General features: G+C 47.6%; 3 protein-coding genes across 3 annotated transcripts; 1 reads left to right on the forward strand and 2 right to left on the reverse strand.

The window, feature by feature from the left end:
• Window positions 1-8,101: 8,101 nt before the first annotated feature.
• Window positions 8,102-19,466, forward strand: LOC122375484 (serine/threonine-protein phosphatase PP1-beta catalytic subunit). Its single transcript, XM_043354892.1, has 7 exons — window positions 8,102-8,557; window positions 11,617-11,748; window positions 14,526-14,756; window positions 15,701-15,877; window positions 16,261-16,412; window positions 16,948-17,082; window positions 18,504-19,466. Exons 1-7 carry the CDS (start codon window positions 8,506-8,508, stop codon window positions 18,600-18,602), a joined length of 978 nt encoding a protein of 325 aa, XP_043210827.1. The 5' UTR covers window positions 8,102-8,505; the 3' UTR covers window positions 18,603-19,466.
• Window positions 19,467-26,249: 6,783 nt separating this feature from the next.
• Window positions 26,250-27,798, reverse strand: LOC122375482. Its single transcript, XM_043354889.1, has 2 exons — window positions 27,434-27,798; window positions 26,250-27,394 (listed from the first exon to the last, which is right to left on the reverse strand). Exons 1-2 carry the CDS (start codon window positions 27,710-27,712, stop codon window positions 26,321-26,323), a joined length of 1,353 nt encoding a protein of 450 aa, XP_043210824.1. The 5' UTR covers window positions 27,713-27,798; the 3' UTR covers window positions 26,250-26,320.
• A 3,907-nt stretch (window positions 27,799-31,705) lies between these two features.
• LOC122375483 lies at window positions 31,706-36,644 on the reverse strand. Its single transcript, XM_043354890.1, has 3 exons — window positions 36,592-36,644; window positions 31,845-32,802; window positions 31,706-31,733 (listed from the first exon to the last, which is right to left on the reverse strand). Exons 2-3 carry the CDS (start codon window positions 32,798-32,800, stop codon window positions 31,706-31,708), a joined length of 984 nt encoding a protein of 327 aa, XP_043210825.1. The 5' UTR covers window positions 32,801-32,802; window positions 36,592-36,644.
• Between the last annotated feature and the right edge of the window lie 34,681 nt (window positions 36,645-71,325).

A 71,325-nucleotide genomic window follows, 5' to 3' on the forward strand; every position in this document is an offset into this window, starting at 1 on the left:
ACTTAGAAAGGGCCTCTTTGGGACCCTCTTTGGGCCCCTTCCTTTGGATTCCCCGGTAGGTTTCTTCAGCCAGATTGAAGAGGGGGCCCAGGAGAGTGTCTGTGCAAATTTTGAAGAAAATCGTAGGGGCCGCCCCATTGGGCCCCAAATTTCAATTGGGTCCCGTGGGCCCCAGGTGGGCCCCATCGAAAAATGTTACTTGGGTTTTTTGTTTGGAAAATTACGCTCTTTCCAATGATGTGCATATTGCCGGGGTTGGTCGCGAAATTAGCGGCAATACTTAGAAAAGGCCTCTTTGGGGCCCTCTTTGGGCCCCTTCCTTTGGATTCCCCGGTAGGTTTCTTCAGCCAGATTGAAGAGGGGGCCCAGGAGAGTGTCTGTGCAAATTTTGAAGAAAATCGTAGGGGCCGCCCCATTGGGCCCCAAATTTCAATTGGGTCCCGTGGGCCCCAGGTGGGCCCCATCGAAAAATGTTACTTGGGTTTTTTGTTTGGGAAATTACGCTCTTTCCAATGATGTGCATATTGCCGGGGTTGGTCGCGAAATTAGGGGCAATACTTAGAAAGGGCCTCATTGGGGCCCTCTTTGGGCCCCTTCCTTTGGATTCCCCGGTAGGTTTCTTCAGCCAGATTGAAGAGGGGGCCCAGGAGAGTGTCTGTGCAAATTTTGAAGAAAATCGTAGGGGCCGCCCCATTGGGCCCCAAATTTCAATTGGGTCCCGTGGGCCCCAGGTGGGCCCCATCGAAAAATGTTACTTGGGTTTTTTGTTTGGGAAATTACGCTCTTTCCAATGATGTGCATATTGCCGGGGTTGGTCGCGAAATTAGGGGCAATACTTAGAAAGGGCCTCTTTGGGGCCCTCTTTGGGCCCCTTCCTTTGGATTCCCCGGTAGGTTTCTTCAGCCAGATTGAAGAGGGGGCCCAGGAGAGTGTCTGTGCAAATTTTGAAGAAAATCGTAGGGGCCGCCCCATTGGGCCCCAAATTTCAATTGGGTCCCGTGGGCCCCAGGTGGGCCCCATCGAAAAATGTTACTTGGGTTTTTTGTTTGGGAAATTACGCTCTTTCCAATGATGTGCATATTGCCGGGGTTGGTCGCGAAATTAGCGGCAATACTCAGAAAGGGCCTCTTTGGGGCCCTCTTTGGGCCCCTTCCTTTGGTTTCCCCGGTAGGTTTCTTCAGCCAGATTGAAGAGGGGGCCCAGGAGAGTGTCTGTGCAAATTTTGAAGAAAATCGTAGGGGCCGCCCCATTGGGCCCCAAATTTCAATTGGGTCCCGTGGGCCCCAGGTGGGCCCCATCGAAAAATGTTACTTGGGTTTTTTGTTTGGGAAATTACGCTCTTTCCAATGATGTGCATATTGCTGGATTTTGTCGATGTTATAGGCCTAAAATTGTTGAAAACGTTTATTTATGCCCCGAGGGCATACTCCCGGGCCCATATATTTGAAGCTGTTTTGTTCGGTTCAGGGGGGCGCTAGCCCCCTAAATTTGGTACCGTTGCACGTAAAATTTTGTCCTCTTTCGAATGACGTGCATTTTTAGCTGTTTTGACGGCTAGAAGTAGGGTTTTCAAAGTTCGTCGATTGTGCCCTGAGGGCATACTGTTTTTTTGGGATTTGTGGCCCCCCTGATGGATTCCCCGCATTTTGGCACTAGGATTTTCGATAGAGGACACCATTCTGCACCTCTCCACCAAAATTCAGCGAAATCGTAGGGGCCGTCGATCCCTGCTGAATCCCTGCTGAACCCCTGCTGAATCCCTGCTAACTTCCGTTACATCCAGGAGTCTGCAGTCAGAACACGACACCGTAATCATATTGAAAAAGGGCATAGCGTATAGAAGAGTAGCAACTAGCGTCTCACTGGCCTTACACCAAAATATTTCTCTTCATGACATCCACGCAAGGCCAATGCAATGTATGTAGATAGGCATATCAATACAGAAATGATATGTCCAAATATGTCTTTGCCGCGTCATAGTTGTAACGCACTACGGGGATCTCCAGAGATCTGATTGGCTAATATTAGCCAATCAGTAGCATATGTTACTGGAAACTGTCATAGTGGAAGTAAATTGGTAGCTGTTTCAGCTACCAAATTGATGAAGGAAATAGGGAAAATTGCTTATTTTATACGAACACCAGTCATACGCTAATCAAAGTAGAGCTAATGAAAATGGCATTATCCCACGAAGGAAAGCCAATTTGCCACGTAAGCCACCTTGAATAGATTTGCTGAGCTTGTCATCACGTGTTTTTAACAAAAAAGTCAATGAAATCATGTAATTTACGAATTTCTAGCACTCACATGCATATTTTCGTCTGCACACCGAATTGCGTCCAGGATATTGGCCATGGCGTATTTCTCGGGAACCCTCTGTTAGTGGAAATTCCACTATCTGGCAACTAGCCCTATGTAAACGCGGCTATTACCACGACACATTTTGTGTTCGAAAAACTAGTGGGGCAAAGTGGACAGCCGCAATTTTTCTTTCTTCCTCAAGAGCCACTTACTTCCCCGGGAGGGTACTGAAAGTTTGGTGACTATCGGCGCAGCGGTTCTCGAGATATATAGAAAGAACTAAAGGGGGGGGGGGGGCAAACAAATGCCCCCCCCACCACCTGGAAAGTTAATGGCTATATTTGTTTTTGAAAGGGGCCATTAATGGGGACTTCAGAGGGGTGGTTCGCTTTGCCCCAGTGGTCCGCTTTAACCCAATCTCCCCGTGGCGCTTCAAATGGGCGGTTGGTCACAAAGAATCACCATTGTGCAAAACTATTCGGCGGTCTTGATCTTCCTCTACATTGTGCAAAACAAATCGTCAATGGTCGAAACTATTCGTCATATGCCGAGCTGGCTCGTTCGATGCCGAAGTCTGACGAAGTGTCAAACTGTTTTGCAGATCGCTCATTCAGAGTTCACTGTTCAATCTGTTTCGCTGAATAGCCACTATGGCGGCCTACTCAGGTCGCCTGTCGCGACATGGCCCCGCTCAACAATGCACTGCGGCTGAGCACGTGGCTTTCGTTACCAGGAACCACGCCGCTACCAGTCTGTAATTACCCCCTCTGCGACAATTATGGCAGCGGTGGCGTGGGAGGGGCGGAGCCACCTGGCTCTCCACCAATCGCCGCGGGGCAGGCCGGGTCACCGTCGGGGGCGGTGGCGGCCGGCGGATTGCAGGGAAGGCATACAGTGCTCGTCCGTCAAAGTGACGCATAAATTAACGAGGTACGAATGTGGTGACGGCACCGGCGCCTGAATGGAGTCCTCTGGCGTGCCGGCCGGTCGTTGTGAAGTGCCGTGCCGCACTGGTGCACAAATCATGAACAATGACACAGGAGCAATGTGAAAAGCTTCTCTGTCATTTCCCAATTTGCATAATTTATGATTTTTCAACATCGTATTTCACTGCACCATCACGGTACTGCCACGCCTTGTAGTTGCCGAGGCGTGGGCGTTTCCACGCCCCCTCTAGTGCGGCTACTGGGCTATGTAGCGAAGAGCGGTATCACCGTTTAAAAGAGAGTCAAAAACAATAAAGTCAAAATGCATTACAAGAGTAATTTGGTCATACTTAGGGTGGCAGCCCAAAGTCACCGTCACCATCGGCCAGCAAATAAGGCCGCCAAAGTATAAAAAACTAATAACCTCGATATTAACGTTCTTTGACAAATTGACTCAAAACACAACAGATTCGACATCTTTTATCAGACAAGCTTCCGCAAATGAGGCGTCAGATCTGAAATAATTAGGTAGATGATTTGGCCTCCGGGGGCAAAACAAACGTCACAATTAAACTTTTTGTATAACTTCCGAGTCGATGGTAAAAAGACGGAAAACGGCAATCGAAAGCTCTCAACAAGACGGACCTTTAAAGTACAGAAACTTCTGCCCAAGTAGTTAGGTCACAGGTCAGGTCAAGATCAGGTCAAGAAGGGTATAAGAATGCTCATGTTTCTAATTTCTACGACGTACATTACTGGCTTTGGAGACCAGTTGACGAAGAAATGAACTGGGATTGGTCACCCAAGACTTGTTCTTGGAATATCAAAACAAGATGCATTGCATGCAATGTCATGAGGAGGTCAAGGTAAAGGCAAGTTCAGATCACCAAAGACGAACTACATATAGAATAGGATACCTATGCGTGACACATGTTTTATGGGTCATATAACTGATAAAACTCAATGGACATACACAACTAGTGATATGGAACATATTTTGATTAAGTTCAAGTCGTGGTCAGGTCAAGGTCAGGTCAAGTGAGCTCATATTTTGAGATTGATTGTTAAACCGCACCCTGATGAGAGGCCATTTTGCTCCCCCTCTGTGGTTTTTCTTGAATACAAGTAGCGGAAAACGGCGGCGTGCAGCGCCACCAAATTTTCAGTACCTTTTTATACACCAATTTAACACATTCACACATAATTTCAAGTCATAGGTCACCTTAGGTCAGGAGTTATTGAGGTCAAACTGAGATCATGTTCGAGCAAAAATGAGCAAAAAATATATGAAATCTTTAACCCTCTAAAGTCTAATATGAAATGTTCAATCAACCAAACGAATAATTGTTGCATTTAATGGTACCAGACAAAAGTACAAAACTAGCAAAAGTATACACTTTTGCCCATCCTGCGTCTCAAATTTCACTGGAGACGCACAATTTTATGATAAGTAAGCAACCTTTGCTTCTACTTTACACAGGATATAGGTACATAAGTAAGAACGGGCTACGCAGTTACGCACCTTTGGTCTTCCTGTGCTTTTGTGTTGTAATGGACTAAAGTTGTTTGAAGATTATTTCAGTTGTATTTATGCATACGCACGGATAAACGAGCACCTAACCCGGCCGGGCCCGGGGGGTAATCCCAACCACCGCAGCCCGGGGGGGGGGGGGCGTTTTTCGCCCCCCCCCTGTCTAACTCCGTAAATAAGGGAGCTACGGAAACAAAAGCAATACCAAACGAAAGGTCCTCACGAGACGATTCTAGTGCACCTAAAATTTTTGACCTCAGGTCAATTTTCAAGGTCAGAGGTCAAGGTCAAAGGCAAAAACCGCCATATGTGTAGTGATCTCAAAGTAAGCCTTCTAGAGGACGGCAGGCTGCATCAAACCGGCAAAATTGGCTGTCAAACGAAAGAAGAGGATCTGAGGATTCTGAAAATGTGCTCAAAGTGAAAGGTCAAGGTCAAGGTCACGCTCAAAATTAACCTCAAACTTGGCATTTTTTCGCATATCTTGCGTGCTAACTTCCAAGATGTTTTGAAATGTTTTGAGGCTTATCAGTTCCCTATTTGTGGTTCATCTTACGATACAAGACTGCTCAAAGGTCAAGGTCACAGAAGAGTATCCCTGCTAGAGGCTATTTCACTGATTCAAGTTAGTAATAATAAATAAGACAATTTTGCAATCCGGAAGCTCTAAATGAAGGCTTAGAGGAAAATAGATGTCAGATTCGTGATCAGCGGGTACAAATCCATCATAAACGACCTTTCATGTGTCAAGGTCAACCAGAGGTCATTCGAGGTCACATGAGGTCAACATAAAATTTGACCTTTTCCGAACAAAATACACATCATTCGACGCGGCTTGACAAGGCGAATGCGATGGTACCACTGCCATGGCTCTAGGACCATTTTTGTCGAAGTTATTTGCGAAAAACTTAAACCACATTTCGGGGTCGTTGACCTGACCTCTGACCTCAGGTCACCAAAACTTTTTTTTTCTATTTTTCTCTAGGTCAAACGCTACACAACCGTGCTCGTAATTTGTCTTTATCTCTAAAACTCTATTTTTAGCAGCTATTTGAAGTTTGCGTCTGTGACGCCGAAGTTTGCCGTGCAGGGGTCTAGAAAAATGGACCTTGTGACGTCATCAAGGGGGCTAGGTCCAAATTTTTTACTTCAGAAGATGTCAAATTGATGGGAGAAAAGGTACTGAAAGTTTCGCCTACCTATCCCTAAGCGTTCGGGAGCTATCGCAAATATTCGCCAGGGGGGGCGAAAAACGCCCCCCCCGGGCCCGCGAGGGCTAACGAAAGTAATGTTTGGAAGGAATGGGGAAACAATCTTCAATTCTGAAAAAGGAACTGCCCTCATTTCCACATGACATAGGTACTACATTACAATCTGCAGATAAGGTACCTATATGTAGGTATAATGGAAAGATTGGAGTGAGCCGAACACTGTCGAGGTGTTGCGCCATGCAGTGACCGTTCCACTGGGACGAAATAGTGCGCCGCGGGGATAGCTCGCCTGCCGCTTTAACCCTCGCCCGCACATAGGGGGGGGGGGGGTTGCCACCACCCCCCCCCAGGTAGTCTTTCTTCTCTGCACTCAACATTTTTAGAGCTAGAAGGCTGATTTTTCGTATAGCTGCTTGTCTATCCTTTCTTGATGTTCACTGAAAATTTCAAGTTTCTGTGATTTTTGGTTTCGGAGATATGACCTTGTTTTTCAGGTCATGTCATGACCCAAATGGCCAATTCTCAACATCTTGCGTTTGCCATGGGCCTTGTGAGCTTTTGACACCCTGATTTCGGCCTTTTTTACCAGTCTTACCTCCCACCTATCATGGGACATGCTGTTCGACGATGTACAGGGGTCAAGGTCAGGGTCAAGGTCAACCTAGGTCATCTAAGATAATTGCGTTTTAGGCAAGCTGAATTTACTTTTTATGAAGTTTTTTGACTGCATTTTTGGTAAAAGCTTGAAAAGGGAAAGGGTATAACCCAATTAAGTGCGGTATGTAGGTACTTTAGTGCCCAGTGGTGAATGTAGATCTAGACTCCCATGCCCGCAGGATCTCTAGGCCGAACTTAGCCTGTATGTAGGACGTAGGTTTGGGTTGCAAACATAAGCATGCATCGCAAATGTTCGCATTGCAAATGTATGTACGTCAGCTAATGTGCGAAGGACAAAAGTGCGCATCGCAATTGAACGTAGGTATAGTACCTACGTATGGATAAAGGCATGCCGGTTAGGATAAGTTAGGCTAGGCTGGTTTTATCGCTGGTCTAGGTCAGGTCAGGTTAGGTAAGGTTGGGCTGGCCGGGTGGGTTAGGTCCTACGTCAGATCAGGTTTGGCTAGGTTTTTAGCGATGCCTGATTTTGTCCTTGCTTACTTTATCGCCTATCCCAGCCAGCAAATTTGGTCTGAGCCGTAACTAGTTTTACTCTGGCTAGCTCCTGCATTTGCTCCGGCTAAAGTACGGGCAAGGTCCAGCGCTCTACTGGAGCTGACTCACGATCCCGGAGCTCACCCGCACCACAGCCGGACTTATACCGCATCAGCCGTGCCGTACCTCAACCGTACTTCAGCCACAGTAATCCAGAGCAGCTACGAGGCCTGGCCGGACCTGGCCGTAGGGAGCCGGACTTGAGCCGTGGCAGCGAGCCGCACGTGAGCCAGACTTGCCGGTACGAAACCATACCAACTCGGGAGCGCTACGGCAAAGGTGGCCAACCCGGGAATAGAATCATATCGACCAAAACCCCGGCTCTGACACGGCGTTCCGTTTACACCGGCCCAAGTCTGGCATGTCGGAGTTGCTGGGGCAAGACGGACTCGAGCCAAATAAAAAATTGCTTGCTGGGATACACCATCGGATACAACAGACACCGGTAGTGTCCGGTAGAGAGTAACCGTTTGCACGACGGTCTCTCCGGCGAGTGCACCTAATTTGACCAAATCTGCACCTAATCTCTTTTACAGCAAATATCTTAATTTTAGGAATTTATTTCAATGTTTTTAATCGATGATGCTCTCTGATAATACGACAAAGCAGGCATATCATATAAGCAATTAGTGTAGCCCTAGGCCTAGCTGATAGCTACTGAGAGACACACTGAACCTGATTGACCAAATCTGCACCTGATCTGCACCAGATGTGCACCAAATGTGTAGGTACATACCTACCAGATGGCCGTCGTGAAAACGGCTAGTGTACCTAGATTCGAACTCCTAGATTATCCGGTAGGATGTCCACTGTCCAGGCCGATGCCTGAAAATGGGATAACTAGGCAAGGAAATAAAAACATTTTTTTTTTAAAGAACTACCTATGTCAACTCTGCCAGCCCCGTACCACCTTCTTTGCAGCCACGGTATAGGTATAGAGAACTTTTGCAGCCACAGAAGTGGAGGACACCACGGCACCTGGCGGTCTTTATCTAAACTATGCCTTCGAAACATCACCACCAGGCTTAGGTGTTATGAGAGAATTGATGAAATCAACTGAATAGATAGTTTCTCTGTTGCCTGATACACTTGCTCGAATGTAAAGCGAGTCAAAGTAAAGATAGACATATTCCAAGTCCAAGTAGCTAATTCAAATTCACTCTTCGATTCATATTTGTGTTCGGAGTGGTAGATCATCTTGAGACATTTCGACACCGGTGACTTTTCTTGAGAGTTTCGTAAAAAGTCTCTGAGGCATGAAATCTGGAAATCGGTAATCTGGCAACTGCCTAACGTTGACGATACGGTTGAGTCACAAGTGAAGATGGCCGACGGTGAATTAAATGTCGATAATTTGATCTCTCGACTTTTAGAAGGTAAGAATTCATTGAATTGTAACTATGTTTAAGCATATCAAGTGATTTTGTTATGTTGCGCCCTCGGTCCCCTTGGGTTGATCACTTACTTGGTGATAGGGTTCATGATCATGTGCGCCATTTTTGTATAAGTAAATTCAAAAACCCATTCGAATTGTTTAAAGGGACCCTCCCACCTTCAAAAAAGTTAATGAATTTGCATGAAAGTGATGTCGCTCGGTTCAGAAAGAGCAAAAACGAATATCTACCAAATTTCATCGAAAAATGTTCACCGGTTTTCAAGATATTAGACTTTTACTTTTGTTTACTTTTTGGGATCTCCGCTATTCCTAGCGACTTTATTTGAAAGTGCGGCATTTGTTGCGCGCAAAGCAGCATATACCACCGCGTGCTACAAAACGTTTTAGTCAAACATTTAACGGACGTTCGAAAGCCTGATGACGTCATCAGATTCCCGTAATGGTTAAGAGATAGGGACCAAGCTGGTCCCACCCTGCAAGTAAAGGGAAGAAATTTCTTGAACACCATAAAGCTGCGGGGGTTGCGACCAGGATAAATGGTGGTTTCTGAGCCTGGCCGCAAACTTGGCTATCTCAACTCAAAACTAATGTTAAGGTGGGAGGGTCCCTTTAAAGTAAAATGTTTTCGACTTTACGTCCGAAATAATTGTTTTATTTAATGTTGAAATAATATGCTACAAATAATGTTCACAAAAGATGTCAGTTCCATGCTCTGCAATTCTTACATTCTTGTTCTTGTTTTGTCATTTTGTAGTCATAATAATTTTCCTCTCATCTCCAATTTTCCAGAACAATTTTTCACTCCCAATGTTACCAAGAACATCTGCTTGTACATTTGCTGTCCGAGTCGTAAAAATTAGAAAAAATCACTCGATTATCAGTAGTTGAAAAACAGGAGTTGCACTTGTTTTTTTCCAACCAAGGAGAGGCGCTTTACCCAAAGATGTTTTCTACTCAAACCAAATCTAACCAAACCTGACCTAACCTTACCTACAACCTAAAACCTAAAAGTTACAACCTACAACCTACCTACAGTGCCTCTCCTTGGTTGGTAAAACAAGTGTGACACCTGCTTTACTACTACCCAATTATCTTAGCGAGCAGCTCTGATATTCTCTAACATTCAGTTATAAAATGATTATCATAATTGTTTTTCTTTTTGTGCTTTTCTGCAAATTGCAATTTTCCACTTGCAGCCCTCACTGTAATGATAATTAAAATATCCCCATCCAGCACCGTGGGTGAAATATATTTGTGGCACACTGGAAATGAGACCCTTGGTCCAGTGTTAGTTCACAAGGTTTTTTAATTGTATGGTAGATGGTGTTTTATGTGAGTACTTATTATTAGCTTTTTAACCAGTGTAGTCTCTAAAGGGTTAATGAAAAGTGCATTTGAAACATGAATATCTTAAGGCTTTAACACTGACCCTTACCTTCTTTGGGCTAGCTAGTATTATCAGGCTGGTAACATGCTTATTATCATGTGACACACTTTATAAAATTGAAGCTAGTTCAGTAAATCTGTACCTGAAATGTAAAGACATCCGAACAGAAGCTTTCATTAGAACTCCCAGTGTGCACCAAATTGTCTTCACTGCCCACGTCATCAAGTACTGGAACATGTTGTCATCTTTTGTTGTTACTGCCCCCAGCCTAAATGCCTTCAAAGCCAGGTTACACAAGCACTACTGGGCACACTAGAAAATACATCACTCACATTAAAGTGACCATCCCACCTTACCATTAGTTTTGAGTTGAGATAGCCAGAGTTGGCTTGCACTTATAACTGGTTTGGGCACTCATAACATCGAGAAAGGCTTTGATTCAGAGATATTTAATTTAAAAGTTGCAGCACTTTGGATTCAAAGGGGCTAATGCATTTGAATGCCCCCTCTGAATTTGTGATGTCAGCACATAACATAACACAGTGATTTCAAAATCTTATACTAACATCTTTGTGAACAGTGGTGGTATATGCTGTTTGCGTGCAACGTCTGCCACACTTTTTTATTGCTTCCAAATAATGTTGTTGGAACAGCAAGGCTCCAAAAAATAAACTTGAGTAATCGTCCAATATGTAAAAATAGAAATAAAACGGTTAATATTTTTCAATGAAACTTGGTAGATATTCATTTTTGCTCACTCTGAACCATGTCACACCACTTTTATGCAATTCATTAACTTTTTTGAAGGTGGGAGGGTCCCTTTAATGACTGAGACAGGATGTAGTGAGGAGCTGCTCAGTAGGGCTGGATGGTTGAGGCTATATAACCTTTAGAAAGTATATGTAACCATTGACTAGGGTTGGTGTATTTGTTGCCATAGGTGGGCTATTGTGTCCCTCTGTTCCCGAATGCCATCATAATTTCAGAAATGGGGAAGCAGCTGGCAGCAGGTATCATTACCAAGTTATGCTGCTTTGGTGATTTCCTGCTCCCTTTCAATGCAGTCCACTTCTCTGCCTTTTCATTACTCTGTTATTTTGGTCTTGTAGCCTACTTGGCTGAGTGCAAGTAGGAGTTGAGATGGTGAGAGTTTCAAGTCACCTTGGCACTTGATATGTGAGTTTCAGTTGCAGCAGCTGCAGCTAGTTAAAGCTAGTTGAGTGGGACAGGCTACTAATTGTCTTCTCCAGTTTTTGGCATCCAAATTCTCCAGTTGCCCAGAATTGCTTGTTCAGGCAGTAGGTAGGGTTTAGGGTCTACCTATGCAGCATGCTTGACATGGACTCCAGCTCTGTCAGTCTATCCATTCAAACATTCAAGCTAATCTCTTAAAAATGTTATTTAAGTAAGCTTGCCTAGAAGTCAAGCCTTTGTTGTAGCAGTAGGATAGCAAATAAATAGATAGTTAAATGTGCTGTCTCACACAATATCGCCGGTCTTTGATTGGTGGTTCAGCCCGCTGGTTCCAGAACATGTCTCTTCCAGCCTGCTTTCTTCCGGGACACATCGCTATCCCAGTCCGCCATTTCCCCTTTCCATTCAGACGGGCACTGAGGCTCAATGGCTGACATGCATTTCCCCTTTGTTTTCAGTGCGAGGATGCCGGCCGGGTAAGTCTGTGCAAATGTCGGAGATGGAGGTGCGCAGCCTCTGCCTCAAGTCGCGCGAGATCTTCCTGCAGCAGCCCATCCTACTGGAGCTGGAGGCGCCCCTGAAAATCTGCGGTCAGTGAAACTATTTCTTCCAGGTGACATGTGATATGCTTGAGTATTTAATTTAGTGTCTTTAGTATAAGTTTAGTAGTCGCTGAAAGTTCGGTTATCTCATGTATATTTATACAGGTGCTCGGGTAGTAAGTGCCAAACAGGTGCTTAGTAGTAAGTGCCAAATAAATAGCATTTAATGTTGATGTAAACATGGCTTAGGATGTTTATGCAGAAATTTCGCTAGTCTGTCAGTCTCCTTTTACTGGTAGGCAATGCTAATAATCAGAGCCTCTGACACACGACTTTCCTAATGATCGATTTGAGTCATTTATGTTGCCACGCTGCTGCGTTGACCGTACATTGCTGAAATATTGCACTATCTGCATCAGTTGCGTAGAAAGATTCATATTTTTAACTTCTTCCATGCCCTCGTGGGGATGTGAAGATAACATTAGAAGCTACAGAATCTTTTCTTTTCCGCCTCCACTATACCACCTATTTATCTTTGTTGATAAAATGAGCATACAGTTCACCTCGTAATATATTATAGGGAACATACATGTATAAGGTGTCTTGATTTTGTTCAGACTGAATATTTTTTTCGTATCCACATTTTATCTGCCCTCTCCTTACCATTCCTATAATTACTCTGACCTCCTCTCCAGAGCCATCCACGGCCAGTACACGGACCCGCTACAGTCCCAGTCTGACATCCCCCTTACCAGTGCTGTAACTATTCTAACCTCCCCTCCCCGCGCAGGCGACATCCACGGCCAGTACACGGACCCGCTACAGTCCCAGTCTGACCTCTCCTTACCGGTGCTGTAATTATTCAGATCCCTCCTCTCCCCGTCCAGAAACATCCACGGCCAGCACACAGACCCGCTACAGTCCCAGTATGACCTCCCCTTACCTGTGCTGTACATACAGGGTGTCTCAAAAGTTCGCTTACACATTTCCCATGTCAATAAAGCATATAAGAACCGGCCAAAAATCTAAGGTTTTGGTGTCCGTGTGTACACTAGACAAATATGCATGCTTTGACAACTGATTCGGAAGGTTGGAAACCAAACCCTTTGCTGTATCTCCAAAAATATTTGCCCATACCGATATTCGTCACTCCGTCAGCTGCCGGATGCTGATAAAAGGTTACCAGCTTTCAAGCTCTTGTAGGGGAATCCCCCGCAGTTTCTGCGTCGGATTTAGGTTTGACGAGCTCCCCGGCAACATCCGCTTCTCCCTGAAAGCCGACAGCTTGCATCGACACCATCCGTGAGTATTTTGTAGGTCTTCTCTGGCGCTAACTCCTTCATGAATGACTGGCGCCGACTTCCCAAGCACCATTTTTCTTTTCAAAACAACCCCATTCCTGAACAAATGGGAAGTGCCAGGGGCAAATTTTTCGCAGCATATCTTAGCAGAATGTGTCGGCCATCTGTTTCTTAGACACATTTTGCAAATTTTGCAAATCCCGAACGCTCGCCATTCTCAATGCCAAGACCTTCGCTGGGTTCCGGAGTGTTTTCCTCAGGAGAGGTTCTGCTTTGTAAACGGCCAAAACCTTTCCATCGTGCGGTTTTGTCCGGATTTTGTGTGTAAAAGAAAGCTATTTGCTCCAGATCTGCCTCTTGAAACTTCGTTAGATAAAACTTTACATTAATTGACACTTTTGGAGGGTCACTTGTCCTCGGCATTGACGATTTTCGCATTATTTTCCCTCAAAATTTAGCGTTATAGATATTATAAACAATTTAAAATGATATTTTGTCTTTATTTTATGATGACCTGCAATTTTTGAAACTGGGTAACCTCTGTCTGTGAGCTTCTAGTCAGTTTTCAATAGTTAGGACTGCATTTTCAGCTGCTTTCCGGAGCACGAGTCTGCTGCGGTACAAGGGTCGTTCAAAGCGCTGTTAGTCTCGCATGGTTTTGTCCTTCAAAAATTTTAGCCACCGTTTTTATTAGATGACCAACATGTTGTACTCATCCTCGCCGACACTTTGCCATGTGTCATTTCCGACCTAACCATTCCCATTACTCGTGAAGCAGAGAGTTTCTCAGCCGACCCGAGTATGCGACCTCCATTTTCATGCCTGATCCATGGTCAGAGGTGAACCCTTTTTGTGAGCTCATGAAGGGTCGAATGCGCTTGAAAACAATGAAGCTGCTTGAGGAAGGTTGTTACCAATGCCCATGCAAAATTTCGACTGTTAATTTCTTGTTGATTCAGAATTATTGACAAAAAAGCATGGCTGGTACCTGTAAGCGAACTTTTGAGACACCCTGTAATTATTCTGACCCCTCCCCGCGCAGGCGACATCCACGGCCAGTACACGGACCCGCTACAGTCCCAGTCTGACATCCCCCTTACCAGTGCTGTAACTATTCTAACCTCCCCTCCCCGCGCAGGCGACATCCACGGCCAGTACACGGACCCGCTACAGTCCCAGTCTGACATCCCCCTTACCAGTGCTGTAACTATTCTAACCTCCCCTCCCCGCGCAGGCGACATCCACGGCCAGTACACGGACCCGCTACAGTCCCAGTCTGACATCCCCCTTACCAGTGCTGTAACTATTCTAACCTCCCCTCCCCGCGCAGGCGACATCCACGGCCAGTACACGGACCCGCTACAGTCCCAGTCTGACATCCCCCTTACCAGTGCTGTAATTATTCTGACCTATCATGTCCCGTGCAGGCGACATCCACGGCCAGTACACGGACCTGTATAGTTCTAGTTCTAGTCTTCCTGCTCACCAGTGCTGTAACTGTTTTGACCTCCCCTCCCCGCGCAGGCGACATCCACGGCCAGTACACGGACCTCCTGCGACTATTTGAGTACGGCGGCTTCCCACCGGAGGCCAACTACCTCTTCTTGGGAGACTACGTCGACCGAGGGAAGCAGTCGCTAGAGACCATCTGCCTCCTGCTGGCCTATAAAATCAAATACCCCGAGAATTTCTTCCTTCTGCGCGGAAACCACGAGTGTGCCAGCATCAACCGCATCTACGGCTTCTACGATGAATGTGAGTACCCGTCGCCTGGTGCTTCGCGTGGTTTCGCTGTAGTTTGTTCTAAAATTTGCGTTTTTCAGGACAATTGTCTACGATATTTTAGTTTAAAGGAAAAGGGCCACCTTCGTGAAATATGAAGATATCGTTGTTTTTTATTTTGACATTATTATTTTTCATTTTCTTTTTAAAACTGGTGCCAGAAGTGCACAATTCGCTAAAAAGTATTAAAAACTATATAACATATTGGTACTATGTTGATACTCTCTACGGCACCTACTGTATGATGGCATAGCGATGACGTCACACTCAAGCCAATCAGCGTTCAGAAGACAGACTCGTCGGATTGTGTCAGATAAGCTGATTGGTTAAAGCTGAGCTGGTTGGAGCTGATTGGTAAAAAACCAAAGCCTCGCCGCGGGTGGCTGTATTGTCGGATAAGAACGCATTCCTGGGATAAGGACGCATTCCTGGCGTATTTTCTTTTAAAATTGCCGATAACTACGAATGGAGGCCGAAATCGGCCGTAAGGAGGTATACAATTAGGTTTTCGGACACGGGCTACAAGATGGCTATCTCAGTTTCAATCCCCATGTTAAAGGTGGCCCTTTTCCTTTAATGGTCATCACACCAATGACGACCTGCTTTTGGTGTTATCACAGCTGAGAGAGATATGCACTCAACTTGGCCCGATAATGACAGACATTATCTCTGTTTCACTGATGTTATCAGCACCTCTGGGAGTGGGAAGGTAGCTTAGTGTCGAAAGAGCATCACTTCACAATCTTAGTGACCCATTATGACGTAATTCTGTGAGCTACAGACATGAGATATACGATCTCTCGACCACTAATAGGTACTGCTAGTCCAGTCTGACATGCAATATTTTCCACGTTCATCTCATCTCACTACATAATATGTATAACCTCCCCCCCCCCCCCCTTTCCTCCTCCTTTCAGGCAAACGGCGCTTCAACATCAAACTCTGGAAGACGTTCACCGATTGTTTTAACTGTCTGCCGATCGCGGCCATCATTGACGAGAAGATCTTCTGCTGCCACGGCGGCCTGTCGCCCGATCTTCACAACATGGAGCAGATCCGACGCATCATGAGGCCCACGGACGTGCCAGACACAGGTATTGGCCAGACGGCGAGCGGGCGGACTGGAGATAGGTAGCACTGTGGGGTTAGGGTGGTGTTGTGAGGTGGGATGGTTGGCCGAGCTTGGCAGAGATTGCTGTGCAAGGAGATTGGTCTTATGTCATCTCTGTTCGATATGGTGGGCTGAGATAAGATATTGCTTAGCTATTTGATAACATGATGTGGGAGCTTGATTGTTTGTTGCTCAGTGCTTTGTAAACTGACATTTGTGTCACGTCCTTTCATATTCGAGGCGAAAATAGTGAGTTATGTATGACACTCATTCACATATGTGTTTCTGCTGCATAACGAGCAAAATTATGCATTTGTAGCTGACGTTTTGTTCCTGATCTATCGTCTCTCCTCTCTCCGATTACAGGCCTGCTATGCGACCTGCTGTGGTCGGATCCGGATAAAGACGTCCAGGGCTGGGGCGAAAACGACAGAGGCGTCTCGTTCACATTCGGTGCCGACGTGGTGTCAAAGTTCCTCAACCGGCACGACCTGGATCTCATCTGTCGCGCCCATCAGGTCAGTTATTGGCCGCGGGATTGGGGCGGCAGGGACGTGGGGCTTCCCGGGGCCGGTGACGGATGGGGCGGGGTGGGGACGAAGTTGCTGTTCTGTGGACAGGCTTGCACTTTGTTTATTGTTTATATCGGTTAATTTGCACCGTCAGTTTTTGGTTGGGTATTATTACGCCATTTCCGTAACATTGGCATTAATAGAAGTTAGCACACGAACAAGTGTGACAGTGGTGTTTTTCGTTCATTTCATGTTCATTTGTTCACCATGTTCATTTCTCATGCCCTGTCATAAACACACACCGATCGTGTTGCAAGGTGCGAGCCCTGACTTCCTTTCCATGCCGTCTTCCATCCGTCTTCTATAGCAATATCCGTGTCATATCACATGTATCCCTCTATTCCATCCCTGTACCTACTTATGAACCGAACAAAGCCGGCGCTCCATGCCTGCCGGTCATATCGATCTATCGACCATCCGCTGTGACCCCCTCGTGACCCCACCGCGCCTGACCCGTCTCCCCTCCCCGCCCCCGGATCAGGTGGTGGAGGACGGCTACGAGTTTTTCGCCAAGCGGCAGCTGGTGACTCTCTTCTCGGCGCCCAACTACTGCGGCGAGTTCGACAACGCCGGCGGCATGATGTCCGTCGACGAGACGCTCATGTGCTCCTTCCAGGTGGGTGACGGGACCGGCTGGGCAGAGGCGTTCTCTAGCTCTGGAGGTGCAGACAATTGATGGAGGTGGTAGTGATGGTCGGGCTTTGGTTGGTGGATGTTAGGCTGTAAATGTTGACTGGGGGAAGTGATGCTTGTTCTGTCAAGCCTATTCTCATTAAAGGCTTACCATAAATGCTGACGAAGCATTTCGTCAAGCTTACTGAAGTGTTCCGATTGGTACAATCACGGACTTGTTTATATAGAGAAGTCTGTGGTACAGTAAATGGGGAACCCACGCTACAAGTGCACTCAGGCTGTAGGTACAATCGGCCGTTGTCTCCATCATTCTGCCAAGAGTGATTGAATCGGATGGGTTGGTTTGGCTCATAGTCGTAACCCTAGTTGCCCCGCAAATGATGAGTGTTAGAAATATTACAGCCACCTGCAGTTGCGCCTGGGTCATTGGCGCTAACTTTAAATGGGGTTTAACTTACTTCCGATATGTAGCAGGTTACGGTACTATCTTCGGGCTGTAGCATATTCAACATATCCGTTGGCCACCCTCCCTCTGTAACGCAGTGCATTCCCTCAACTTTCAAGCATTCTCGTATGCTCTTAACACTGAATCATTGGACCTACCTGACAAAGATAAGCTGGCTGAGCTGTTGACTGAAGTTTTTTATCCAGTCAGTGACAATACAGTGGTTGAGATCATTCGCCTCTGCGTCCTTATCTGGTGGTAACCGAGATAGGGCGGTTATCTGACCCGCTGACTGATATGAGAGGGACGCCCAGAGTTCAGACGGGGCCTGCTCTCACGCGGCGCGGAGGAGTGGCGCTAGGATGATCTAGGACCACCCCATCGCTAGTTGGTTGGAAGGGGGCGCACTCTGGCCGCCGCCCGGGAACATGCATTTCTGATTTTAGTCGAGGCACTTTTTGTGATGGGCGCAAATTGACCTTTGCAGTCGGGCGCCCTAAGACCCCAATAACCAAACGTGGCGCTTTTTTGTGTTCAGAGGTTTAATTTCTGTTCAGTGTCTTCATTGTTCAATTTTGTTTTCCTTGATTTCCAGGCACTTAAATATGAAGTTATTTTGCTGTTCACATGTCTATCCGGGGATCATTATGAGAATCGTTGACGCTTGAAGCAGTTAGAGCCAGGATCATGTGACTCGTTGGGTGTGTTTACACCGTTTTAACAGTTTTTATGCTGTTGATCTAATTACTACTGGACGATGATCAGCTGTTTCGGTGATTTTTATATGTTTTATCTCAATGCCACACTATCTGGTAAGCACATGACGCGTCAACCTGAGTCCGCATTACGTGGCGCGTGATAAGGACAGTGAAGATGTGAGATAGGCATCAATGAAGGCTTAGTTTAGGAACTATTCTACGGATACCCAGTGTACTGACTGTAACCCGTTCGGTTGACAGATCCTGAAGCCGTCTGAGAAGAAGCCAAAGTACCAATACACGGGCATGGGCAACAGTCGACCGGTGACGCCGCCCAAGAACCCCACCAAACGGAAGTAGGAGGCAGCGTGGTGCCGCGCCGGTCCGCTACCGGCCGGCCGCGGCCCCGACCGAGTTCCGCCCGCCGCCGCCAGGGGCGCTGTCAGCACCTCAGGAGACCCGGCCGCAGTGGGCCGCGCCCGACCATGGCCCGCCCACGTTACTCGGTGTTAGGTAGAGGCTGTTAAATTAAAGCGTCGGCCGCGCCCAGCCGGTGCCGGGCGCCACCGAGGCCGGCCCGCACGACGGACCACAGTGAGACAGTGAGACAAGCGAGCCGCCACGCGCAGTGGCGCCGTGCCGACGTGTGCTGATCAGTGGCGTCGTCATGACGACGACGACGCGTCTCGGCGTTCCGTGTGATTCGGGGACTGATGGGAGCGAGGTGGCGGCGCAGGGCGAGCCCGCCCGAGCGGCCGAGACCCAGCCGGCCGGCCGCAGGTGGACATACCTGATCGCCTATTGTAGCGTGTAGCCGAGCCGCCAGCGGTCCGGAGATCAATGCTTGTCGTCCATCGGGCGCCCGGAGCGCCCACGGCGGCGGCCCTGCGCGCCGGGCCGAGCGCCGCCGCGCGCCGGCGCCGACGCCGACGCCGCGCTATGTATCTCGTCTGGTCTGTATGCCGTTCCGTTTGGTCCCGTTGCTCTGTATATCTGTTCGCTGTCTGTGCCGCCGTCGGCCGGCCGCCACCGGCGCTGCGCGGGGGCGCTGCGAGCGCCGGCGGCGCCGCCGGCCGGCCGGCCTTCGTTCCTTTACGTCCTCGCCCGTTCTCTTCGTGTTTGTGCACGGCTCCGGCGCCGTTCCGACCGGTCGCCGCCCGTCCCGCTGTATTATGTGACAGAGTTTGCCCACAGACTGGTGACAAATATATAATTTGAAATGACGTCACGGTCTGTGTGCTGGATGCTTCGCATCGCGTGGCGACAGACGGCTTGCTATACACATTCACCGCTAGGTGTCTGAAGGTGCACTGAACTGACCACGGAGCAAGATCGAGGGAATATTTCCGAGCCCTTTGAATGTTAGGTCCTATGGCGATCTTGATTTTGCGCTATTTGGTCTCAACGACTACTTGAAACTTTGCTAATAGTTAATCGATGATCGATTTATTTTATCATGTGTTATTCCGTTTTCGTTGCCTCCAGTGCTTCCCTTTCTTTTTATCTTTTGCTCGTAACCTATAAAGTGCACGATGTCATCGGATCCGAATGTTAAAGTATGTCCTGCTAAACTGTGTTATACGACGCGCAGGTTACTGCCCCCTCCCCTTCACGGTTGAAAACGTTATATCATTAGTCTGTTCCATATCAATCTTGCAGTCGGAGGTCGGAGTTTCTTCGGCAGATCCGCTCCTCCGCTCAAGAATTTGCGTCTTATAATGTAAAGGCCGCCCCACACTGGACCTCGCATGCGGGTTGCGAGTTTTTGGGTTTTCGGGTTTCTTCAAAATCAAATAATACAATCTAAGCTGAGTGACCCACACTACGTCGACGTTCGGAGTGTCCGACGGGTTTGACAGCCTTTTGGTCAGTCCGTATTTCATGTTCATTTTGGACGGTTTTTGTCAGATGACATTTGCCGAATGATAGGGCTTGATGCTAAACATAGGTGTAGCAACGTATGTCTTTGGTGAAGGATACCTTTCACCAAAGTTTTAGATTGGTGAAGGATCCTTCACCAATCTTGAGCAAGGCAGGTGAGGGTCTTCACTCTTCACCAATGCTAGAACGACTGGGTTCGACGGTCGATCTAATGTTAAAAAAGAAAAGCAATGCCGAATGGGATGAACAAAAAGGCTAAAACGGCAACAGGTACCCAATTACTCCATCCTTTCAGTTATGAAGTGTTATGCCCACCTTCTTCACAATTCACGCCATTTAATCAGGGCCGGAGAAACCGGGGGGGACCGAGGGGGACCGTCCCCCCCGGGCCCCATTAATTCCATTTCCTGGGGGGGACCTGGGGGGGACCTAATATATAACGAAAGTGGGCCCTTCTGACTTATGTTTAAAAAAGTAATCAGCCATTTTGGCCTGTATTAGTGTTTTAAATCTCCCATTCCAAGCATCGGAACCCTATATCAGTGAGTAGATCTCAACGAGTCGTAGTCCACCACAAGCTAGTGGGCCCTTAATGGTTCCGTGGTGACCGTGAACCATCAGAGAGCCATGGGCCCTCATTGAGTCCATGTGGTCCAGGTCCAGTAGTGGGCCTGTTGAAAATTCGACAGGTGTTTGCTAGACATACTTTTCTTTCACATACCTCCTATGTACAGCAACGCATGAATAATTCAGTGGCGGATCCTGGGGGGGGGGGGGGGCACGGGGTCATGACCCCCAAATGGTCTGAGAGGGTCAGTTGACCCCCCTCCAAAAGCCGAATACCTAAATGCGTTATAGACGCCGTCTTGCATGCTCAAAATCACCTATCAAACACATCTGAGCTAATACCTTTGTTTTTGTCTGGATCGTGTTGCGTGAAAAGGCGTATTGAAGGCCAGAATCTCACTCGTTTTTGTCTCAACCGTGCGAGCACCAGGGGATGATACAGGAAAACTCCAAGGGGATGGTCATGAATTTAATTTATGGTGCCCCTACCTATACCCAAAATTAAAAACTCAACGGATTTCGGCCACTTAATTTTGGTGATGCGGTGTTTCCATCTTTGTTTTTTATATTGTTTATTTTATTTTTAGTGCCCCTGGGCCCTGGCAGGCCTGTGGTGCCCCTGGCCGGACTGTGGTAACCCTGGCGGGCCTGTGGTGCCCCTGCTAGGTCGCTGGGGCCCCCTGGGCCCTGACAGGACTGTGGTGCCCCTGACAGCCCAAGGTGCCCCTGCGAGGCCGGTGGTGCCCCTGGCAGGCCTATGGTGACCCCTGAGGTGCCTTCAAAAGAGGACGTGGGGCCATCAGAAGCTGCTAAATGACCGTCGGCATTGGGCCTTAAGGGAACTGCATGGCCTCTGCTGTGACCCAAAATAAGGATCTCGAATGTCGAAATGGGACCTTCAGAGACAGGTAGGGTGTCAGGGACCCTCATTTCACCGGTATGAGGCGGTAGGCACCCAAAAAGCAGTCGGAGTCCCTCAGATGCCGGAATACTTATGCATTACTTACGCGGCATGCTTACCTTCTTACATTTTGCGCCCTCGGAGGCCAGCGCGGGATCCTCATAGGTCGATGTGAGCCCTCTGAAGCCGGTGAGAAACCTCAAAGGCCATCATAAGACCATCGGGCCACTGGACAGTATGAGATTCAAGAGGCAATTTGGACCTTCGGAGACCGGTGTGGGCCCCAGGGACGTACCCAAGGGGGGACGGGGCGCCCCCATTGGGGTTTCAGGAGGCCCCCGTGGGGCGCCGAAAGCCCACGGGGGCCAAAATCACGTCGGAGGCGTAAGAAATTCACGGGAATCCAAAAAATCACATCAGGACATTCAGGGCCCTCTGACCAGCCTGACAGCTAGGGTCCTTCTTACTTCCTGAGGCCTCCTTCTCCTTCCTTCTTACTTCCTGAATAACCGCCCGCTAGTGCCTGTGTCTGACCGCTAGGGCCCCTCTGACTCCTCAGTAGAGAGGAGGCCCTCAGTAGGTAGGAGGCCCTCTGTAGAGAGGAGGCCCCCCGTAGAGAGAAGGCTCTATGTAGAGAGGAGGCCCTGTATAGAGAGGAGGCCCTCTGTGGAAAGGAGACCGCCTGAAAGCAGAAGGCCCTCTGAAGAGAGGAGACCCGCTGTAGAGAGGAGACCCGCTGTAGAGAGGAGGCCCTCTGTAGAGAGGAGGACTTCCTCAGTAGAGAGGAGGCCCTCTGTAGAGAGGAGGACTCGCGCCTCAGTGGAGAGGAGGCCCTCTGAAGAGAGGAGGCCCTTTGCAGAGATGAGGTCCTCTGTAGAGAGGAGGTTCTTTGAAGAGAGGAGGCCCTCTGTAAAGGAGGCCCTCTGAAAGGGAGAGACCCTCGGTAGAGAGGAAGACCTCTGTAGAGAGGAGGCCTTCTGTAGTTAGGAGGCCTTGCGAAAAGAGAAGGCCCGCAGTAGAGAGGTGGTCCTCTGTAGAGAGGAGGCCGCCCCCCTCTGTGTTTTGACAAATCTTTTTGCAAATTTTTCGCGGCGCTTCGCGCCGCCGATTCATGTACGTACTGGTCAATACGAAATCATGACTGTAATTACACCAATCAACCGTGACAAATTGAATTAGAACTCATATGTGTAACTGTGAAGGAACTCCGGTTTGTACTGCCATGCTCAAAGGGTGGTAAAAATTGTGTTTTGGAGCTGTGTTTTGACAAATACTTTTGCAAATTTTCTCGGCGCCATACACCAATCAATATTGATGTAATAACATCAACCGTGTCAAATTGAATCGGAATTCATATGTGTACTGTGAAGGAACTCCGGCTTGTACTAAGCCGGAGTCAAAACGCCGGAGTCAAAACGGTTTTATATATTTTTATAGCATGCTATAAGGGTTGTAATGTTTGTGTTTTAGAGCTGTGTTTTTACATTTTTTTTGCAAATTTTTGCGGCGCTTCGCGCCGCCGATTCCTTAACAGGTCAATAAGAGAGATCATGACTATATGCTACTATTGCATTAGGCTAAAAGTGAGGTAACTATATCTACTTCTGGGTTTTTAAGTACGTCGATCCCCCCCCCCCCCCCAGTAAAAAATCCGTAGCGACGCCCCTGTATAGGTGGGTTTCACTAACTGAAACTACTGAGCCGAGTGACTAATAATGATAAAACTTAATCTTAGAAACGACGAAGATCAAATGTCATTTGATCTCGACATACTCGCTCCCTACCCCCCCCCCCCCCCCCCGGTCGTCAGAATTCATCCATCAGACCCGGCATGTCGGCCGACTTGTGACCCCCTCCCAAACGTTTCCCTAGATCCGCCCTTGGAAGGTAATATGATTTTGGGCCCTTTGAGACACTTGGGGCCCTTTTCCTTGAGGGCCCCTCGAGGCCTAGTCCCCCCCACCTCTGAAATCATTTCTCCAGCCCTGCATTTAATAAACCAGTATAACGCCTTTTGGGGCGACTAACGGAGCGAGCGAGAGGGTGAGCTTTGCACGTGCGAAATTTCGACGGGGTACCTCCAGCTGACTTGTGCACGGCACCCTACTAACCGGTCTCTAGCGATGTGCCAAATTTGAGCACAATCGGCCCAGTCGTTCTCGAGATCTGGAAGCGGCACCCTACACGTGCGCACGTGCAAAATGGGTCCCAACTGACTTTTGCACGGCACCCTACTAACCGGTCCCTAACTGTGTACCAAATTTGAGCGCCATCGGTCCAGCCATTCTCAAGATCTGGAATCGACCCCTGCACGTGCGCACGTGCAGCAGCACCCCAACTCTGGCACATGGATATGCATTGCCTAGTGGGTGCCTACCTACATGCCAACTTTCAGCGCAATCGGCCAAGTAGTTACCGAGATATTGCAACAATTACAAAAGTGACACCTCTTCGTTTTGCATGTGGCACGTGCATAAGGGGTCACCCACATGCATCGGGAATAGTCCAATACTTGGTAGAAGGAATGAAGCTACCCTACAAAAATTACCGCGTGTAAATCGGTCAAGTGGTTGCTGAGATATAAGCGTCGCAGAATCGTGACCACGGCCGGCCGGCCGGCCGGTCGGCAGGCCGCTCATACTCAGAAATTTCCGTTAATCTAAGGAAAGACTACGCTCGCTTCGCTCGCTCCGTAATGATAGGTAAAGTCGAAAACTGTATTGAGGCTGGTAAACGTGTAAATGTGTCTCAGTATGTAAATGCCGTGAATATCAAAATATATTGGCTTGTTTTTACTCGTGGGAAAGTTGTAAGACTTTGGTCACGAAAAAAGAGCAGTGGAGCATACCTTTAGGTTCCAAAGGTATGCTTTGATAGTGGATACCTTTGGTAGGTATCCAAAGGTATGCTTGGATACCTAAAAATTCAATTTTAGGCATGTACTGAAAAGTTGGCGTTAATTAGATGATAATGGCGTGAGACATTTGCGAGAAAAAACATGAGTTGGCGAAATTTCCCCCCCCCCCCCTCCACTGCGGCAAAGTCCTGTACCTTCTCCGAAGGTTCAGGTGACATCCTTCACCAATATTTTTGGCGCTCCTACACCCATGATGCTAAAAGTCATTAGCCAACCCTACGTAGCATAAATATCGCAATAAGTTAGTTAAAAGGGACACTTTCCATATCTGGGTCACATCGACGAGTTGCGGCGAGTTTGAGACATGGATGACGCATGTTTTTGACGCGGATCTATGAAAATGTAAGAATGTGTCCAGAAGCAAGAATATCGACAATCACTTCAATGAAGCATTATTTGCTATGGGCCGCGCGGTGAAGACGAGCAAGTAAGAAACATTTTATAAATCATCTCCTAAGTTGTGCATGTTTTGCTATAATTCGGTTACGAAATTGAGACAATCAACCTTGACACCGCACGTGACTTGTCAAGAGTCCTGTCTTCCCGGGGAGGTTGTGAAAGATTGTGGCGACACTAGCGCCATCTATTGTCGAGATTTTCGTTAGAGCCAGTCTCGGGAGATGATTGGAGGAAAAGTACACACGTTCGCTCTGCTCGCTGCCGTGATTGTGTGTGCGGTATGCAGAGTAGAGGACACTGTTCAGTACACGCCATGGTGCAGCCGCAAAGTGTCAGCGCAGCTTACTGTCCTGATCCCTCGTCCCGCACCTAGCAAGCGATGTCAGAAGTATAACAGCAAGCGTCTGTATATCGTCCTCTTGCTGCTACTTCTAGCGGGAGATGTGGAACTGAACCCTGGTCCGAGCGCCCTGACCTTGACATCGTTGAACCCAGGGCCGACAGATATGAAAATGAAGGATGAAACTTCTCCAAAGCTAGCTGATGAACCAATTTCCAGTATTGAAAATTTTGTTTTAAATCGTACAAAGGCACTCAAGAAGAAAGATGGAGTCCTGAATCGCTCTGATTACTCTGTAAGCACTCGTGATGGAATGCAAGTGACTATCAAACTGAACTCTGCGCTTTTCGAGCTGTTCAAGAACGAGTATGGGAGCTTTTCAGAGAACGAAGAAGTTTTAGTTACAGATAAGAAGACGTCGCAGGACCGCTCTAAATTGATTACAAAGGTATTCATTTTTTTTCATACATTTTATTAACACAATTCACATAAAACACAAGCAAAAATAAGCATAAAACATTTTTGTGCTCCCATCGGCGACCCGCCTGGCCAGGCCGGGACGGTGTCAATTCGTGACATATGCCGTCCCGGCCCCGGGGAGAGCTGTGGGATACCTCCCCAGCCGGGGAGATCTGATGGCTACCTCCCCGGCGCTCCAGGCGGGCCGCCAGCCCCCGCCCGCACCGCCCGGCAAGCAGCCCCGGGCGGTGCCCCCTAACCACCGACCGGGCGAGCGAAGCGTCGACCCGTCTAGGTCGGCGCTCCGCACGCCCGGCCGGCCGACCGGCCCCTCACAGGAGGGGCCAGTCCCGGGTTGGCCCGGATGGGTCATGGGGGCGGGGGCTTGTAGCGCGCACATCGTTTTCCACTAACACTTTATATAACAAACACCATATGCATACATACATACAAAGGACAGTCATTTTAACATTGTGTATCATCGACACCTGACATTTGCCCCATCCCCCCTTCCCATCGAAAAAAAAAACTGTACACATCATGTTGCACTACGCAAACATCGTGACACACAACAATAATTAGTCACAAAGTGCTTGTTTCATATTCTAAGGCGGTTACCTTTCTACACGCTCCGCTAAAGCGCAAAACAACGAGCCCCAGGTATCGTTGAATTTCGTTTCTCGATCATTTATTTTATAAGCATACCTTTCTACTTTAAGATAGTTGTACAGGTAAGTGACGAATGTGGGCTCAGATAAGTGACTATTGCATTCCCTCTTATACCATATAAACTGTTTTCCCAATGAAAGAATAGTATTGATGCGCTTGCAGACCGCGGAATCGTTGTGCTCAAAACCGGTGACTACGACTTTGTATGTAATATTGCGCCCGTTAAATAACTCACCAATACTGCTCCAAAAAGCCCTTACTCGGTGGCAATGCCAGAATAAATGTCCAATTGTTTCCACCTGGTGACAGTACGTACATCGATCCGTATCTTTGATGTTACAAGTAAAAAGAAGTTTGTTTGTTGGTAAAATTCTTTTTATGCATCTGTAATTCAACCATTTTAGATTAACATCTTCAACAGCGTAATGCAATCGTGCGTAAATAGCAGGCCAATTCAGCCGCCTTCCACCTTCAAGCTCTGCTTCCCACTTTGTGTGCGATTTTTCACCCCGAGTAGTATCTAATACTTGTTCTAATAACTTGGAGTATGCCCATCTTGCTGGTTTAGATGAATTTTGCAACTGTTCTATAGATGTTGCATTGACACTTCTCTGAAGGTTTCGTATTTTATTGCTCCAAGCGGTTGGCACTGCGTTTTTTATTGCCGCTGAAACCATTGGGTGCACACCAAATTTTTGTGAAATTTCATTGACTGTCATTAATTCTTTCTTTCGTAAGTTACATATATCTGCTAGTCTAATGATACCTTTTTCTATTAGATGTTTCCTGTTGATATTGGCATTGCTTTCTATGTTCAAATCTTTGTTCGCCCATAATATGCTATTTTGCAATTGATCTGTGGCACTAAGATTAGCTCCGTTAATGTTATTCCATGCAATGCACGTTTCCTCCCAAAAAGTATTCTTTACCGTGTTTTTTATGTACTTTGCATTTGTATTGCAGTGAAACAGCGTTATGTCGTCATTTAGAAAAAGCATTGGGGTCACCAGGCCCTTCCACTTAGCATCGTGGCTTTTATCTAGGAGTCTTTTTATCCAGGTAACCTTTAAACTCTGTGCCTGAAGTGCTAAGTCTGGCACCTTTAGGCCGCCACCTTTATATTTACTTTTTAATGTCATACGTTTGACTTTATCTTTCTTTCCGCCCCATATGAATTTGAACATGAGCTTTTCTACTTCTTTTATAAATGGTTTTGGAGGAGCTGGAAGCACTGTCATAACATACACCAGCTGAGATATCAATTCGGTTTTCAAAAGGTGAACGCGCCCGTATGGAGTAAGACCGCGACCTATCCATGGCGCTAGTTTATCCTTCATTATGACAAATTTCTCATTATAATTTATTTCTGAAATGTTAATATTCGGGTTGTTAGATACCTTCACGCCCAATACATTAATGGGTGTCGTTGGCCACTGGATATTAAATTGCGTGCAAATCGGCTTTCTTAAATGTCCGTTCCTACCCAACCATAGAGCTTGTGACTTATGCCGGTTCAATTTCAGCCCAGATGCTGTTTCGAAGTCCTCAAAGGTATCCATACATTTATTTAGAGATAGCTCAGATCCATCCATGATAATCGTTAAGTCGTCAGCGTAGCTAGATACTTTAACCCTCGCCGGACCTATTGGTTTTCTACATACGCGCCGGCCGAGGGGGGGGGGGGGCGGGTACGACCCCCCCCTCGCCGTTTCGCCCCTGGTGGAGCTAGCGCGTCGCGGAAAAAACGAGCGTGTGCGCCGTTACGAGACGCAGAGATTGGTACCCGATTTTAAGGTCCTAGGTCAACCGGTGACCTCTGAGGTCAGGTCAAGTGCCCCAAGGTACGGTTCAGTTTTTGGTGAATAACTTCGCAAAAAACGGCCGCAGAGCGCCGATTTAGGCAGCATCGTGTTCGTCTCGCTCAGGCGCGTCGAATGATATACTTTTTGTCCGGGTCAGGTCAACTTGGGGTGTTGACCTCAGGTCAAGGTCAGGTCAGCACCCCCAGGTCACGAAGTTGGTCGAAAGAGGTCATGTCGCATATCATTCGATTCGGCAGGTCTTCCTGAGTCCATTGGTGGCTTTCCCGACTCGCTAGCTCAATTTGATCAAGAGTTATTGACGAAAAACTAATATGACCTTGATGACGTCATAAATGACGTCACGCAAGGTCAACATTGCAAAAGTGACGCATCTAACCTTGCAAGGAGTGCATAAAATCACGATTCTGTGTGCTTGAGATAGTTGGGGATCGTTCCCGGCGCCAGAATAGCAGTTTTCATTTTTCCCCATTGACTTATAATGGTGAGGTCACGAAAATGACCTGACCTCATATGACCTTTAGGAAAAATCCGAGATATACAAATTGTGGGACTCATAATGGATACTAGATCCTGCAAGTTTCATTTCCCTGTGACATCTCCTCTGGCAGTGAGGGCGTTGCGAAGTTGCGACATCTGAAGACCGTGCAGAGGTTCACTTATGACGTCATAGGTCAGTGACCTGACCTGACCCAAAAATGCGGTTGGTGTCAAAAGATGCGGCTTGGATCAAAGGTCAGGTATGCCAAGTTTCAGCTCTCTATCGCCAGCGTGTTCGGAGCTATCGCGAAAAAACCCTATGGGGGGGGGGGCGGCACCCGCCCCCCCCCCCTCGGCCGGCGAGGGTTAACATTTGCTCCGTTAATTGTCAGTCCTTTAATTGCATTTTCTTTACGAATTCTCTCTAGAAGTGGTTCAAAGCATATGATAAATAAGAGACAACTCAAAGGGCATCCCTGTCTAAGGCCTCGCTCAATTTTATACGGGCTTGACAATTTACCGTTTATTTGCACATTTGCCTGACATGATGTATCCTGCCCACCATTGTAAATAATATCAATCCATCTACAAAAGTCTCTTCCAAACCCAAATCGTTTCAATGTCTTTTTCATGTAAGACCAATCAACGCTATCGTAAGCCTTTTCTTGGTCACATGCTAGTAGGATTGCAGGAATATTTTTGTTTTTACATGCCTGCATGACGTCAAGTATTAATCGAATGTTTTCACCTATGTATCTCCCTTTAAGGAATCCAGTCTGATCTACATTTATTATGTTCGGTGCAGCATTCGCTAGTCTTGTGGCTAGCAACTTTGTTATGATTTTGTAAAATGTATTCAGGAGACTAATAGGCCTTAAGTTTTCGATTCTTCTTGGATCTTTGTTCTTTTTGGGTATCAAAACTGTGACACTCTTCTTAAGATTTGACGGCATTACTCCGGAACTAAAAATTTCTTTACATGTAGCGAATACTAATGTTTTCAGCTCTGACCAAAATACTTTGTAAAATTCTCCAGTGTATCCTGATGGCCCAGGAGAGGTATTATTTTTTAATGAAAAAACTGTTCGGGTCAGCTCTTCCATCGTAATGTCTGCATCGCATGTTTGTCTATCATGTTGTGTTACTTGACTTAACCCTTCTGTAAAGTCAATTCGTGACTCATTCCTAATACGGCGTTCAAATAGCGTTTCGAAGTACCTTTTTCCTTCCTCCAACATTTCCTCGGTTTTGTTAGTAATGGTACTCTGGTTGCCCTCATTTATATACATTTCTCTCGTAATGTTTTTGGGGAAATTTCGCTTAGTTATGCCGTGGAAATATTTTGAACCCTTCTCTGCGAATGCCCTCCAGCGCACTTTATTCCAAAATATTCCTTTTTCTGTTTGATCAGAAATAATTTCATCTCTCTTCCTTCGCAGTTCGTCACACTCGCCATTCAACGCATTATCACCTTGCTTTTCATTTATTTTCATTTCGATTTCTTTGAGTTCGTTCAAACAAATACGTTTCTTGGTTGCAACGTACTTTATGATTTCTCCCCTTACAACACAAAGCGTCGTCTCCAGCAATATTGTACTGGAGGAGGCACTTTGTTCGTTTGAACTAATTACTTCAGGTATTCTGTTTTGGATCAATGATACAAATTGATCGTCTTTCAAAAGATCATTATTAAATTTCCAATATCCTTTTCCTATGTCAACATTGGAAATATTTATCGACAAAGTAATTAACTTGTGATCTGTTAGGTATCCGTCTACAATCTTTGCGCTTGGCCTCTTTTCACTGTACATTAAAGTTTCGCTCACGAGGAAAAAATCTATGCGTGATCTACTAGTCGGGTTATTTCGGATAAAGGTGTACTCCTCCTTTACTGGATTGATTTCACGCCAAATATCGATTAAGTTCTTTTCAGACATCAGGCTTAGGATGACTTCTTTGTTTCTATTATTATTTGCTACAATCCTTGCTGAACTTCGTCTATCTTTTCCCAAGTCGAAGCAGAAATTAAAGTCACCTACAACAATCGTGCTATCGTCGTAATCATTTAGTTTTGCGCAAAAATCTTCTAGCATGCTTGGGTTATCGTGATTTGGCGCATAAACGTTCCCTATCGTCATCCTAGCACCATTGAATTCGGCGTTGAGGATAATGTAGCGACCATTATCGTCACTAAAAACATTGCTAAAAACGATGCCAGAGTTTGGTCGTGCTAGTATTCCCACGCCTCTGCTGTTTTTCTCTCCATGAGCGAAATATCCACTGCCTCCCCATTGATTTAACCACATCTGGGCGTCTGATTCTGATGAATGCGTTTCTTGAAGAAGAATAATATCTATTGCTTTCTGTTTAAACCAGGTAAATATTTTACGCCTTTTTGGCATTTTTCGTTGAGCGCAGCCTCGTAGCCCGTTTACGTTGAGTGACGCTATTTTAAGCTTAGGAGACACAAACATTTCCTAAATTTAGCATTCCACGGTCTGCATGCGCATCGTCGCTCCATCTGTGAAATTTATAGATGGAGTGCAATGTAATACTGTTTCGATAATATTTTGAGTTTTGAACCGTAATGCTCCCGTAGAACCCTCCCATCCCCCCTCCCACTGGACGCAGCGTACGCACGCTGTGCCAACGAGCCGGCACCGATCGCCCGCAGCCGCACCGCCGGCCGGCCGCCAGATGGCGTTTTTATTTCGCGCGAAAAAAACAAAAAAAAATCAGCATACGCATTATTTAAACGTAGGCAAGCTAACGTTACATCTCACTTTACGAAAAAGAAACGCAAAATGTAAAGCACATCGCCATAATATTATGTAACGTTTCCGTAACTTTCATACAAAGTAAAGCACTGCGACCCTTGTCAGAACGATCATCGCGATGTAGCCTGCATTCCAAGGAAATTCAAGAGATAACAGTACCCCCAGCAATACACACACCGACACACCCCTCCCCTGCAACCCGCGGTACTGTTACCTGTACAGGTAATTGCCGACGAAACCGTGGTCACCTGCATTAGTCCAGGTACAGACGTCGCGCCAGGCTGTACCGGAGACGAGCCGTCGCGACAGATCACCGTCGCCCGTCCGCGGCCGCGCCGCCCGAGCCGGGCTCGGCAGCCGACCGACCGGAGCCGCCGTCAGCTCGGCCAGACCGCCACGCCGCCGGCGCCAGCCGCGCGTCCAGGGCGCCCCCGCGCGCTCCGCCGCCGCCGTCGTCGTTTGCGTCGCGGACGGCACGAACATCAGCAGCAGCAGCGGCACCGGAGCGATCGACATCGGCCCCGCCAGCCGCCGCCGGACGCCGGCCGTCGGGACGGGCGGCCCCGCCGAGGAGTGACGTCACCTGGTCCATGCTGACCATCTTCTGACCTCGAGACTCGCTGTCCAACTTGCAGAAGACCGCACCTCTCCTTGAGTACACGGTGTAGATTTTTTTACGCTTTTTTGCTTCGAGCAGAGCGTTGAAGATCTCCTTGTTCATAGCTGATAACGACTCATTGATATAGAGAGGTGCCGCCGGTCGATCTCCATGGTTTTGTACTCTGGCTTGCTTCATCCTTCTCTCGTAAATGTCGTCCTTAACCTTGGTCTTGAAAAACTTTACAATGACTGTGCTGTCACCCTGGAGTCTGTGAGCGGTCTGGATGTCGCTGCCGGTGACATGTACCTCAGGGAGGCGTCGATTGAGGACAGATATCACCTTTCCTTCGATATCTTCATCGCGCTCTCTTTTTCCAAATTCCTCGCTCTTGAGTATCAGGCTGTTCATTCGTCTGTTGGTATCTATGCCTTCTAGCTGTTCCTGTAGAGCCTTAATGGTAGCTTCTTGAGAGCTAACTCTGTCCTTCAGTACGTTTGTTTCGGCATCTTTCAAGAACAGTTCACCTTCCATGATTTCAATACGTCTCTCCATACTTCTAAACTTTTCCTCCATGAGCTTCGTCACCTTTTCGATGCCTTTATCTATAATTGATTTCACGGCATCTAAGGACTCGCCGTCCAGACGGCATGAGTGCTCACCTTTTTCTGCGCTGTCTTTTTCTCTGCTGGAACGCTTGCTCTTTTTTTGACGTCTTTGTCCGTGTCCGTCATCCAGAGCCTGCATCATCTCTGGGAAAGAACACTGACGTTTTCGGCCACCTCTCCCTATCAGAACGGAGCGATCAGTGTCCTCGGCGTCACCGAACACGGAGTCCAGCTCCGATCCACCAGTGTCCGTGGTCATTTCACGCATCGACACCGAGACGAGCCGAAAATATCACTGTGTCCACCGCGAACGGGTACTGGCGTACAGTATATCTAAAAAGTATGTCCCCTGGTTTGGCTCTCCCACAGGAGGCGAATCGGTAACTTGGCTGAATCCCAGTTGCGGCACCCGGCCGCCAGGGTCGCTGCCGCGCGAGCGGCCTTGACCGCTCGCATGTCATTGGCAGTTCGGTCCCTCCCCATCTATACCGAGGTGGGGAGGGGAGAAGAGGGGAAGAGAGGGGAGGGAGCGGCTTTCGCTCGGCACTTGGCGATACCTGGCTGACCCCGCGCTCCCTCGCTGACCTTTGTCCTGCCCTCAGGCGAAGACCGACTTCCTGACCTGTAGCGGCCCAGCGGAAAACCGAGCTCGCGGGGCGCGACTCCATTGGCCCAATCTTATAAATGGAATGCTGTCGTATTCACGGCATTAGATAATATTAATAATGATACCAGCAGTGGATGTGGTAAAATACAGTCCAAAATAAACAAAAGCACACGATTCGTGCATAACGCGCCCTCCCATTCAAATAAGCCCGCCCACTTCGATAGATGGTGTAGTTTCTTAGGGCGTAAAAGATGCAAAACACTACCGATTTTTTTTTTAGCTCGGCCACTGGGACCGACAATATACAATTGACTGAAATGCATGAAAACCATTTTGCATTTAGGTAATAGCCGTTTTCTGCACCCAAACTTTAGCCAGTGACACCCTGTCCATTCTAAAGCGTTTATAAGATTGATCCCAGCACCCGATTTTATATGAGGAAGTCGTTTAAAAAGCATCTTATTTCTAACGAATTTATTATTATGGCCACTTTTACAGGACGTCTATAGAGCTTTGACTTTCACATTTCTTCCTCGTTCAGGAGAAACGTTTTAACCCTCACCGGACCTTCAGGTTTTCTGAATACCGAGGGGACGTTGGGGGTTGGAAGTGAGGAAACAACCCCCTTCGCCGATTCGCCCCTAATTGAGCTAGAGCCTCACGAAAGAAACGATCGTGTGCGTCGTTACGAAATGCAGCGATTGGTCTCCGATTTAAGGACCAGGGTCAGCCGATGACTTCGGAGGTCAGGTCAAGTGGCCCAAGGCACAGGTTCGGTTTTTGGTAAATAACTTCGCTAAAAATGATCGCAGATCCGCGATTTTAGCAGCATCGTGTTTGTCTAGCTCAGGCGTGTCGAATGGTATACTTTTTCTTTGGGTGAGATCAACTTAACCCTCGCCCGTATAGAGGGGGGGGGGTCGAACGGACCCCCTCCCTCGGTTTTTTCGCGAATAACTCGCGTAAAAAGCGGCCGATCGCGACGAAACTTTCAGTACCCTCGAGTTAATCAATTTTACACCCACCCTGAAATTGTCATGACCCTGACCTTAATGACCTTTGACCTGCGACCTACTTTTCGAGACCATGTTTGGCCGGAATCGCGATTCGGCGTATGTCGGCTCGCATTAGCGGCGCGTTTGCAGTCTTTTCGTGGTTTTAAGCGTTCAAACATGGGATATGATCTTGCTCCCATGCATTAGGGTGGGTGTCAAAGTCACCGGAAAGTCAGGTCAGGTCATTGACCTTTGATGACCTCGGTTCACTTTTTCGAGTTTTACATGTTTCTAGGCCAGTTTTAGGAGCTGTATTCGAATTTAGCAGCCATATGAACATTTATGAAGTAGTTTTGGTGCCCTCGTAACATGTTGCGAAGCTGTCAGAGGCGGTTGCCAACTACTACTACTACCCTTACTGGTTGACCTGACCTGACCTGACCCGACCTGGCCTAAATGCATGAAGACATCATCTGTGATCAAAACTAACATGATATTCGTGATCAGCGCCCCGAAAACCCCATAGCAGCCACGCTTTACGACTTTCTAACAGGTCCCGATTTCCCCGACTTTTGGGTCATTGACCTGACCTGGAAAGTCAACTGATGACCTAGGACCTTAAAATTGGGTATCATCGACTTCCTCTCTTCACGGCCAACACGCTCGTTTTTTCCGCGAAGCTCTAGCTCGATCAGGGGCGAAACGGCAAGGGGGGGTCCAACGGACCCTTATACGTTTGAGGCTGGAAAAACACCAATACGGGCGAGAGTTAAGGTGTTAACCTCGGGTCAAGGTCAGGTCACAGCCCGTCAGGTCACGAAGCTGGTCAAAGGAGGTCATATTGCATATCAATCGATTCGGCAGGTCTTTTCATGTCCATTAGTGGCTTTATCGACTCGGTAGCTTTAGTTGATCGGGAGTTATTGACGAAAAACTGATAGCCTTATGTTACGTGATAAATGACGTCACGCAAGATCAACAAAGCAAAATTGAAGCATCAGACCTTGCAAGGAGCGCATGAAATCACGATTCCGTGTGCTTGAGAATTTGAGATAGTTGTATATCATTTCCGGACCAAACTAGCAATTTCCATATTCCCCTGACTTTTAATGGTGAGAGACTGACCTAATCTCAGGCGACCCTTCAGAAAATCCTAGATATACATTTATACAAGTTGTGAGACCTCTCGATCATACTATAAGATCCTGTAAGTTTCATCTCCCTATGAAAGCTCTGCACTGAGGGTGTTGCGAAGTTGGAACATTTTAGCACAGTCCTAAAATGTTCATTTTATAGCATTATATAGCATCATTTTATAGCATACATTATTAAAATGTTTCACACAGTTCATTTTAGGACTGCTCATTTATGACGTCATAGATCAGTGACCTGACTTGACTTAAAAATGCGGTTGGCGTAAAAAAATCCGACTTATCAAATCCCGACTAAAAAAAAAATCGACTTATAATCCGGTTAATCAAATCCCGACCATGTTTTTACCTGGCCATTAATGTTCTAGCCTTACAGGTGATTGTTTGAATGCGGAAGATGCTGAATCTTGGTTAACCCCATACTTATCGTATGATAAAGAACGTCAGTGTTAGAAAGTTAATTAACAATTTTATTTAGGATAGTTTAATTCAAGTGGGTATAATCCGACTTGACAATTTACTAGGAGGGTTTTGCAGCGCTATTAGTTCGGCATTTAATTATAAATCATTGCTAATTTCGATCCGGATATCGTTATTCAATGCTGGCTTTTGCGTCCTCAGAAAAGTTGTTTATAGTCATGAAGGCTTGCATTGACCCATACTTTCCATTTTTCAGCACCATTATTCGCCGTAGTTGACCAGATGTTTTTCTTCAGCTCTCCCCTGAATCCTTTGGCTTAGACCTGGCGTATCACCCGTGCATCGCAAGACGCACCTTATACCACACATAAGTTCATGATCCCCACGAACCCACATCAGCGTCCGTTCGCTTGGTGTGTGACCCCTTGACCTTTGGCCGCGACAACTGCCGGCTTGCTGGAGCACCCCTCCCTACACGCGCTGCCCCGCCCGCTCCCCTCCCTCCCTCCCCCCCCCGGGGGTCGTGTCACGAAGGTTCGGGCTTACGCTACTACCGGCCGCTGCGCAGCTGTCACCTAGCGCTTGGGAATGTGTGGTCTGGTGCGGATTCAGCCAACTACCGGCTCGCGACACCAGCGCCACGTAGTGGCGACGGTACATTCTTTTTAGACACACTGTACACAAACACAAGCGTTCCACAAGGCTATTCCAGCGGCCGGCCGGTAACTGGCGCGGCTAGGCGACCCTACCGGCCCGGTACCTGTCCCTCAGGGCACGGCCGGCGACCCTCGCGCTCGGAGCGTCCGACCTCCACCGCCGCCGGGACGGGAATGTACAAAGGTATTCATGAAACTGGTTTACAAACGCTTGAAAGTAGCTATGACGTGTTACTACACCACTTCAACTATTTTGATACAGTCAAATGAAAAGGGACAGGACGGCACGGGAGCAGCGATGATCTTTACGGAGCACTATCTAGTCCCCTTCTTGGATCATTTAGTTGCAAGCTTTCCTATGACAAACATTCAATCAGACATGAAGGAGAAGATAAGCCGGGCTTTGTCAGAGGAAGAATCAAAGGCAATGTTTTGCTCGGTGTGCCTTTTGCCACTGACGTACAGGAGGCTGAGAGGCAAGAAGACAGTGGGAGTACGGTCCTGTGCGAGCAGTTCATGCCAGAAAATGGCACATACCAGTTGCGTTGGGGAACAGAGCGACATCTGGCTCTGTGTGCACCACCGTGAACTAGCGGGCACTGGAGCATCCGTATCAGTCTTCGGACGGCAGGAGAATCCATCATCACCGCCCGAAGGTAAAGCATCGGCTATAAACCCACAGTCAGAGCGGCAGACGACTGCACCACAATCCGGGGTACCAGGGTCGGCCTCAGGACAGCCAGGAGGGCAGCTGTCGTCAGCATCCTCCGTAACAACAGGGCTGGCCTCAAGGCATCAAGAGAAGTCAACGACTACACCACCCTCCGTGGCACCAGGTCTGGCCTCCGGACAGCCAAAGGGGCAGGCGACCATCCCACCCTCCGCGGCCCCAGGGCTGGATTCAAGACAGCTGGAGGAGCCGACAGCTACAGGACAGCCAGAGGGACCGCCGTCACACCGTCTGGGTGACAGGGGAAACCTCTACACTTCTCAGGTCACACACGACAGGGGTTGCGTTAGTCAAAACGGTGTGAGTACAAGTATGGAAACAATGGACAGAAATCTGCCATTACCAGGCCCTTCCTTTTTAGGTGTCACATTAATGGACTTGATGGAAGCGATTAGGTTGATGCAGTTCAGTATCGATCAGGTGCGGGAGGATGTAAGAGACATAAAATTGAGACAAGAGACACTGTCAAAGGAACTGTTTAAAAGCGGGCAAAATGTAAAGGAAGTAGATGCGCTGCTGTGTGACTCGTCGCCTGGAATAAGTCACAAAGGAACGAGACCCGTCGAGGCTAAACTATCGGGGGATGTAGAAAAGAGTTCGACTGATGATGGTTTAAATTCAACACATGGTCTGCAGGGGAATGGTCAGGCAGCTGTTGGTCGTCACACAGTCTGCAAAACGGTGTCTAATGTTTTTAGTGAAAATTCCGATGCTCGTAAGCCAGGGGAACGGGAGGTGCTAGTTTATGGAGACTCTCGGATCAGGTTCATGGATAGAGCGTTCTGTGAACGAAACCGGGACAAGCGATTGCGAGTGTGCTTGCCAGGGGCGAAACTTAGGGATTTATCTGATAGGTTTGATGACGTAATTCGAGGAAGCAGCCCTAACAGTGTTGTCATATTGCACGGTGGTGTCAATGATATTGGAAACACGCACTCGGAGGAACTCATTGATACCTACAGGACGGTGATCACAGAATTGGTTAAGTCTGGGAGGAAAGGCCTAGTTACTAGCATTCTGCCCAAAATTGGTGCTGGTACAGAATGGTCATCGAGGGCCATTGCGATTAACGAAAGGGTAAGGAAACTCTGTAAGAAAAACAATATAGAGTTCTTAGACTACTGGGATAACTTCTGGGATAGGAGGGACCTCTATTCGATGGATGGCTATCACTTAAGTAGGAATGGGGTGTTACTCCTGAGTGAACTTTATGAGAAAGAACTACAGCAGGGAAACTAGTGACATTTACAGGTCAGGAAGTCTCAAATAGAAATATCTCTAGGGACGTCCTCAAGTGTTTCTATACCAATGCTAGGAGTATAAGAAATAAATTCGGAGAGCTACAACTTTACATACTAACCGAGGATCTTGATGTGGTTGTTATAACGGAGGCATGGATCAATGAAAAGTTGTTAGGGGACCGTACGCAAGATTATGATATTACTGGTTATGACATGTTTGTCTACCAAAGGAAAATCAAAGTAGGTGGAGGTATTTTGGTCTACGTAAAGAAAAATCTAAGACCTTTTGAAAGGAGCGATATTGGCACGTCCAACGACGTCGAATCTCTTTGGATCGATATCTTTCCTAACTTAGGCAAAAACGATAAAATAAGAATAGGTGCTTTCTACAGACCTCCCAATCAAACACAACAAACTAATCTTGCCATGCTTGATGAGATAGAAAAGGGCATTATCAGTGAAACAATTCTTTTAGGGGATTTCAATTTGCCCAGACTTGTGGGGGGTCTAACATCTATTACTGGGGAAACGAGGCTATTCAGGGAAAACTTTGATGAACTATTTTTGACTCAACATGTTCTGGAGCCCACCAGAAAAGATGAAATACTTGACTTAATTTTAACCAACAACGAAAGTCTTATTGAAGATGTCACATTGGGTGAAACAATTGGTAACAGTGACCATGTGATTATAAGGTTCAACATTAAATGTAAATTAAAGAGAACAAGCATCAGACAAAACCTTACCCAAAATTTTGCAAAAGGAAATTCGGGCATTTTTTAGAAGCATGAAATGGGTACGAATGCTTGAAGGGAAAAATGTTCACGAAATGTGGAGTATTTTCAAAACAACAATAGCAGAGGCCCAAGATCTTTTTATTCCTATGAAAAGAAAGCTGTCAGGAAAACCATTAAAACCAATTTGGTTTAACAGTAATGTGCAAAAGAGTTTTAGTGAAAAGAAAACAGCATTTCGTCTGTTCAAAAGAGCTCCATCGGCTGACAATAAATCGCATTATATCAAAGCCAGATCGAGACTCAAAAAGATAATTCGAGAGGCCAAACGAGCAGCTGAGATTAGATTGGCAAATGAATGTGGAGGTGATCTCAAGCGGTTTTTCGGTTTTTATAAATTTAACAGGCATGATCCAAGAATCGGGTTAATAGAAAAAGATGGGCAAGTTTATCATGAAGATAAGCTCAAAGCTAGGACATTTAATGAGCAGTTTTCAAGTGTTTTTACTGATGAGTGTCTAGCAAATATGCCAATAAGTAGAAATGATGCCAGACTGTTCAGCAAACTTACAACTATCGATTTAGTTCAAACCGACATCTTGAAACATCTCGAAAGCCTTAAAGCAAATAAGGCTTGTGGTCCCGATGCTATTTCAGCAAGAATACTAAAGGAAGCTGCAAAAGAGCTTTCCGTGCCTCTTTATATAATATTCAAACACTCATTTGAAACAGGTATTATACCTGAAGACTGGAAGCATGCGTACAGTCACCAGCAGTTGCTACCCATCACCCCCGGACAGCGGGGGAGCAAGCTACCACCGCCCCTGCGAGACTAGCGCCGCCATGCGCCAAGAAGTGGAAACACCACGTGACTGATGCCACGTGAGGGCAGGGTCACGTGATGGAGGGGCGGAGCATAGTAGCTTTTGCGCCCGACACTAACTGAAATGCGGCGCTGTGATTGGGCGCCTTAGCATGAATGAAGCCCCGGCGCCAGGATCAGCCGTTCGCCTTATATGGAAAGTGAGCCTTTGCGTTTCACTGTTCTGTATTGGTTTGAGAGCCACGGCACCATACGAATTGTGAGCCCCTTTGAACGGGTCACCGCCCGAGGCACTGAGGCGACGGCTGTGCCGGGCAAAGTCTCGCCTGGTGGGAGAGGTGGGCCAGGGAAAGTGCGATCGAGCAGCCACTGGGACGTGGATTGGTATTATCCAACCGCGACAAACGATGTCAGCAGCCTCTTCTCGTGTCATAGACAGTGTCTATGACACGAAAAGCTAGACAGACAACGTGGGCAGATCCCAATCAAAAGCCAATAAACGATCCAGTTAAGACGTTGGCGAGGTAGCCAGACCAAATAAAAAGTTGTTAATTCGATTTTGGTTGACAAAATGACATACAAGCCCGCTGTGATGGACCAAAAAAGGAGCTGAACAGTTCATACAACTTCTAAAAAGCTCAACGGTTTAAAAATTCAAAAGTTAAATGTTAAAATTCAGCCTGCATGTTTAAACTCTGGTCCGGCGCTGGCATGAAGCTTATATTGCCACTTGAAATTCCACTACGTTGTAATATAACCAAGAGTTCTGTGAGAGCAGCAACTGAAAGCCCCGTTGAGGGGGAGGGCGGCGCGAAACGGCCCCCTCTCTCCTTTTCAGTCGATATCTCCTAAAGTGTAGCAAATTTCGCCACCAAACTTTCAAGACCCCGGCCGGGCATCATTTTTACACCTTGTGACCAAATTTTTCCAGAGCTCTTATGAAAGGTTAGTCACAAATGACGTCAGAGTGATGCCATGTTCTGTCATTTTCGACCCAATAAAAGGTTTAGCGGAAAGAGCTGTCACGCTTACAGTTTTGAAGATAACGAAAAATATTCAAGATCAAAAAGATGTAAAATAAACAGCGCTACCAAACTGCTAACTCTTATTTCCAAACAAAAATTGATTTGACCATCAAAACTATAGAAGTATAACACCCCGAAAATGCCAACAACTTTCAAAATTAAAACTGAAATATATGTTATAGAACTATCTGCTCTAGATATGCCAAATTTAAACTCGATAGCTCCATTTTTAGCAAAGTTTTGGCAAAAACTACTTTTATTTTTATAATTTATTACGTAAAATTTTCAAATTCAATTTTTAGCCGTCACAGAACACACAAAGCAAGCCAAAGGCCACCATTAGATTTCCTGTGATGAGCTGCATCGAATAGATGCCCCTTTTATGTAAAATATCAACTTTGAAATTTGACCTTCTTTGACCTGACCTTGACCTGACCTCCGCCAGAATTAATCTAAACTGGCCCCAATGGCTGTCTAGCTCACACCATTGAATTTTAAATGTAAAATTGGCCATAAAACATGTATCACACGACCCTAGCATAGTTGGGTTCATATTGTGACCCTTAGTGACCTGACCTCTGTGAACTGACCTGGCATCAATGACCTCTTTAGGCAACATATGTATTAGACAACCAACGCTTCATCGATGTTTTTCGATAACATGCCTTTTATTTGATGTGTTAACTGACTGTAACGCATTCCTTAGACTAAATCGGTGAAAAAATGCGACCTTTGATCTGACTTGTGACGTCATGGGTTGCACCTAGGTCAACGAAACCTGGTAACAAGGTAGTTCCCTGGTGGGGCTATCGAACGCTCTTTGAATGTTTAAAATCGGTCGGTAACTTTCCGAGATCTCAGGTGGAGGGCGAAACGGCTGCACCACCCGATCAGGTGGTAGGGTCCGCCAATAGCCCAAGGGGGCGCGGAATATTTATTCACTCATACAGTGTCATTTATTTTGAGAACACCTTTCTCACGCCATGACATGGTCCTCTCGTAATAGAACGAGATGAGGAGTGTTTTCACGCCTCCTTATGCACGGTTCTAAGTGTCATTGAGCTATCAACTGTCAGCGGTTTTCAGACAATGAAGTTCTTAGTTCTTACTGAATCCAATTTTATTTCAAACGATTGTCACTGTGCTAGTTTTCTTCTTATACGTTTTTGAAAAAGCGCTGAAGAAGTCTTTGATAGACGAAACCGGTCCGCTTATTCTTTTTCTAATTGTTTTTTGAATATATTCGTAGACTACTGGCTCTTTACTACAAAATTTAAGAATGTTTGGTATTACTTTGACCCGAACGATGTGCAGCTGAATTTTCCCTCTTGAATGATTATGGACAGCTCGCGAAATTAACTTCAACCTAAACTACCGACAAGCAGAAGAAAATCCGATACAAGCCTACCTCAATCGTCTCACCTTATTCAACCGTTGAAACGTTAAAGGCATTTGTTCAGTCCGAGTCGCTATGTCGACCACCCGCGCCGTGCTGGGGTGGGGTGGGGTGGGGTGGGGGGGGGGGGGGGGCGTTTTTACGCTCTTCCCCCTCAGGTTTTACGCGAATATCTCAAAAACGGCGACGCGACGCGTAGCGTCATTCAAGGTCAGGTCACCAGGTAACGTCAAGTGACCTTAACCGCAGGTTGTTTGAAAAGACAAACACTATTCGTTAGAATTGTGTTTTTCTATTGAAAAACAACCGGAGCGGTCCTTCTCCGGGCTATGTTTTGCAAGTCTGGCAGCGAATCGAGACATCTTGATTGGGGCCTAGACGAAATGTACAATCTTCGTAAAAAGTTCAGTGTATGGGCTCCCGCAGGCGATCTACCTGATGGCACCGGTCGCTACTCGCTTAAAACCTCGTGGCACGTGGCACGTGCGATTCCATTTTCCCCATGTTAAGTCAACGGGGTTTTGGACCATTTTTGCGCGATCGCGAATGGTGGGAAAACGAGCCAAGGAAGAGGTGGTTTTCTTCCCAGCATTTTATGGCAAACACGTTTGGGTACACGCCAGTGTGCGCTGTATACCCCTCAGAATCTCGGAACGTGTCTTTGCACGAGGTCAAAGTTGGAATTTTGCTGTGTCCCATGTTAAGTCAATGGACGGCGATGCCGAGACTTTGCAGAGACATTTTCATTCGTTCATTGTACAAAATTTTAGAGATAGAATTCGCCCAAACTCTTATATCTTGTAGAGAAAGGAGCATAGTACATGTTGGTATGCTTCGTTAAGCTGGCAGAAATCGTTTTTTCTAATAAAGTTCGTTGGAAAATGAAAATTTTTAACATGGAAAGTCAATGGGAGCGTCTTTATTCCTCTATAACTTTTATCTTTAGTAAGACATATAGGTGAAAAGTTAATATAATATACAACTTCTGATGCTCTTTCCACTGATGCATAGAACGTCACTGCACGATGTGCCGTTTTTAAGAAAAGCTGTAAAAAATCAGGGCTCGACTGTGACTTGAACCCAACCACATTAGAGTATACGAACAGGTGAAGGGGACACCTCCCATGTGCGGACGCGACGCTGATTATTGCTAATTATTGGCAGTCGGCCGCCCTGGGGGCGCCATTGCAAAGCTTATATCTCCACAACCGCTTGACCGATTCACTTGCGGTCTTTTGTGTGGGATAGCTTCTTCCTTTCTCACACGTAGTGTGCTACCCTCGATACGTATGGGTGACCCCTAATGCACGTGCCACGTGCAAAACGAAGAGGTGTCAGTTCGGTAACAAGTCTAATAACTCTGTAGTTAGTTTGCCGATTGCACTGATACTTGGCATGGATGTAGGCACCCGCCGTGCAATGCATTTCCATGTGTCACGGTTGGGGTGCCGCTGCACGTGCGCACGGGCAGGGTGACGCTTCCAGATCTCGAGAACGGCTGGGCCGATTGTGATCAAACTTGGCACACCGTTAGGGATCGGCGAGTAGGGTGCCGTGCACAAGTCAGATGGGGCCCAGTTTGCACGTGCGCACGTGCAGGCTGACGCTTCCATATCTCAAGAACGGCTGGACCGACTGTGCTCAAATTTGGCATACCACTAGAGACTGGTTAGTAGGGTGCCGTGCACAAGTCAGTAAGTATGTATTTTCATGTGCCACGGTTGGGGTACAACTGCACGTGCGCACGTGTAGGGGTCGTTTCCAGATCTTGGAAACGGCTGGGCCGAATGCGATTAAATTTGGTACACCGCTAGAGACCGGCGAATAGAGTGCCGTGCACAAGTCAGTTGGGACCCAGCTTGCACGTGCGCACGTGCAGGGTGCCGCTTCAAGATCTCGAAAACGGCCGGGCCGATTGCACCCAAATTTTGCACACCGCTCTAGACGGGCGAATAGGGTGCCGTGCACGTCAGTTCGTAGCACACCCACTCCGGTCTGCACGTGCAAGGCTCATCCTCTCGTTTGACGGCGGTCGTTTTTGCGGCGTTACAGAGGTGCTTGCTCAAACAACCTGCGGTCCCGCGATGCGGAGCCCAGCATCGCAGATGCTGGTAACCGCAGGTTGTTTGAAAAGACAAACACTATTCGTTAGAATTGTGTTTTTCTATTGAAAAACAACCGGAGCAGTCGTTCACCGGGCTATGTTTTGCATAGTTGGCCTGAGATTGGGGCAACTTGAGCGGGGCCTAGACGAAATGTACAATCTTCGTAAAAAGTTCAGTGTATGGGCTCCCGGAGGCGATCTACCTTATGGCACCGGTCGCTACTCGCTTAAAACCTCGTGGCACGTGGCACGTGCGATTCCATTTTCCCCATGTTAAGTCAACGGGGTTTTGGACACTTTTTGCGCCATCGGGAATGGCGGAAAAACGAGCCAAGAAAGAGGTGGTTTTCTTCCCAGCATTTTATGGCAAACACGTTCCGGTACACGCCAGTGTGCGCCGTATACCCCTCAGAAGTTCGTAACGTGTCTTTGCTCGAGGTCAAAGTTGGAATTTTGCTGTGTCCCATGTTAAGTCAATGGACGGCGATGTCGAGACTTTGCAGAGACATTTTCATTCGATCTTCGTACAAAATTTTAGAGATAGATTTCGCCCAAACTCTTATATCTTATAGAGGAAAGAGCATAGTACTTGCTGGTATGCTTCGTTAAGGTGGCAAAACTCATTTTTTCTTTTAAAGTTAATTTGAAATTTAACATTTTTAACATGGAAAGTCAATGGGAGCGTCTTTATTCCTCTATAACTTTTATCTTTAGTAAGATATATAGGTGAAAAGTTAATATAATATACAACTTTTGATGCTCTTTCCACTGATGCATAGGACGTCACTGCACGATGTGCCGTTTTTAAGAAAAGCTGTAAAAAATCAGGGCTCGACTGTGACTTGAACCCAACCACATTAGAATATACGAACAGAAGACGGGGATACCTCCCGTGTGCGGATGCGACACTGATTATTGCTAAATATTAGCAGTCGGCCGCCGTGGGGGCGCCTTTACAAACCTTATATCTCTGCAACCACTGGACCGATTCACTCGCGCTCTTTTGTGTGAGATAATTTCTTCCTTTCCCAAACGTAGTGTGCTACTCTCGATGCGTATGGGCGACCCCTAATGCACGTGCCACGTGCAAAACGAAGAGGTGTCAGTTCGGTAACAAGTCTAATAACTCTGTAGTTACTTTGCCGATTGCACTGATACTTGGCATGGATGTAGGCAACCGCCGGGCAATACATTTCCGTGTGTCACGGTTGGGGTGCAGCTGCACGTGCGCACGGGCAGGGTGACGCTTCCAGATCTCGAGAACGGCTGGGCCGATTGTGATCAAAGTTGGCACACCGTTAGGGATCGGCGAGTAGGGTGCCGTGCACAACTCAGATGGGACCCATTTGGCACGTGCGCACGTGCAGGCTGACGCTTCCAGATCTCAAGAACGGCTGGGCCGACTGTGCTCAAATTTGGCATACCGCTAGAGACTGGTTAGTAGGGTGCCGTGTACAAGTCAGTAAGTATGTATTTTCATGTGCCACGGTTGGGGTGCAGCTGCACGTGCGCACGTGTAGGGGTCGTTTCCAGATCTTGGAAACGGCTGGGCCGATTCAGATTAACCGCAGGTTGTTTGAAAAGACAAACACTATTCGTTAGAATTGTGTTTTTCTATTGAAAAACAACCGGAGCGGTCGTTCTCCGGGCTATGTTTTGCAAGTCTGGCAGCGAATCGAGACATCTTGATTGGGGCCTAGACGAAATGTACAATCTTCGTAAAAAGTTCAGTGTATAGGCTCCCGGAGGCGATCTACCTTATGGCATCGGTCGCTACTCGCTAAGAAGTCTTTTGCGCGTGGCACGTGCGATTCCATTTTCCCCATGTTAAGTCAACGGGGTTTTGGACACTTTTTGCGCGATCGCGAATGGCGGGAAAACGAGCCAAGAAGGAGGTGGTTTTCTTCCCAGCATTTTATGGCAAACACGTTTGGGTACACGCCAGTGTGCGCTGTATACCCCTCAGAATCTTGGAACGGTGCTTTGCACGAGGTCAAAGTTGGAATTTTGCTGTGTTCCATGTTAAGTCAATGGACGGCGATGCCGAGACTTTGCAGAGACATTTTCATTCGATCTTTGTACAAAATTTTAGAGATAGATTTTGCCCAAACTCTTATATCTTGTAGAGGAAAGAGCATAGTACATGCCGTTATGCTTCGTTAAGCTGGCAAAACTCATTTTTTCTTATAAAGTTCATTTGAAAATTAAAATTTTTAACATGGAAAGTCAATGGGAGCGTCTTTATTCCTCTATAACTTTTATCTTTAGTAAGATATATAGGTGAAAAGTTAATATAATATACAACTTTTGATGCTCTTTCCACTGATGCATAGGACGTCACTGCACGATGTGCCGTTTTTAAGAAAAGCTGTAAAAAATCAGGGCTCGACTGTGACTTGAACCCAACCACATTAGAGTATACGAACAGGTGACGGCGATACCTCCCGTGTGCGGATGCGACACTGATCATTGCTAAATATTAGCATTCGGCCGCCTTGGGGGCGCCTTGCAAAGCTTCTATCTCCACAACTACTTGACCAATTCACTCGCGGTCTTTTGTGTGGGATAGCTTCTTCCTTTCTTACACGTAGTGTGCTATTCTCGTTGCGTATGGGTGACCCCTAATGCACGTGCCACGTGCAAAACGATGAGAAGTCAGTTCAGTAACAAGTCTATTAACTCTGTAGTTAGTTTGCCGATTGCGCTGGTACTTTGCATGGATGTTGGCACGCACCCGGCAATGCATTTCCATGTGTCACGGTTGGGGTGCCGCTGCACGTGCGCACGGGCAGGGTGACGCTTCCAGATCTCGAGAACGGCTGGGCCGATTGTGATCAAACTTGGCACACCGCTAGAGGCTGGTTAGTAGGGTGCCGTGCACAAGTCAGATGGGACCCGTTATGCACGTGCGCACGTGCAGGCTGACGCTCCCAGATCTCAAGAACGGCTGGGCCGACTGTGCTCAAAATTGGCATACCGCTAGAGACTGGTTAGTAGTGTGCCGTGCACAAGTCAGTTAGTATGTATTTTCATGTGCCACGGTTGGGGTGCAGCTGCACGTGCGCACGGGTAGGGGTCGTTTCCCGATCTTGGAAACGGCTGGGCCGATTCAGATTAAATTTGGTACATCGCTAGAAACCGGCGAATAGAGTGCCTTGCACAAGTCAATTGGGACCCAGGTTGCACGTGCGCACGTGCAGGGTGTCACTTCCAGATCTCGAAAACGGCCGGGTCGATTGCACTCAAATTTGGCAAACCGCTAGAGACCGGTTAGTAGAGTGCAGTGCACGTCAGTTCGTGACACACCCGCTCCGGGCTGCACGTGCAAGGCTCATCCTCTCGTTTGGCGGCGGGCGTTTTTGCGGCGTTACAGAGGTGCTTGCTCAAGCAACCTGCGGTCCCGCGATGCGGAGCCCAGCATCGCAGATGCTGGTAACCGCAGGTTGTTTGAAAAGACAAACACTATTCGTTAGAATTGTGTTTTTCTATTGAAAAACAACCGGAGCGGTCCTTCTCCGGGCTATGTTTTGCAAGTCTGGCAGCGAATCGAGACATCTTGATTGGGGCCTAGACGAAATGTACAATCTTCGTAAAAAGTTCAGTGTATGGGCTCCCGGAGGCGATCTACCTTATGGCACCGGTCGCTACTCGCTTAAAACCTCGTGGCACGTGGCACGTGCGATTCCATTTTCCCCATGTTAAGTCAACGGGGTTTTGGACACTTTTTGCGCGATCGCCAATGGCGGGAAAACGAGCCAAGAAGGAGGTGGTTTTCTTCCCAGCATTTTATGGCAAACACGTTTGGGTACACGCCAGTGTGCGCTGTATACCCCTCAGAATCTCGGAACGTGTCTTTGCACGAGATCAAAGTTGGAATTTTGCTGTGTCCCATGTTAAGTCAATGGACGGCGATGTCGAGACTTTGCAGAGACATTTTCATTCGATCTTTGTACAAAATTTTAGAGATAGATTTCGCCCAAACTCTGATATCTTGTAGAGGAAAGAGCGTAGTACATGCTGGTATGCTTCGTTAAGCTGGCAGAAATCGTTTTTTCTTATAAAGTTTATTTGAAATTTAAATTTTTTAACATGGAAAGTCAATGGGAGCGTCTTTGTTGCTTAATAACTTTTTTCGTTGCAGATGTATCAAAGTGAAAAGTTAATAAAATATACAACTTTCGATGCTCTTTCCAACAATGTATAGAACGTCACTGCACGATGCGCCGTTTCTAAGAAAAGTTGTAAAAAAGCAGGGCTCGACTGTGACTTGAACCCAACCACATTAAAATATACGAACAGGTGACGGGGATACCTCCCGTGTGCGGATGCGACACTGATTATTGCTAAATATTAGCAGTCGGCCGCCGTGGGGGCGCCTTTACAAACCTTATATCTCTGCAACCACTGGACCGATTCACTCGCGCTCTTTTGTGTGGGATAATTTCTTCCTTTCCCAAACGTAGTGTGCTACTCTCGATGCGTATGGGTGACCCCTAATGCACGTGCCACGTGCAAAACGAAGAGGTGTCAGTTCGGTAGCAAGTGTAATAACTCTAGTTATTTTGCCGAATACGCTGATCCTTAGCATGGATGTAGGCACCCGCCCCGCAATGCATTTCCATGTGTCACGGTTGGGGTGCCGCTGCACGTGCGCACGGGCAGGGTGACGCTTCCAGATCTGGAGAACGGCTGGGCCGATTGTGATCAAAGTTGGCACACCGCTAGGGCTCGGCGAGTAGGGTGCCGTGCACAAGTCAGATGGGTCCCAGTTTGCACGTGCGCACGTGCAGGCTGACGCTTCCATATCTCAAGAACGGCTGGACCGACTGTGCTCAAATTTGGCATACCACTAGAGACTAGTTAGTAGGGTGTAACCGCAGGTTGTTTGAAAAGACAAACACTATTCGTTAGAATTGTGTTTTTCTATTGAAAAACAACCGGAGCGGTCGTTCTCCGGGCTATGTTTTGCAAGTCTGGCAGCGAATCGAGACATTTTGGGTGGGGCCTAAACGTGCATTGCGATTTTCGTAAAAAGTTCAGCGTATGGGCTCTCGGGGGCGATCTACCTGATGGCACCGGTCGCTACTCGCTTAAAACCTCGTGGCACGTGGCACGTGCGATTCCATTTTCCCCATGTTAAGTCAACGGGGTTTTGGACACTTTTTGCGCGATCGCGAATAGCGGGAAAAATCGCAGGTCAAGGTATGGTTTGCTGCACACCATTTTATGGCCGACACGTTCAGGTACACGCCCCTGTGCGTCGTATACCCGTAAGAAGTCGATACTTTTTGTAGTACGACTTTGAAGTTGAACTTTTTTCGCTCCCCATGTTAAGTCAATGGGCGTTTTTGCAGAGGCATTTTCATTCGCTCATTGTACAAAATTATATGATACGATTTTGTTTAAACTTTCAGGACTTGTTGAGAAAAGACCATAGAATATGTTGTTATGCTTCGTTAAGCTGTCAGAATTCGTTTGTTCTTTTTGAGCTCGTTTAAAGAAGAAATTTTTTAACATGCAAAGTCAATGGGAGCGTCTTTGCTGCTTTATAACTTTTTACGTTAAAGATATGTTTAAGTCAAAAGTTGATATTTTATACAACTTTTGATGCTCTTTCCAATGATATATACAACTTTATTGCACGTGGTGCCGTTTTTGAGAAATATAGCAAAAAAGCACGACATTACCGAGATTTGAGCTCAGACCTATATCGTTACGGTGTCAGGCGGACACGAGGACAGGTGGCGCCGCCGCCGCCCGCATAGCGGCGGGAATGTGAACTAACCTGTTTACCATCTATGGTATGGTACCATCGGGGGACCGGCCGCCGTCGGCACCATTTCGGGACTTTGCATCGCAATAAAAGGCTTATTTACAATTGAAAATGGACTAGCGAGAGTCGTTATGGAATCAGAATTTGATGCTCTACAAAACTAGGCTATTTTCATTGTGATGGCATCACAGACTACACCGCTAACCCCAATAAAGCAGATTTATGTCGCGTCATCGATGATTACATATAATGTTTCTTTGATATATATGTAGTCGGGTCTTTCAGCTGCGTCCCTCCCCTCCCTCGCCGCGCCGGCGGGTCGGCCATCCGCGGCTTGCCGCCCGCCGGCTGCTGGCCGGTCAGCTGGCCGGTCAGCTGGTCGCCCGCGGCTGTCGGTGCAGTGCGGGATGCCTACTTGCGGGGGGCCGTCGTGGCGGCGGCCCGGGTGGACTGGGCGAGCAGTGAGTTGGGGAGCGCTGCGCTGTCGGTGCTCTAGTTTGTATTGCGTTCGCATGATACGGCTTGAGCCAATACAGAGTGAACTGATTGAGCTGAGCAAGTCTTTATATACATTGAAAAGTAAAGCACTTTTTACTGCATCTACGGTGAGATGCTAGATAAAATTTATGGTCTACCTAATGGTACCCATTACTTAACAATTAAGTGAATCATTTCGTCGCTAAACTCTCGTAAATTCGTACGTCCGCCTCACCTATGGAGTTTGGACCGTAACGTATGGCCTTTGCTCAGACAGTATACGAACAGGTGACGGGGATACCTCCCATAGAAGGATGCGACACGATTTTACTGCTTAATAGCGGCCGGCCGCCGTGGGGACGTTTTTGTACGACTTATATCTCGGCAACCACTGGGCTGATACACGTGCGGTTTATGGTGTGGGGTAGCTTTTTCCCTTCTTTCACATAGTGTGCTACTCTCGATGCATATGGGTGACCCCTAACGCACGTTCCACGTGCAAAGCCAAGAGGTGCCTGTTTTGTAATAAGCGCAATAGCTCGCGGTAATTACTGGGCCGATTGCGCTAAAACTTGGCATGGAGGTAGACACTTTCCAGGCGATGCATTTCCATGTGTCTTGGTAGGGGTGCAACTGCACGTGCGCACGTGCAGGGTGACGCTTCCAGATCTCGAGAACGGCTGGACCGATTGTGTTCAAATTTGGCATAACGCTTGATACCGATCAGTAGGTTGCAGTCATTTAGTATGTATTTCCATGTGCCACGATTGGGGTGCAACTGCACGTGCGCACGTGCAGGGTGACGCTCCAGATCTCGAGAACGGCCGGGCCAATTGTGCTCAGATTTGGCACACCGCTAGAGATCGCGTAGTAGGGTGTCTTGCACAGGTCTGCTGGGCCCCAGGTTGCACGTGCGCACGTGCAGGGTGACGCTTCCAGATCTCAGGAACGGCTGGGCCGATTGCATTCAAATTCGGCACACCTTTAGAGACCGGTTAGTAGGGTGCTGTGCACAAGTCAGTTAGTATGTATACTCATGTGTCTCGGTTGGGGTGCAACTGCACGTGCGCACGTGTATGGGTCGCTTCCAGATCTTGAAAACGGCTGGGCCGATTGAGCTTAAATTCGGTACACCGCTAGAGACCGGCAACTAGGGTGCCGTCCACAAGTCATTTGGGACCCAGCTTGCACGTGCGCACGTGCAGGGTGAGGCTTTCAGATCTCAGAAACGGCTGGGCTGATTGCATTCAAATTCGGCACACCTTTAGCGGCGTTACAGAGGTGCTTGCTCAAACAACCTGCGGTCCCGCGATGCGGAGCCCAGCATCGCAGATGCTGGTAACCGCAGGTTGTTTGAAAAGACAAACACTATTCGTTAGAATTGTGTTTTTCTATTGAAAAACAACCGGAGCGGTCGTTCTCCGGGCTATGTTTTGCAAGTCTGGCCGCGAATTGGGGCAACTTGAGCGGGGCCTAGACGAAATGTACAATCTTCGTAAAAAGTTCAGTGTATGGGCTCCCGTAGGCGATCTACCTGATGGCACCGGTCGCTACTCGCTAAGAAGTCTTTTGCGCGTGGCACGTGCGATTCCATTTTCGCCCATGTTAAGTCAATGGGGTTTTGGACACTTTTTGCGCGATCGCTAATAGCGGGAAAACGAGCCAAGAAGGAGGTGGTTTTCTTCCCAGCATTTTATGGCAAACACGTTCAGGTACACGCTCGTGTGCGCCGTATACCCGCCAGAATCTCGTGGCACGTGGCACGTGCGAATTCTTTTCCCCATGTTAAGTCAACGGGGTTTTGGACACTTTTTGCGCGATCGCCAATGGCGGGAAAACGAGCCAAGGAAGAGGTGGGTTTCTTCCCAGCATTTTATGGCAAACACGTTCCGGTACACGCCCGTGTGCGCCGTATACCCGCCAGAATCTCGCAACACCTCTATGCACAAGGTCAAAGTTGGAATTTTGCTGTGTCCCATGTTAAGTCAATGGACGGCGATGCCGAGACTTTGCAGAAACATTTTCATTCGTTCATTGTACAAAATTTTAGAGATAGAATTTGCCCAAACTCTTATAGCTTGTACAGGAAAGAGCGTAGTACATGCTGGTATGCTTCGTTAAGCTGGCAGAAATCGTTTTTTTCTAATAAAGTTCGTTGGAAAATGAAAATTTTTAACATGGAAAGTCAATGGGAGCGTTTTTATTCCTCTATAACTTTTATCTTTAGTAAGACATATAGGTGAAAAGTTAATATAATATACAACTTCTGATGCTCTTTCCACTGGTGCATAGAACGTCACTGCACGATGTGCCGTTTTTAAGAAAAGCTGTAAAAAATCAGGGCTCGACTGTGACTTGAACCCAACCACATTAGAGTATACGAACAGGTGAAGGGGACACCTCCCATGTGCGGACGCGACGCTGAATATTGCTAATTATTAGCAGTCGGCCGCACTGGGGGCGCCTTTGCAAAGCTTATATCTCCACAACCACTTGACCGATTCACTTGCGGTCTTTTGTGTGGGATAGCTTCTTCCTTTCTCACACGTAGTGTGCTACCCTCGATACGTATGGGTGACCCCTAATGCACGTGCCACGTGCAAAACGAAGAGGTGTCAGTTCGGTAACAAGTCTAATAACTCTGTAGTTAGTTTGCCGATTGCACTGATATTTGGCATGGATGTAGGCACCCGCCGTGCAATGCATTTCCATGTGTCACGGTTGGGGTGCCGCTGCACGTGCGCACGGGCAGGGTGACGCTTCCAGATCTCGAGAACGGCTGGGCCAATTGTGATCAAACTTGGCACACCGTTAGGGATCGGCGAGTAGGGTGCCGTGCACAAGTCAGATGGGACCCAGTTTGCACGTGCGCACGTGCAGGCTGACGCTTCCATATCTCAAGAACGGCTGGACCGACTGTGCTCAAATTTGGCATACCACTAGAGACTGGTTAGTAGGGTGCCGTGCACAAGTCAGTAAGTATGGATTTTCATGTGCCACGGTTGGGGTACAACTGCACGTGCGCACGTGTAGGGGTCGTTTCCAGATCTTGGAAACGGCTGGGCCGAATGCGATTAAATTTGGTACACCGCTAGAGACCGGCGAATAGAGTGCCGTGCACAAGTCAGTTGGGACCCAGCCTGCACGTGCGCACGTGCAGGGTGCCGCTTCAAGATCTCGAAAACGGCCGGGCCGATTGCACCCAAATTTTTCACACCGCTCTAGACGGGCGAATAGGGTGCCGTGCACGTCAGTTTTTAGCACACCCACTCCGGTCTGCACGTGCAAGGCTCATATCCTCTCGTTTGGCGGGTGGCGTTTTTGCGGCGTTACAGAGGTGCTTGCTCAAACAACCTGCGGTCCCGCGATGCGGAGCCCAGCATCGCAGATGCTGGTAAATTTGGTAACCGCAGGTTGTTTGAAAAGACAAACACTATTCGTTAGAATTGTGTTTTTCTATTGAAAAACAACCGGAGCGGTCGTTGTCCGGGCTATGTTTTGCAAGTCTGGCAGCGAATTGGGGCAACTTGGTAGGGGCCTAGACGAAATGTACAATCTTCGTAAAAAGTTCAGTGTATGGGCTCTCGGAGGCGATCTACCTGATGGCACCGGTCGCTACTCGCTAAGAAGTCTTTTGCGCGTGGCGCGTGCGTTTGAATTTTCGCCCATGTTAAGTCAATGGGGGTTTGGGGGTCTTTTTGCGCCATCGGGAATGGCGAAAAAACGAGCCAAGAAAGGGGTGGTTTTCATCCCAGCATTTTATGGCAAACACGTTCCGGTACACGCCAGTGTGCGCCGTATACCCGTCAGAATCTCGGAACGTGTCTTTGCACGCGATTAAAGTTGGAATTTTGCTGTGTCCCATGTTAAGTCAATGGACGGCGATGTCGAGACTTTGCAGAGACATTTTCATTCGATCTTTGTGCAAAATTTTAGAGATAGATTTCGCCCAAACTCTTATATCTTGTAGAGGAAAGAGCATAGTACATGCCGTTATGTTTCGTTAAGCTGGCAAAACTCATTTTTCTTATAAAGTTCATTTGAAAATTAAAATTTTTAACATGGAAAGTCAATGGGAGCGTCTTTGTTGCTTAATAACTTTTTACGTTGCAGATGTATCAAAGTGAAAAGTTAATAAAATATACAACTTTCGATGCTCTTTCCAACAATGTATAGAACGTCACCGCACGATGTGCCGTTTTTAAGAAAAGCTGTAAAAAAGCAGGGCTCGACTGTGACTTGAACCCAACCACATTAGAATATACGAACAGGTGAAGGGGACACCTCCCATGTGCGGACGCGACACCGATTATTGCTAATTATTAGCAGTCGGTCGCCGTGGGGGCGCCTTTACAAACCTTATGTCTCTGCAACCGCTTGACCGATTCACTTGCGGTCTTTTGTGTGGGATGGTTTCTTCCTTTCCCAAACGTAGTGTGCTACTCTCGATGCGTATGGGTGACCCCTAATGCACGTGCCACGTGCAAAACGAAGAGGTGTCCGTTCGGTAACAAGTCGAATAACTCTGTAGTTAGTTTGCCGATTGCACTGATACTTGGCATGGATGTAGGCACCCGCCGTGCAATGCATTTCCATGTGTCACGGTTGGGGTGCCGCTGCACGTGCGCACGGGCAGGGTGACGCTTCCAGATCTCGAGAACGGCTGGGCCGATTGTGATCAAATTTGGCACACCGTTAGGGATCGGCGAGTAGGGTGCCGTGCACAAGTCAGATGGGGCCCAGTTTGCACGTGCGCACGTGCGGGCTGACGCTTCCATATCTCAAGAACGGCTGGACCGACTGTGCTCAAATTTGGCATACCACTAGAGACTGGTTAGTAGGGTGCCGTGCACAAGTCAGTAAGTATGTATTTTCATGTGCCACGGTTGGGGTACAACTGCACGTGCGCACGTGTAGGGGTCGTTTCCAGATCTTGGAAACGGCTGGGCCGAATGCGATTTAATTTGGTACACCGCTAGAGACCGGCGAATAGAGTGCCGTGCACAAGTCAGTTGGGACCCAGCTTGCACGTGCGCACGTGCAGGGTGCCGCTTCAAGATCTCGAAAACGGCCGGGCCGATTGCACCCAAATTTTGCACACCGCTCTAGACGGGCGAATAGGGTGCCGTGCACGTCAGTTTTTAGCACACCCACTCCGGTCTGCACGTGCAAGGCTCATCCTCTCGTTTGGCGGGTGGTAACCGCAGGTTGTTTGAAAAGACAAACACTATTCGTTAGAATTGTGTTTTTCTATTGAAAAACAACCGGAGCGGTCGTTCTCCGGGCTATGTTTTGCAAGTCTGGCAGCGAATTGGGGCAACTTGATTGGGGCCTAGACGAAATGTACAATCTTCGTAAAAAGTTCAGTGTATGGGCTCCCGGAGGCGATCTACCTTATGGCACCGGTCGCTACTCGCTTAAAACCTCGTGGCACGTGGCACGTGCCATTCCATTTTTCCCATGTTAAGTCAATGGGGGTTTGGGGCACTTTTTGCGCCATCGGGAATGGCGGAAAAACGAGCCAAGAAAGGGGTGGTTTTCTTCCCAGCATTTTATGGCAAACACGTTCCGGTACACGCTAGTGTGCGCCGTATACCCCTCAGAATCTCGGAACGTGTCTTTGCACGAGGTCAAAGTTGGAATTTTGCTGTGTCCCATGTTAAGTCAATGGACGGCGATGTCGAGACTTTGCAGAGACATTTTCATTCGATCTTTGTACAAAATTTTAGAGATAGATTTCGCCCAAACTCTTATATCTTGTAGAGGAAAGAGCATAGTACATGCCGTTATGCTTCGTTAAGCTGGCAAAACTCATTTTTTCTTTTAAAGTTAATTTGAAATTTAAAATTTTTAACATGGAAAGTCAATGGGAGCGTCTTTATTCCTCTATAACTTTTATCTTTAGTAAGATATATAGGTGAAAAGTTAATATAATATACAACTTTTGATGCTCTTTCCACTGATGCATTGGACGTCACTGCACGATGTGCCGTTTTTAAGAAAAGCTGTAAAAAATCAGGGCTCGACTGTGACTTGAACCCAACCACATTAGAGTATACGAACAGGTGACGGGGATAACTCCCGTGTGCGGATGCGACACTGATTATTGCTAAATATTAGCATTCGGCCGCCTTGGGGGCGCCTTGCAAAGCTTCTATCTCCACAACTACTTGACCAATTCACTCGCGGTCTTTTGTGTGGGATAGCTTCTTCCTTTCTAAAGGCCGCCGTCCACTGCGACGGAATTCCGTCCGGAGTCCGTCCGGAATGTCGCCGCACGCTGGCCGCATCCGGTCCGGATGCGGTCCGGATGCGGTCCGGATGCGGAGAGCTAATAAATGTTTCCTATCACTTATTACCAAATAAAATATTGCAAGTAACCAGCAGCGAATACTCTTGCCATTCTAAGGAAATAATTTTTACTTTCTTCATGATGATCGAGTTCCAATTCTTCGTACAATTCACAATGTTTGCCTCCGATACGGCCCCAAACCACGTCTGTTCCGGACGTTCCGGTTGCGGAAAAGTTCAACGCGTCGAACATCACTCTTCCGTCTCCGTAGCAACCGCATCCGAAACGCATGCGGAGAGCTGACGGAAAATCAACAGCTGATTGCCGTTCGGATGCGGTCCGGACGGAGCGCACACGATTTCCGTACGGACCGGATGCGCCCATAGGGTTCTGTGTTAAATTCCGTACGGACCGCACGCGTTCCGCACAGTGGACGGCGGCCTTTACACGTAGTGTGCTATTCTCGATGCGTATGGGTGACCACTAATGCACGTGCCACGTGCAAAACGATGAGAAGTCAGTTCAGTAACAAGTCTAATAACTCTGTAGTTAGTTTGCCGATTGCGCTGGTACTTTGCATGGATGTTGGCACGCACCCGGCAATGCATTTCCATGTGTCACGGTTGGGGTGCCGCTGCACGTGCGCACGGGCAGGGTGACGCTTCCAGATCTCGAGAACGGCTGGGCCGATTGTGATCAAACTTGGCACACCGCTAGAGGCTGGTTAGTAGGGTGCCGTGCACAAGTCAGATGGGACCCGTTATGCACGTGCGCACGTGCAGGCTGACGCTTCCAGATCTCAAGAACGGCTGGGCCGACTGTGCTCAAAATTGGCATACCGCTAGAGACTGGTTAGTAGTGTGCCGTGCACAAGTCAGTTAGTATGTATTTTCATGTGCCACGGTTGGGGTGCAGCTGCACGTGCGCACGGGTAGGGGTCGTTTCCCGATCTTGGAAACGGCTGGGCCGATTCAGATTAAATTTGGTACATCGCTAGGAACCGGCGAATAGAGTGCCGTACACAAGTCAATTGGGACCCAGGTTGCACGTGCGCACGTGCAGGGTGTCACTTCCAGATCTCGAAAACGGCCGGGTCGATTGCACTCAAATTTGGCAAACCGCTAGAGACCGGTTAGTAGAGTGCAGTGCACGTCAGTTCGTGACACACCCGCTCCGGGCTGCACGTGCAAGGCTCATCCTCTCGTTTGGCGGCGGGCGTTTTTGCGGCGTTACAGAGGTGCTTGCTCAAACAACCTGCGGTCCCGCGATGCGGAGCCCAGCATCGCAGATGCTGGTAACCGCAGGTTGTTTGAAAAGACAAACACTATTCGTTAGAATTGTGTTTTTCTATTGAAAAACAACCGGAGCGGTCGTTCTCCGGGCTATGTTTTGCAAGTCTGGCCGCGAATCGAGACATCTTGACCGGGGCCTAGACGAAATGTACAATCTTCGTAAAAAGTTCAGTGTATGGGCTCCCGGAGGCGATCTACCTTATGGCACCGGTCGCTACTCGCTTAAAACCTCGTGGCACGTGGCACGTGCGATTCCATTTTCCCCATGTTAAGTCAACGGGGTTTTGGACACTTTTTGCGCCATCGGGAATGGCGGAAAAACGAGCCAAGAAAGGGGTGGTTTTCATCCCAGCATTTTATGGCAAACACGTTTGGGTACACGCTAGCCTGCGCTGTATACCCCTCAGAATCTCGGAACGTGTCTTTGCACGAGGTCAAAGTTGGAATTTTGCTGTGTCCCATGTTAAGTCAATGGACGGCGATGTCGAGACTTTGCAGAGACATTTTCATTCGATCTTTGTACAAAATTTTAGAGATAGATTTCGCCCAAACTCTTATATCTTGTAGAGGAAAGAGCATAGTACATGTTGGTATGCTTCGTTAAGGTGGCAAAACTCATTTTTTCTTTTAAAGTTAATTTGAAATTTAAAATTTTTAACATGGAAAGTCAATGGGTGCGTCTTTATTCCTCTATAACTTTTATCGTTATTAATATACATAGGTGAAAAGTTCATATAATATACAACTTTTGATGCTCTTTCCACTGATGTATAGAACGCCACTGCACGGTGTGCCGTTTTCAAGAAAAGTTGTAAAAAAGCAGGGCTCGACTGTGACTTGATCCCAACCACATTAGAGTATACGAACAGGTGACGGCGATACCTCCCGTGTGCGGATGCGACACTGATTATTGCTAAATATTAGCAGTAGGCCGCCTGTGGGGTGCCTTTACAAACCTTATATCTCTGCAACCACTGGACCGATTCACTCGCGGTCTTTTGTGTGCGATAGCTTCTTCCCTTCTTACACGTAGTGTGCTGTTCTCGATGCGTATGGGTGACCCCTAGTGCACGTGCCACGTGCAAAACGAAGAGGTGTCAGTTAGGTAACAAGTCTAATAACTCTGTGGTTAGTTTGTCGATTGCACTGATACTTGGCATGGATGTAGGCAGCCGCCGGGCAGCGCATTTCCATGTGTCACGTTTGGGGTGCAGCTGCACGTGCGCACGGGCAGAGTGACGCTTCCAGATCTCGAGAACGGCCGGGCCGATTGTGATCAATACATCGCTAGAAACCAGCGAATAGAGTGCCGTGCAAAAGTCAATTGGGACCCAGGCTGCACGTGCGCACGTGCAGTGCAGTGTGGGCGACGCTTCCAGATCTCAAAAATGGCTGGGTCGATTGCACTCAAATTTGGCACACCGCTATAGACCGGCGAATAGGGTGCCGTGCACGTCAGTCCATAACCGCAGGCACGGGTGGAGAATGTTTGAAAAGGTTACCCCGGCCGGCGACCGAAAGTCAGAAAGACGATGATGCTCAAATATTTGTCAATGGTTATCAGCAAACCCCTATTCTGTGGCATAGAATAATGGATGTCTGCCGTTTGTACGTTTTTAGGGAAAACTGCTGCACGCAGGTGCGGAAGATTTCGTGTAATAACAATTTTGCAACACGCCTTAAAATTTCGGACGCATGTCACCTAGTGCTAGGTCAGGTCATCAGGTCAAATTTGCTGGATGATCGTGCTAAAAATGTCATCATGCCCTTTGCAAAGCTTATTCCGTGGAAGTTGCAACCTTCCCACACAAAACAAAATGTCAAATTTGACCGTTTTGACCCTCTTATTGATTTGAGCTCGCACCTGAAATATTATTCGCGACCGAGCCTTTAACGAGTAATCGAATGTTTTGTTTGCAGTGTTTAAGCTCTGTTATGTTCATGAACTCATGAGAAGAGTTGTCGGAGAACGCTAAACTCAGAGAAATTTGCCTTTTGATGACCTATGGTGATTTTATTATTGAGCTTGCCTAAAACATGACCAGATTTCTCTGATCACGTTTGTCGCTCTTTCAAACGTCGTTCCGCTTCTCGCCTCGTAGCCCAGTAGCCGAGTTAGAAGGAGCGTGAAAAGCCCACCTCTCGACTCAACGTGTTACGATAAGGCCACCACCCTGGCACGGGTTAAGTTGGGGGAGCCTTGAGCCCCAGCAGCTCGTCCTTCTATCTCACTGATATTACCCTCGTTCTGTCTTGTGATGTTATTACAGTGCCATCTTACGATAACGGCCCTCAAATATGATTTACTTCTATTTGATGAAACATGTCGGGCTCCGCGATGAAAAGACTTAAAAACATAGAAGCTCCAAAATGAAAATAAAGTAGGTTTCAAGAACTTTTCAAGGTAGATAAGAATAATGAGAGACGCTTTTATAGATGGCAGTTTTTTTCGTATGGCGACAGCTTTTAGGATTTACAAAAGTGGAAAAAGTTACCCCGGCCGCGCCGGGGTCGGCTGAAAGTTGCCCCGGCCACGGCCGGGGTGGCCGGGGCAGGTTCTCCACCCATGACCGCAGGTTGTTTGAAAAGACAAACACTATTCGTTAGAATTGTGTTTTTCTATTGAAAAACAACCGGAGCGGTCGTTGTCCGGGCTATGTTTTGCAAGTCTGGCCGCGAATCGAGACATCTTGAGCGGGGCCTAGACGAAATGTACAATCTTCGTAAAAAGTTCAGTGTATGGGCTCCCGGAGGCGATCTACCTTATGGCACCGGTCGCTACTCGCTTAAAACCTCGTGGCACGTGACACGTGCGATTCCATTTTCCCCATGTTAAGTCAACGGGGTTTTGGACACTTTTTGCGCCATCGGGAATGGCGGAAAAACGAGCCAAGAAAGGGGTGGTTTTCATCACAGCATTTTATGGCAAACACGTTTGGGTACACGCTAGTGTGCGCTGTATACCCCTCAGAATCTCGGAACGTGTCTTTGCACGAGGTCAAAGTTGGAATTTTGCTGTGTCCCATGTTAAGTCAATGGACGGCGATGTCGAGACTTTGAAGAGACATTTTCATTCGATCTTTGTACAAAATTTTAGAGATAGATTTCGCCCAAACTCTGATACCTTGTAGAGGAAAGAGCATAGTACTTGCTGGTATGCTTCGTTAAGGTGGCAAAACTCATTTTTTCTTTTAAAGTTAATTTGAAATTTAAATTTTTTAACATGGAAAGTCAATGGGAGCGTCTTTATTCCTTTATAACTTTTATCTTTAGTAAGATATATAGGTGAAATGTTAATATAATATACAACTTTTGATGCTCTTTCCACTGATGCATAGGACGTCACTGCACGATGTGCCGTTTTTAAGAAAAGCTGTAAAAAATCAGGGCTCGACTGTGACTTGAACCCAACCACATTAGAGTATACGAACAGGTGACGGGGATACCTCCCGTATGCGGATGCGACACTGATTATTGCTGAATATTAGTAGTCGGCCGCTGTGGGGGCGCCTTTGCAAAGCTTATATCTCCACAACTGCTTGACCGATTCACTCGCTGTCTTTTGTGTGGGATAGCTTCTTCCTTTCTCACACGTAGTGTGCTACTCTCGATGCGTATGTGTGACCCCTAATGCACGTGCCACGTGCAAAGCGAAGAGGTGTCAGTTCGGTAGCAAGTCTAATAACTCTGTAGTTATTTTGCCGATTGCGCTGATACATGGCATGGGGGTAGGCACCCGCCGGGTAATACATTTCTGTGTGTCACGGTTGGGGTGCCGCTGCACGTGCGCACGGGCAGGGTGACGCTTCCAGATCTCGAGAACGGCTGGGCCGATTGTGATCAAACTTGGCACACCGTTAGGGATCGGCGAGTAGGGTGCCGTGCACAAGTCAGATGGGACCCAGTTTGCACGTGCGCACGTGCAGGCTGACGCTTCCATATCTCAAGAACGGCTGGACCGACTGTGCTCAAATTTGGCATACCACTAGAGACTGGTTAGTAGGGTGCCGTGCACAAGTCAGTAAGTATGTATTTTCATGTGCCGCGGTTGGGGTGCAGCTGCACGTGCGCACGTGTAGGGGTCGCTTCCATGGATCTTGGAAACGGCTGGGCCGATTCAGATTAAATTCGGTACACCGCTAGAGACCGGCGAATAGAGTGCCGTGCAAAAGTCAATTGGGACCCAGGTTGCACGTGCGCACGTGCAGGGTGCCGCTTCGAGATCTCGAAAACGGCCGGGCCGATTGCACTCAAATTTGGCACACCGCTATAGACCGGCGAATAGGGTGCCGTGCACGTCAGTCCGTAGCACACCGACTCCGGTCTGCACGTGCAAGGCTCATCCTCTCGTTTGGCGGTGGGGCGTTTTTGCTGCGTTTACAAAGGTGCTTGCTCAAACAACCTGCGGTCCCGCGATGCGGAGCCCAGCATCGCAGATGCTGGTACCTCAGTCGAAAGCTCGTTGTAGCTACACCGACTGAGCGATCACTTTAAAACTTTCAGTAATTGCTTAGGGTAACAGTATGTATAAAATGGATACCTCGGATTTTGTAACCGCAGGTTGTTTGAAAAGACAAACACTATTCGTTAACCGCAGGTTGTTTGAAAAGACAAACACTATTCGTTAGAATTGTGTTTTTCTATTGAAAAACAACCGGAGCGGTCCTTCTCCGGGCTATGTTTTGCAAAGTTGGCCGCGAATCAGTACAACTTGGGTGGGGCCTAAACGTGCATTGCGATTTTCGTAAAAATTTCAGGGTATGGGCTCCCGCAGGCGATCTACCTGATGGCACCGGTCGCTACTCGCTTAAAACCTCGTGGCACGTGGCACGTGCGTTTCAATTTTCGCCCATGTTAAGTCAACGGGGTTTTGGACACTTTTTGCGCGATCGCGAATAGCGGAAAAAATCGCCGATCAAGGTATGGTTTGCTGCACACCATTTTATGACCGACACGTTCAGGTACACGCCCGTGTGCGCCGTATACCCGTCAGAATTCGTTAACTTGAGTTGCACGAGTTTGAAGTTGAACTTTTTTTGCTCCCCATGCTAAGTCAATGGACGTTTTTGCAGAGACATTTTCATTCGTTCATTAAACAAAATTATATGATACGATTTTGTTTAAACTTTCAGGACCTGTTGAAAAACGACCATAAAACATGCTGTTATGCTTCGTTATGCAATATAATGGCCCGTTTTGGGGTAATCGGCACGTGCATTTTCCCATAGGGTTAACATGGGAAAAAATTATAATGCTATTTGCGAAAAATTTCGTCAATTATATTTGCTGATATTTTTAGGGTCGGATCTCGGGCTGGCACCCCAACTGACGGTGGTAATTATTTAAAATATAATTGACATAATTTCGGGTAATCGTCACAAACAGTTACCCCATGTTAAGCCTATGGCGAATTCGAAAAATTATTCTCAAATCGATTTTGCAAAAAGTTTCCACGTTAGATTTTGAAAATGTTCCAATATGTTGTGCCCCGGGGTGTCGGCTACCACATGGTATGGGCCAGATATGGGGCGATTGAAAAGCACGTGCCACGTGCAAACGTGTTTGATGGGGTAACCTCCGGGAAAATCCGACATTGGCCAACTGGGGGTCCTATGGCGTGGAAACGACTTCAACTAGCGACACCAAATCAGTGCAGCCGGTGAGCAGATGAGTCCAGCTTGTCGCACTAGTGGTCACATGGCGCACGTGCTATTGCACGTGCCGTGGCACGGGGTCAATTTTGGTGCTTAAATATACTAGCATTGTGAAATGCAAGGAGTGGGGGAAATAGCCGTCAGGCCGTCAGTTTTTATGATAGGGTGGATCTGAAAACGGGTTTAGGCACAGAATGAAGGGGGCTTAAAAACTGCTATCTCGGATTTTTCGTAAAATGAAAAATTTAAAGTTCTGGGGAAATTATATATTCGAAAGGTGAAATTTCCCTAAATTTTCCCGTTTTTCGCGTTTAGCCGTCCACTGTTCAGAGACGGTGACACCGGCCGGGGTCATCTTTTACATGCTGATGGCCACGTCGATGGGTCATCACGTGGCGTGAACGGTGAAGCTATCAGAGATCCGGCACGTGCCACGTGGCCACGTGTTTGAGTCGCGTACCTCCCAGATTATCGTGTGTTTGCCGATTTGTGGCCTTATAGCACGAAAACAGCACAAGCCAGGAACACTGAAATGGTGCAATCAGTGAGGGGACAAGTCCTGCTTACACTACTGGCGGTCACGTGGCACACGTGTAAATTTGGGCACCTCCGTTGCGGAGATATTGTATAGTGAAATATTCAAATGAACATAACTTTGTCAGTTTAAGTCCAATTGGGCTAGACTTTGGTGGGTGGATAAAATTGTTAAGCGACAGGAACGAATGCGCCACGTTTGTCGCAGTACGCCACGTTTGTCTCAAAGCGCCATTTTTGCCGCAAATCACAGAATGTGCGTAACTTTATCGAACATGGGACGATTAGGATGCGCTTTGATTGAGGGATGGCTGCTTAAACGGCAGATATGAATACACCACACTTGCCGCCAGGGCTGGGAAATCTCTCATACTTTCATACCCCAGTAGGTAGCAGATATCGCTTTGTTGCTCCATCAATTGTAGCAAAATCAGCATTTCTCTCTTCCGTACATCATACAGAAAAGTACAATAAAAACATGAAAATTCGCACATTTTTAGAATAGAGGTTCCACCGTTCAGTGATCTCGTCGGCGAATAAGAACAAAACATCTGTAAAACCAACACAAGTTCAAAACTTCAGCTTGAAGTGCTCCATTTTATGAAGAATCTGGCAGCTCTTTGTATGAGGGATGGCTGCTTAAACGGCAGATATGAATACACCACACTTGCCGCCAGGGCTGGGAAATCTCTCATACTTTCATACCCCAGTAGGTAGCAGATATCGCTTTGTTGCTCCATCAATTGTAGCAAAATCAGCATTTCTCTCTTCCGTACATCATACAGAAAAGTACAATAAAAACATGAAAATTCGCACATTTTTAGAATAGAGGTTCCACCGTTCAGTGATCTCGTCGGCGAATAAGAACAAAACATCTGTAAAACCAACACAAGTTCAAAACTTCAGCTTGAAGTGCTCCATTTTATGAAGAATCTGGCAGCTCTTTGTAGCAGTTTCCATTATAGCCGCGGCGGTGTTTGCGTTTTTTTTGCGGTGTTTGCGTTTGGCTGCGGGCGGCGGTTTGCGGCGGGCGGCAGCCGGCCGTTTTTTTGCGGCGATTTGCGGTTGCCGGCGGCCGACCGTTATTTGCGGTGTTGCTGTTTGCGGCGGGCGGCCGTTTATTTGCGGCGTTGCGCGGTTGGTGGCGGGCGACGCGGTTTTTTTTTGCGGCGGCGGCTGTGTTTGCGTTTTGCGGCGGACGGGCGTTTTTTTGCGGCGTTTTTTTTTGCTTTTTTTTCTGCGGTTTTCGGCGGGCGGGCGATTGTTTTTTTGCGAGGTCTGCGTTAGCGTTTTGGGCGTGCGTTTTGCGCGGACGCGCGTTTTTGCAGCGTTTTTTGCGTTTTTTTCTGCGGGCGGTTTACAGAGGTGCTTGCTCAAACAGCCTGCGGTCCCGCGATGCGGAGCCCAGCATCGCAGATGCTGGTATGCGAGGGAGCCAAAAGTGATGTCGAGTAACCGCAGGTTGTTTGAAAAGACAAACACTATTCGTTAGAATTGTGTTTTTCTATTGAAAAACAACCGGAGCGGTCGTTCTCCGGGCTATGTTTTGCAAGTCTGGCCGCGAATTGGGGCAACTTGAGCGGGGCCTAGACGAAATGTACAATCTTCGTAAAAAGTTCAGTGTATGGGCTCCCGTAGGCGATCTACCTGATGGCACCGGTCGCTACTCGCTAAGAAGTCTTTTGCGCGTGGCACGTGCGATTCCATTTTCGCCCATGTTAAGTCAATGGGGTTTTGGACACTTTTTGCGCGATCGCTAATAGCGGGAAAACGAGCCAAGAAGGAGGTGGTTTTCTTCCCAGCATTTTATGGCAAACACGTTCAGGTACACGCTCGTGTGCGCCGTATACCCGCCAGAATCTCGTGGCACGTGGCACGTGCGAATTCTTTTCCCCATGTTAAGTCAACGGGGTTTTGGACACTTTTTGCGCGATCGCCAATGGCGGGAAAACGAGCCAAGGAAGAGGTGGGTTTCTTCCCAGCATTTTATGGCAAACACGTTCCGGTACACGCCCGTGTGCGCCGTATACCCGCCAGAATCTCGCAACACCTCTATGCACAAGGTCAAAGTTGGAATTTTGCTGTGTCCCATGTTAAGTCAATGGACGGCGATGCCGAGACTTTGCAGAAACATTTTCATTCGTTCATTGTACAAAATTTTAGAGATAGAATTTGCCCAAACTCTTATAGCTTGTACAGGAAAGAGCGTAGTACATGCTGGTATGCTTCGTTAAGCTGGCAGAAATCGTTTTTTTCTAATAAAGTTCGTTGGAAAATGAAAATTTTTAACATGGAAAGTCAATGGGAGCGTTTTTATTCCTCTATAACTTTTATCTTTAGTAAGACATATAGGTGAAAAGTTAATATAATATACAACTTCTGATGCTCTTTCCACTGGTGCATAGAACGTCACTGCACGATGTGCCGTTTTTAAGAAAAGCTGTAAAAAATCAGGGCTCGACTGTGACTTGAACCCAACCACATTAGAGTATACGAACAGGTGAAGGGGACACCTCCCATGTGCGGACGCGACGCTGAATATTGCTAATTATTAGCAGTCGGCCGCACTGGGGGCGCCTTTGCAAAGCTTATATCTCCACAACCACTTGACCGATTCACTTGCGGTCTTTTGTGTGGGATAGCTTCTTCCTTTCTCACACGTAGTGTGCTACCCTCGATACGTATGGGTGACCCCTAATGCACGTGCCACGTGCAAAACGAAGAGGTGTCAGTTCGGTAACAAGTCTAATAACTCTGTAGTTAGTTTGCCGATTGCACTGATATTTGGCATGGATGTAGGCACCCGCCGTGCAATGCATTTCCATGTGTCACGGTTGGGGTGCCGCTGCACGTGCGCACGGGCAGGGTGACGCTTCCAGATCTCGAGAACGGCTGGGCCAATTGTGATCAAACTTGGCACACCGTTAGGGATCGGCGAGTAGGGTGCCGTGCACAAGTCAGATGGGACCCAGTTTGCACGTGCGCACGTGCAGGCTGACGCTTCCATATCTCAAGAACGGCTGGACCGACTGTGCTCAAATTTGGCATACCACTAGAGACTGGTTAGTAGGGTGCCGTGCACAAGTCAGTAAGTATGGATTTTCATGTGCCACGGTTGGGGTACAACTGCACGTGCGCACGTGTAGGGGTCGTTTCCAGATCTTGGAAACGGCTGGGCCGAATGCGATTAAATTTGGTACACCGCTAGAGACCGGCGAATAGAGTGCCGTGCACAAGTCAGTTGGGACCCAGCCTGCACGTGCGCACGTGCAGGGTGCCGCTTCAAGATCTCGAAAACGGCCGGGCCGATTGCACCCAAATTTTTCACACCGCTCTAGACGGGCGAATAGGGTGCCGTGCACGTCAGTTTTTAGCACACCCACTCCGGTAACCGCAGGTTGTTTGAAAAGACAAACACTATTCGTTAGAATTGTGTTTTTCTATTGAAAAACAACCGGAGCGGTCGTTGTCCGGGGTATGTTTTGCAAGTCTGGCCGCGAATCAGTACAACTTGACGGGGGCCTAGACGAAATGTACAATCTTCGTAAAAAGTTCAGGGTATGGGCTCCCGCAGGCGATCTACCTGATGGCACCGGTCGCTACTCGCTAAGAAGTCTTTTGCGCGTGGCACGTGCGATTCCATTTTCCCCATGTTAAGTGAACGGGGTTTTGGACACTTTTTGCGCGATCGCCAATGGCGGGAAAACGAGCCAAGGAAGAGGTGGTTTTCTTCCCAGCATTTTATGGCAAACACGTTTGGGTACACGCCAGTGTGCGCTGTATACCCCTCAGAATCTCGGAACGTGTCTTTGCACGAGGTCAAAGTTGGAATTTTGCTGTGTCCCATGTTAAGTCAATGGACGGCGATGTCGAGACTTTGCGGAGACATTTTCATTCGATCTTTGTACAAAATTTTAGAGATAGATTTCGCCCAAACTCATACATCTTGTAGAAGAAAGACCATAGTACATGCCGTTATGCTTCGTTAAGCTGGGAGAACTCATTTTTTCTTATAAAGTTCATTTGAAAATTAAAATTTTTAACATGGAAAGTCAATGGGAGCGTCTTTGTTGCCTAATAACTTTTTACGTTGCAGATATACCAAAGTGAAAAGTTAATAAAATATACAACTTTCGATGCTCTTTCCAACAATGTATGGAACGTCACTGCACGATGTGCCGTTTTTAAGAAAAGCTGTAAAAAATCAGGGCTCGACTGTGACTTGAACCCAACCACATTAGAGGATACGAACAGGTGACGGGGATACCTCCCGTGTGCGGATGTGACACTGATTATTGCTAAATATTAGCAGTAGGCCGCCTGTGGGGTGCCTTTACAAACCTTATATCTCTGCAACCACTGGACCGATTCACTCGCGGTCTTTTGTGTGGGATAGCTTCTTCCTTTCTTACACGTAGTGTGCTGTTCTCGATGCGTATGGGTGACCCCTAATGCACGTGCCACGTGCAAAACGAAGAGGTGTCAGTTCGGTAACAAGTCTAATAACTCTGTAGTTAGTTTGCCGATTGCGCTGATACTTGGCATGGTTGTAGGCACCCGACGCGCAATGCATTTCCATGTGTCACGGTTGGGGTGCCGCTGCACGTGCACACGTGCAGGGTGACGCTTCCAGATCTCGAGAACGGCTGGGCCGATTGTGATCAAAGTTGGCACACCGTTAGGGATCGGCGAGTAGGGTGCCGTGCACAAATCAGATGGGACTCATTTTGCACGTGCGCACGTGCAGGACGACGCTTCCAGATCTCGAGAACGGCCGGGCCGACTGTGCTCAAATTTGGCATGCCACTAGAGACTGGTTAGTAGGGTGCCGTGCACAAGTCAGTTAGTGTGTATTTCCATTTGCCAAGGTTGGGGTGCAGCTGCACGTGCGCACGTGTAGGGGTCGTTTCCAGATCTTGGAAACGGCTGGGCCGATTCAGATTAAATTCGGTACACCGCTAGAAACCGGCGAATAGAGTGCCGTGCAAAAGTCAATTGGGGCCCAGACTGCACGTGCGCACGTGCAGGGTGTCGCTTCCAGATCTCGTAAACGGCCGGGTCGATTGCACTCAAATTTGGCACACCGCCAAAGACTGCGTAGTAGGGTGCCTTGCACAGATCAGTTGGGTCCCAGGTTGCACGTGCGCACGTGCAGGGTGACGCTTCCAGATCTCAGGAACGTAACCGCAGGTTGTTTGAAAAGACAAACACTATTCGTTAGAATTGTGTTTTTCTATTGAAAAACAACCGGAGCGGTCGTTCTCCGGGCTATGTTTTGCAAGTCTGGCCGTAACCGCAGGTTGTTTGAAAAGACAAACACTATTCGTTAGAATTGTGTTTTTCTATTGAAAAACAACCGGAGCGGTCGTTCTCCGGGCTATGTTTTGCAAGTCTGGCCGCGAATTGGGGCAACTTGAGCGGGGCCTAGACGAAATGTACAATCTTCGTAAAAAGTTCAGTGTATGGGCTCCCGTAGGCGATCTACCTGATGGCACCGGTCGCTACTCGCTAAGAAGTCTTTTGCGCGTGGCACGTGCGATTCCATTTTCGCCCATGTTAAGTCAATGGGGTTTTGGACACTTTTTGCGCGATCGCTAATAGCGGGAAAACGAGCCAAGAAGGAGGTGGTTTTCTTCCCAGCATTTTATGGCAAACACGTTCAGGTACACGCTCGTGTGCGCCGTATACCCGCCAGAATCTCGTGGCACGTGGCACGTGCGAATTCTTTTCCCCATGTTAAGTCAACGGGGTTTTGGACACTTTTTGCGCGATCGCCAATGGCGGGAAAACGAGCCAAGGAAGAGGTGGGTTTCTTCCCAGCATTTTATGGCAAACACGTTCCGGTACACGCCCGTGTGCGCCGTATACCCGCCAGAATCTCGCAACACCTCTATGCACAAGGTCAAAGTTGGAATTTTGCTGTGTCCCATGTTAAGTCAATGGACGGCGATGCCGAGACTTTGCAGAAACATTTTCATTCGTTCATTGTACAAAATTTTAGAGATAGAATTTGCCCAAACTCTTATAGCTTGTACAGGAAAGAGCGTAGTACATGCTGGTATGCTTCGTTAAGCTGGCAGAAATCGTTTTTTTTCTAATAAAGTTCGTTGGAAAATGAAAATTTTTAACATGGAAAGTCAATGGGAGCGTTTTTATTCCTCTATAACTTTTATCTTTAGTAAGACATATAGGTGAAAAGTTAATATAATATACAACTTCTGATGCTCTTTCCACTGGTGCATAGAACGTCACTGCACGATGTGCCGTTTTTAAGAAAAGCTGTAAAAAATCAGGGCTCGACTGTGACTTGAACCCAACCACATTAGAGTATACGAACAGGTGAAGGGGACACCTCCCATGTGCGGACGCGACGCTGAATATTGCTAATTATTAGCAGTCGGCCGCACTGGGGGCGCCTTTGCAAAGCTTATATCTCCACAACCACTTGACCGATTCACTTGCGGTCTTTTGTGTGGGATAGCTTCTTCCTTTCTCACACGTAGTGTGCTACCCTCGATACGTATGGGTGACCCCTAATGCACGTGCCACGTGCAAAACGAAGAGGTGTCAGTTCGGTAACAAGTCTAATAACTCTGTAGTTAGTTTGCCGATTGCACTGATATTTGGCATGGATGTAGGCACCCGCCGTGCAATGCATTTCCATGTGTCACGGTTGGGGTGCCGCTGCACGTGCGCACGGGCAGGGTGACGCTTCCAGATCTCGAGAACGGCTGGGCCAATTGTGATCAAACTTGGCACACCG

This window comes from Amphibalanus amphitrite, unplaced genomic scaffold (genome assembly GCF_019059575.1).
Source record: "Amphibalanus amphitrite isolate SeventyFive unplaced genomic scaffold, NRLGWU_Aamphi_draft 001851F_arrow, whole genome shotgun sequence".
Taxonomy (NCBI): Eukaryota; Metazoa; Arthropoda; class Thecostraca; order Balanomorpha; family Balanidae; genus Amphibalanus; species Amphibalanus amphitrite.

Coding starts and splice junctions, on each gene's coding strand:
- LOC122375484 (XM_043354892.1), top strand. CDS start 8,506: ATGGCCGACGGTGAATTAAATGTCGATAATTTGATCTCTCGACTTTTA. Junction 8,558..11,616: donor GATCTCTCGACTTTTAGAAG/GTAAGAATTCAT, acceptor CTTTGTTTTCAG/TGCGAGGATGCCGGCCGGGT. Junction 14,757..15,700: donor CTACGGCTTCTACGATGAAT/GTGAGTACCCGT, acceptor TCCTCCTTTCAG/GCAAACGGCGCTTCAACATC.
- LOC122375483 (XM_043354890.1), bottom strand. CDS start 32,800: ATGATGCAGGCTCTGGATGACGGACACGGACAAAGACGTCAAAAAAAG. Junction 31,734..31,844: donor CTGGCGCCGGCGGCGTGGCG/GTCTGGCCGAGC, acceptor TCTCCGGTACAG/CCTGGCGCGACGTCTGTACC.
- LOC122375482 (XM_043354889.1), bottom strand. CDS start 27,712: ATGAAGGATAAACTAGCGCCATGGATAGGTCGCGGTCTTACTCCATAC. Junction 27,395..27,433: donor CACAGAGTTTAAAGGTTACC/TGGATAAAAAGA, acceptor CACGATGCTAAG/TGGAAGGGCCTGGTGACCCC.